General features: G+C 38.3%; 1 long non-coding RNA gene and 1 pseudogene across 1 annotated transcript, besides 1 other annotated feature; both read right to left on the bottom strand.

Moving 5' to 3' along the window:
- Positions 1–16,664: 16,664 nt before the first annotated feature.
- On the bottom strand, positions 16,665–62,115 carry LINC00382 (long intergenic non-protein coding RNA 382). Its single transcript, NR_120413.1, has 6 exons — positions 62,005–62,115; positions 25,826–25,889; positions 22,199–22,306; positions 19,841–19,985; positions 18,079–18,167; positions 16,665–17,129 (listed from the first exon to the last, which is right to left on the bottom strand). It is a non-coding gene; the product is annotated as a long intergenic non-protein coding RNA 382 (long non-coding RNA).
- Positions 32,170–32,285, bottom strand: LOC124903273 (uncharacterized; annotated as a pseudogene).
- Positions 51,359–51,859: an enhancer, noted in NCBI's record as "H3K27ac hESC enhancer chr13:80456977-80457477 (GRCh37/hg19 assembly coordinates)". NCBI's record gives its function as "activates a minimal SCP1, AML or CMV promoter by ChIP-STARR-seq in naive H9 embryonic stem cells {active_cell/tissue: H9 hESC(naive)}" and the evidence as "EXISTENCE:reporter gene assay evidence [ECO:0000049][PMID:30033119]".
- Positions 62,116–72,089: the final 9,974 nt, after the last annotated feature.

Here is a 72,089-nt window from a genome sequence, read left to right as displayed (position 1 = left end):
ACAGGCGGTATTTGGTTTTCTGTTCCTACGTTAGTTTGCTGAGAATGATGGCTTCCAGCTTCATCCATGTCCTGCAAGGACATAAACACATTCTTTTTTATGGCTACATAGTATTTGATATGTATATGTGCCACATTTTCTTTATCCAGAAATGACCAATTCTTAAAGCAAATTTGAGAAACAACCATAATACAAGCATCAATATTAAGAGTTTGAGGGCCAGGCCTGTAATCCCAGCACTTTGGGAGGCTGAAGCGGGTGGGAGGCTGAGGTCAGGAGTTCAAGACCAGCCTGGCCAACATGGTGAAACCCCATCTCTACTAAAAATACAAAAATTAGCCAGGCATGGTGGTGCGCATCTGTAATCCCAGCTAGTCGGGAGGCTGAGGCAGGAGAATCACTTGAACATGGGAGGCAGAGGTTGCAGTGAGCCAAGATTGTGCCACTGCACTCCAGCCTGGACAACAAGAGCGAAACTTGGTCTCAAAAAAAAAAAAAAAAAAAGGAAAGGAAAGAAAGAGTTTGAGGAAAAAAAAAAAAAGACTACAGAGAAATTTATACCTTAAGCTGAGAAAAACATAAAACTGTTATTCATTGAAAGAATGACATAGACTTATAAGAAACTAATAACCAGTTTGGGGTATTTGCTGTTTCTTTTCCAATAAAATGAATGCTATTTTTTCAGTCTCCTTCTCTCTCTTGACTACAAATAAAATAAAATAAAAAATGGCAGTGGGAAATGTTCATGGAAGAACCAGAAGGTGGAAGTTTGTGTGTTGGGGGGGTGGTGTTTAGAAATGGAGATGTCACTATGTTGCCCTGGCTGGCCTTAAATTCCTAGGCTTTTGATAATGCTTAAATGACTATGTGTTATATCATAAAATTGGAGATAATTATTTTCAGAAAAAAAATATGTAACAGGATAAGATTCCCAGGAGATTGCTGTTTTATCTAGAACACATTTTCAATGGGACGTCAGATGAGTGGGTAACAGGGCATTGGGGCTACCACGGAGTTCCAATGTGCCTTATGGAGCTAGACCCTGAAGGTGGTAGAAAGGGGAGTAACAGAGATCTCTCATGTGCCTTTGAGGATACCTGGGCCACCTGGCAAGAAGCCAGGTATTACTATTGGATGGAAAATGTCCTGAGGCTAGAAACAGCCAGTCCAACATCTAAGTCTAAGGTATAAGCCTAATTCAGGACACAGAAGCTTCCATGATAAACACTCTTAAGTTGGAAAAGCAGGCAGTAAGGGTGAGGCCATGGCTACCATCAGCTGGTACAATCTACCTGCAGCCATGCCTGACTGTCCACTCACACAGGACACATCTTTGGAGGGATGTGGCCCTTAGGTTTACCAGGTAGGAGAAAATACTAGAAAAGCACAGCTCCCTGGAGTAGTGGAATGAATCTATCATCAATACCATTCCTACAGTTATTCTGCAATTAACATGGTACAGTAGGCAACAATTAGGAAAAAAAAAAAAACTCTTAAAAAGAGCTTTATATTTTACATGCTCCAGACCCCACAAAACTCTAATTTACCCTTGGGATTACCATTTATGAGGTGGAAGTAGCAAAAGAGTTTTTGGCGAGAGAAGGGAAGTATACAATTGGTTTCTTGATATGCCTGGCTTGAAGCACTATAGAATTTAGGCAAAGCAGTCCATTTGATAGCTAAATATAGTCTCACTAGTAGGACTGAAAATCAATTCTTCTGATAAGTTCTGTACACTGGGGTACACAACTTTTGAACCACATCATATGTCTTTCATTTAACAAAGACAAGTGTAGAAACATTACACTTGATCTAGGCAGTCTTGCAAAAGTTAGTTGACAATTTCCAAGCCCTCATTATTTCATTTTGTGTGTGTGTCTTTAAAAACACATAATGCAAACAGAGATATGAAGACTGGTCTCACACTAAAGGAATTTCCTTTACTGCCAATAACTTCAGAAATAAGGAAGGAAGTATTGACTATCTTCAAAGCAGGTTCTTTATGCCATTTTCGAGTTGTGGGGACGGATTTATGCTCCTCCAGCATGCTTTTTCCCTTGACTCTTTTATAAATGAAGGCAGGTGTTCACAAGGCAGTAGACTAGGGTAAGATGTGCCCTTTGGCCATGGAGTACAGCAAAGCTATCTGTACTATAAGGGGGTTGTCGCACCTGTGCCTTGATCCTTCTTTAGCAGAGGTTTAGGACCCGTCGGCATACACTCCACATAGCGGTGTTCTGTTCAGTCTGAGGCTAGAACAGGGAGGCCCTGACATTACTATTTTTATCATGGTTCCTTGGTAATAACCATAAAGAAAGTACAGAACCATTATCCTCAAGGTAAAAATTAATGCACAAGAGGTACATAGTAGAGATTAAATTCAAATGAAGGACTTCTGAAACCCTGTCAGCCAGGCCAATAATATAACTCATAGACCATTTCACCTCCATACAGTTACTTTACAGCACTTGGGTGTTTTCTGTATGCTCCATTAAAATCCTACTCTGGTGGGAAAAACCAGATTTCCAACTGGTGATTTTATGGATTCAATAAAATTTAAGAAATTCTGCTTATGGAAAACCTCATTACCCAAAACTAATAAATAAGAGTTTACCCTGCAGTCTGGTTCCTCTTTATTTGACAGAATTAAAAATCACTCTGGAACAACTTAGTTCATTTTTCACTTGTTAATTGAGCTTAATAGTTTAGTAACTCCCTTTCTGTTCTAAGCTTGTGAACTCTTCATTCTTTCCGGCAGCACTTGCATTCTCTCACTCTTAACTTTACAGAGCATACATTTACAAAGAAGTTTAATAGAAATAAAGAGCACAGGCGAAGGGGGAAGAAATAAGAACATTTTATTTGGGGTGAAGCAATGACTTAAGGCTCAGCCCAGTCTTTGGGGATGGGTATCAGGTTGCACTACACTGTTAGAAGGATATTTTGTCAAAGCCTCAGGTGCAATGTCCACGTGAGGGACAATTTTATTATTGAATACATGTCACAGCAGATTTCCACTTATGTTTGGCATTTATAGAAATTGCAAAGAGCCAAAGTTGTGCCTGGAATGGACAAAACCTTTCAATCAATTTCACCTTCTGGCACAAAGATTTATTCTTTGGAAGGCTATTAATGTACAAATGTTTGCTTGTTTGTGTTTCCTGCAACACTTATCATATGTCTTTTTTAAGTAGGAATTTATTAAAAGCAACTTTGAATATGATGGTGTGTTACAATCTTTAGAATAAAGTGCAAAACTCAAAAGACAATACCAAAGTTGGTCAAGATACTTCTGTCACTCTTCAGTTTTCCATCCAACTCCTGATACATACTCCAACCATACCCGTTCTAGTCAGGTAACTAATTCCACATCCATCCTAGATTGTCTGTACCAACCCTGCCCACTATACAGGAAACAATCAGCCAACTTTTATACCACATACATCTTAAAGACTAGTAGTTGAGGTATGAGTTAACCTGAGTTGTGGAGCCTTTGAAATATATCATGTGGCCTCATTTTATGTCACCCTATGGTGATGATGACGACTCCTCCTCCTCCTCCTGCTTCTCTTTCTGCTTCTGCTGCTTCTTTTTTCCATTTATCCATTGAAAAGATAATTAGGAAAAACAAGAAATTTTCAAGCAAGCAGGAACATTCAAACCAGTTCAATGTATACAGATACAAATATATGATTGTTCTGTCTTCAGATGCAAATTGAGTACAAAAAGAAAACCCAGCCTGGACTTCATTAGGTAGTGCCAAATTGTTTTCCAAAGTGGTTGTACCAACTTAGGCTTCTATCAGCAATGCGTAAGTATTCCCATTGTTCTACATTCTTTCCAGTGTAGGTCTCAAGTAATTCATAATTCTAAACATGCAAAATCCTCAAAATATGCTAATGCAGTTAATGCAGTAACTATTTTCATTTCTAAATTAAATTTTTGAAGTCAAGTCAAAGAGAAAATTGTTGAATTGGTCTGGGCTCAAAATCAGCTCACTTTTCTTCTCTATCCTCACATTCACAGTTGATCTTATTTAGGCCTGTGATTTGAACCAGCATTCAGTGACCTCCAAATTTATATCATCCGTTCAGACCTCTCTCTGCTTTTTACTCGATTGCTCATTCACTAACTCCTTTCATGAGTTTAACGTACATCTCAAACTTAACCTCCCTGTCTCTGTCTAACGGGACCACTTGACATCCACAAAAAAAAGCAGTCAACAACTATAAATGGCCAGACTGGTTCATATCTGTTCAAATAAAAACTCCTCATTAAATATATGAAGAATCAAATGCCTCGCCTTTAAAAAAAACTATTCACTTCTTGTCCCACCTCTTCTGAGAGGTTTTACTCTTCAACCATTTTTATCTGATTATCAAGTGGATCAAGTTTGGGGACTTTTTATTTGGATATTTTTCTCCCAGTTATGAAACTACTTACTATTTCAACATCTCGAATTTTCACTTAACTTTATAGTGTCAGACATCTGACTTGTTATTTCAAATTCTCCTAAAAATACAGCTATAAATGCCTGCATAATATTACATTGTATACAGAAACCATAATTTTTTTCATTTCTCTATTTTATAGCACATATTCCTAGATAGTTTATATTCTTTGAGTCTATTAATGATTTCTTTTTTCAGTGTATTTATGCAGATGGTTATTGCTGGTGCCTAGGAAAGTTATTAATTAAATGCATATATTTATCTTGTGCCAAGCCACATCATTAAACTTTTCTAAGAATTATAGCTAATTTCTACTAATAATAGTTATTCAGTTGGTTCTTTACTGTTTGCAGGGATGAACAAATGCTGTATAATAGAAATAATGTACAATAATAGAAATAAATTTTCTTCCCAAAATACGATTTTGTTTCACATTCAAGTATTAGTACTTCTGAAACAATATTAAGTGATAGTGATAACATTTTTTACTAATGGGACACTTACTATATAATAGACTCCATTATGATAGCTTAATAAAATGATATATTATTTCATAATTTCCTAGATTTTTTGCTAATTTTTTGAAAAAAATATTTTCAATATCCATAAACATCTGATTGGCTATTGGTTTGAGATGATAGTTTATCATGCAAAAGCAAGAATTTTGTATTTCTTTTTTTCAAATGAAGTTTTATTTTAAAACAGTTTTTACATTTATAGAAGAGTTGTAAGGATAGTCCACAGAGTTCCTGTATGTCCTTCCCCTGGTTTCCCCTAATTTGACAACTTAAATAACCATGGTTCATTCGTCAAAACTAAGAAATTGACATTGGCACATATTATCAAATAAGCTCTAGATTTATTCCAGCTTTCTACAGTTCTTTTACTAATAATTTCCTTTTTCTGCACCAGAATCCCATCCATGTTACTATATTACACTTAGTCATATGTCCCATTAGTTTCCTACGATAGTTTCTCAGTCTTTTCTTGTTTTTAATGACTTTGACAACTTTGAAGAGTACTGGTCATGTATTTTGTAAAATACCCCTCAATTTTAGATTGTCTATTTTCCTCATGGTTAGATTGGGGTTATGGGCTTGGGAGAAGAATGTTACAGAGAAGTGCCCTTCTCATCACATCATGTAAGTGAGTATGATAGCAACCCTAATTGTCAGTGGTGCTAACTTTGATTAAGGTAGTGTGTGCCAGGCTTCCCCACTGCAAAATTACTATTTTTCTCCTTTCCACACTCCATTCACTACGCCAGTTACACTCTCTCCTCCAGGAGGAGAGGGGAATTAAGCTCCACTTCCAGGAGGAGAGAGTGTCTATATATTATATTTAGAATTCTTCCATAAGGAAGATTTGCCCCATCTCCTCCATTTACTGATTTACTCATACGTTGATTTATATTAGTATGGGCTCAGAGATATTTATTTTATACTTTGGGTCCAATGCTACATTATTTACTTTGTTGCTCAAATTAATCCTGCTTTGGACAGTTGGCCCTCTCAATTGACTCCTACATCCCTTTGACATGCCCCATTTTTTGTTTTGCTCCATTTGTTTCTTTTAGCACTTCACTTCTTTTTGGCACTGTAAGAAGCTCCAGGCTCACCTGGTCCTTTACCTGCTGCAGTCCTAGAAACAGCCACTTCTCCAAGGAGCCTTAGTTTCTTTTATTCGAGAATAATATGTAGAAACCAAAATTTGGGCATTGGGTGTTGTATTCCTTTTTGCATGTTATTACTATTTGTGTTTTGGTTTACTTTTTAAAAATAATTGTGGTAATATACACACACTAAGCAAAAAACATGTCATCTTAACCATTTTTTTTTTTTTTTTTGAGATGGAGTTTTGCTCCTGTTGCCCAGGCTGGAGTGCAGTGGTACAATCTCGGCTCACTGCAACCTTCACCTTCCAGGTTCAAGCAATTCTCCTGCCTCAGCCTCTCCAGTAGCTGGGATTACAGGCGCCTGCTGCCACGCCCAGCTAATTTTTGTATTTTTGGTAGAGAGGGGGTTTCACCATGTTGGCCAGGCTGGTCTCAAACTCCTGACCTCAGGTGATCCACCTGCTTTGGCCTCCCAAAGTGCTGGGATTACAGGTGTGAGCCACCGCGCCTGACCATCTTACCCATTTTTCAGTATGCAGCTTAGTGACATATATTCACATTCTTGTATAACTAGCTCTATTATCCATCTCCAGAATGGTTTTTATCTTGCAAAATGAAACACTGTACTCATTAAACTATAACTCCCTATTACTTACTCCCTCAATCCCTGGCAACTACCATTCTACTTTTTTTGTTTTTGTGTTTGAGACGGAGTCTTGCTCTGTCACCCAGGCTGCAGGCTGGAGTGTAGTGGTGCAATCTCGGCTCACTGCAACTTCCGCCACCCGGGTTCATGCGTTTCTCCTGCCTCAGCCTCCCAAGTAGCTGGGACTACAGGCACGTGCCAGCACACCCAGCTAATTTTTGTATTTTTAGTAGAGACAGGGTTTCACTGTGTTAGCCAGGATGGTCTCAATCTCCTGACCTTGTGATCCACCCACCTGGGCATCCCAAAGTGCTGGGATTACAGGTGTGAGCTACCATGCCCAGCTTCTACTTTCTACCTGTACAAATTTGACTAGGTACTTCATACAAATGGAGTCATATGGTATTTGTCCTTTTCTGACTGGCTTATTTTACTCAGCATAATATCCTCAAGATTCTTCTGTGTTGTAGCATGTACCAGAAAGAATTCCCTTCCTTTTTGAGGCTGAATAATTTTCCATTGTATGTATATGCTAGTTTGTTTGTCCATTCATCTGTTGGACATTCATCTGCAGGTTGTTTTCAGGCCTTGGCTATTATGAATGCTGTTATGAACATGAATGTACAAATATTCTTTCAAGTTTCTACTTCCATTTTTTGGGGGTATATACCTACTAATAAAATTGCTGAATCGTATGGTAAATTCTTTTAACGTTTGGAGAAACTTTCATACTGTTGTCCACAGTAGCTCTATCATTTCACATCCACATGAACAGGGCCCAAAGATTCCATTTTCTCCATAATCTCACCAACGCTTGCTATTTCCTGGCTTTGTTTTGTTTTTGTGTTTATAGTAGCTATCCTAATGCATGCAAGGTGGTATTTCCTTGTGGTTTTGATTTGCATTTCCTTAATGATTAGTGATATGGCACATCTTTTCATTGGCCATTTGTATATCTTCTTTGGAGAAATGTCCATTTAAGCTCTTTGCCCATTTTTTTCATTGAGTTGTTTGTTTTGTTGTTGTTGCGTTGTACTAGTTCTTTATATAATTCAGATTAATGCCTTATCAGACATATGATTCACAGATATTTTCTCCCATTCCATAGGTTGCCTTTCCATGTTGCTGATTATGCTCTTTGATGCACAGAAAATCTTAATGTTGGTATCATCCAGTTTATCTATTTTTTCTTTGGTTGCTTATGCTTTTGGTACCATATCCAAGAAATCATTGCCAAAGCCAATGTTATAAAGTGTGTTTTACTTTTAATGAATGTTTTTCTATTTCAAGAGACCTAGATAGAAAATAGTTTCTACTGGCAAATAATGGAAGATAAAGGTGGAGTCAAGACAGGTTAGGACTACTGTGTAAGAAGCACTTAATTATAAGATAAAGAATTTTGGAGTTGATCAAATATGCATGGAAGAGTCAATGAAGGTTTTTGAGTAGGTAAGCACCTGACTAAAATCAGTGTTTCAAGACGAACAAAAAACGGTGAGTGAATCCTGCACCTTCAGCTGAGGTATCCAGGTGTTCTCATTGGGACTAACTATGGGGTTGGCACAACCCACAGAGAGCAAGAAGAAACAGAGTGGACTGACGGCCCACCCAGGAGCCTCACAGGGCAAAGAGAGCTCCCACCCCAGCCAAGGGATGTGGTGAGTGGTTATGCTACCCTGCCTGGGAAGCCATGCTTTTTCCATGGATCTGTGCAACCCACAGATCAGGAGATCCCCTCATGAGCCCATGCCACCAGGGCCTTGGGTCCCAAGCACAGAGCCATGCAGATGCTCGGTGGTCACTCAGGTTTCAGCCAGCGGTAGCAGGCTGGAGACTGCCTAAGGCAACCAAATTTCCAGAGGGAGGGGCAGCTGCCATCACTGCAGCTCCAGTCTTCCATTTTCCCCTGCCAGTATTGGGGAGACTGGGTGGTTTGGACTGGGAAGAATTCCCCACTGCACAGCACAGTAGCTATGGCAGATTGTGGCCAGACTACTTATTTAGGTGGGACCTGGATCCATTCCTCCTCACCAGGCAGGGCCTCCCTGTGGGAATTTCAGCAACTCCAGCCAGGGGTTTATGAACAGAACGCTGATATCCCTGAGAGGAAGCCCCTGGGGTGGAAGGGGTGGCTGCAGTCTCCACGGTTCAGCAGACTTAGTCTTTCCTGCCTGCTGGCTCTGAGGAGTCCAGACAGTCCAGATGAGGGGCATTTCCCCCAGTGCAGCACACTTATTTTGCCAAGAGGCAGTCAGAGTGCTTCATTAAGTGGGTTCCTGATCCTGTGCCTTCTGACTGGGTAAGACCTCCTAACAGGGGTCACCAGACACCATATACTGTAGAGTTCTGGCCGGCATCAGGTTGGTGCCCCTCTGAGGTAGAGCTCTCAGAGAAAGGAACAGAAAGCCATCTTTGCCATTCTGCAGCCTCCACTGGTGACACTTCCAGGTGTGGGAGGGACCCAGGTGAATGGGTTCTGGAGTGGACCCCCAGCAAACTGCAGCAGTCCTATGGGCAGAGGGCCCTGACTGTTAAACAAAAAAGCAAACAAACAAATAGAAAGCAACAGCAATATCAACAAAAACTACCCCACAAAAACCATGTCCTAGGGTCAGCAGCCCCAAAGATCAAAGGTAAATAAGTTCACCAAGATGAGGACGAATCAATGCAAAAGTGCTAAAAACCGAAAAAGCCAGAGTGCCTCTTCTCCTCCAAATGATTGCAACACCTCTTCAGCAAGAGCACAGAACTGGGCTGAGATGAGATGGATGAACTGACAGAGAAGTAGGCTTCAGAAGGTGGGTAATAACAAACTTCACTGAGCTAAAGGAGTATGCTCTAACCCAATGCAAAGAAACTAAGAACCATGATAAAACATTACAGGAGATGTTAACCAGAATAACCAGTTTAGAGAGAAACATAAATGACCTGATGAAGCTGAAAAACACAACATGAGAACTTCACAATGAAACCACAAGTATCAATAGCTAAACAGACCAGGCAGAGGAATCTCAGAGCCTGAAGACTAGCTTGCTGAAACAAGACAGGCAGACCAGATTAGAGAAAAAAGAATAAAAAGGCACCAAAAAAACCCTCCAAGAACTATGGGATTATGTAAAAAAGATCAAACCTACAACTGATTGGGTTACCTGAAAGAAATGAGGAGAATGGAACCAGGTTGGAAAATATACTTCAGGATATCATCCAGAACTTCCCCAACCTAGCAAGGTAGGCCAACATTCAAATTCAGGAAATCCAGAGAACCCCAGTAAGATACTCCAGGAGAAGATCAGCCCCAATACATCTAATTGTCAGATTCTTCAAGGTCAAAATGAAAGAAAAAAAGTTAAGGGCAGCCAGAGAGAAAGGCCAGGTCACATATAGAGGGAAGCCTGTCAGACTAACAGCAGACTTCTCAACAGAAACCCTACAAACCAGGAGAGATTGGGGGTCAATATTCAACATTCTTAAATAAAATAATTTCCAACCCAGAACTTCACATCTGGATGAACTAAGCTTCATAAGCAAAGGAGAAATAAAATCCTTTTCAGACAAGCAAATGCCAAGGGAATTCATGACCACCAGGTGTGCATTGCAAGATTTCCTGAAGGAAGCACTATATATGGAAAGGAAAAACTGTTACCAGACACTACAAAAACACACTGAAGTACACAGACCAATGATACTATGAAGCAACTACATTAACAAGTCTGCAAAATAACCAGCTAGCATCATGATGACAGGATCAAATTTACACATAACACCAACATTAAATGCCCCAATTAAAAGGCACAGAATGGCAACTGGATAAAGAGTCAAGACCCATTGGTGTGCTGTATTCAAGAGACCCATCTCATGCGCAAACACACAACTAGACTCAAAACAAAGGGATGGAGGAAAACTTACCAAGCAAATCAAAAGCAGAAAAAAAGCAGGGATTGCAATCCTAGTTTCTGACAAACAGACTTTAAGCCAAAAGAGATCAAAAAAGACAAAGAAGGGCATTACATAATGGTAAAGGGTTCAATTCAACAAGAAAAGTTAACTATCCTAAATATATATGCATCCAATACAGGAGCACCCAGATTCATAAAACAAGTTCTTAGAGGCCTACAAAGAGAATTAGACTCCCATAAAATAATAGTGGGAGACTATAACACCCCATGGTCAATATTAGATTGATCATCGAAACAGAAAATTCACAAAGATATTCAGGTCTTGAACGCAGCTCTGGATCAAGTGGGCCAGATAGATATCTACTGAACTTTCCACCCAAAAGCAACAGAATATACATTCTTCTCAGCACCACATGGCACTTACTCTAAAATCAATCACATAATTTGAAGTAAAACACTCCTCAGGAAATACAAGGAAACTGAAATTATAACAAACAGTCTCTCAGACCACAGCACAATCAAATTAGAACTCAAGAGTAAGAAACTCACTCAAAACCACACATGGAAATTGAACAATCTGCTCCTGAATGATTCCTGGGTAAATAATAAAATTAAGGCAGAAATCAAGAAGTTCTCTGAAACTAATGAGAACAAAGAGACAACATACCAGAATCTCTGGGACACAGCTAAAATAGTGTTAAGAGGAATATTTATAGCTCTAAATCCCCACATCAAAAAGGAAGAAAGATCTCAAATTGACATTCTAACATCACAATTCAAAGAATTAGAGAAGTAAGAACAAACAAATTCAAAAGCTAGCAGAAGACAAGAAATAACCAAGGTCAGAGTAGAACTGAAGGAGATAGAGACCAAAAAAAACTCTTCAAAAAAATCAGTGAATCTAGGAGCTGATTTTCTGACCAAATTAATAAAATAGACCACTAGCTAAACTAATAAAGATAACAGAGAGAAGAATCAAATAGGCAAAATAAAAAATGATAAAGGGATATCACCACTGACCTCACAGAAATACAAACAACCATCAGAAAATACCATAAACACCTCAATGCAAAAACAAAAACAAAAACAAGAAAAAAAAAACTAGAAAACCTAGAAGAAATAGATAAATTCCTGGAAACATACACCCTCCCAAGACTGAAGCAGAAAGAAGTTGAATCCCTGAACAGACCAATTATGAGTTCTGAAATTGAGGCAATAATAAATAGCTTCCCAACCAAAAAAAAGCCGAGGACCAGACGATTCACAGAGGAATTATACCAGTGGTACAAAGAGGAGTGGTACCATTTCTTCTGGAACTAGTCCAAACCATTGAAAAGGAGGGACTTTTCCTTAACTCATTTTATGAGGCCAGCATCATCCTCATACCAAAACCTGGCAGAGATACAACAACAACAAAAAAAGAAAACTTCATACCAATATCCCTGGTGAAAATTAATGCAAAAATCCTCAATAAAATATTGGCAAACCGAATCCAGCAGCACATCAAAAAGCTTATCTAACCATGATCATCAAGTCAGCTTCATCCCTGGGGTTCAAGGCTGGTTCAACATATGCAAATCGGTAAACATAATTCATCACATAAACAGAACTAAAGAAAAAAATCACACGATTATCTCAATAGATGCAGAAAAGGCTTTTGATAAAATTTAACATCCCTTCAAGTTAAAAACTCTCAATAAACTACAGATCAAAGGAACATATCTCAAAATAATAACAGCCATTTATGATAAACCACAACCAATATTATACTGAATGGGAAAAAGCTAGAAGCAGTCCCCTTGAAAACTGGCACAAGGCAAAAATGCCCTCTCTCACCACTCCTATTCAACATATTATTGGAAGTTCTGGCCAGGGCAATCAGGCAAAGAAAGAAATAAAGCATATTCAAATAAGAAGAGAGGGAGTCAAATTGTCTCTGTTTGTAGATGACACATCCCTATATCCCTATATTTAGAAAACCCCTTCTTCTCAGCCCAGAAGCTTCTTAAGCTGATAAGCAACCTCATCAAAGTCTCAGAATACAAAATCAATGTGCAAAAATCACAAGCAATCCTATACACCAACAACAGGCAAGCAGAGAGACGAATCAGGAGTGAACTCACTTCACAATTGCCACAAAGAGAATAAAATACATAGGAATACAGCTAACGAGGGAAGTAAGGGACCTCTTCAAGGAGAACTATAAACCACTGCTCAAGGAAGTCAGAGAGGACACAAACAAATGGAGAAACATTCCATGTTCATGGATGGGAAGAATCAATATCATGAAATGGCCATACTGCCCAAAATAATTTATAGATTCAATGCTATTCCCATTAAACTACCATTGTCATTCTTCACAGAATTAGAAAAAAACTACTTTAAAATTCATATGAACCCAAAAGGAGCCCATATAGCCAAGACAATCCTAAGCAAAAAGAACAAAGCTTGAGGCATAACTCAACCCAACTTCAAACTATACTACAAGGCTATAGTAACCAAAACAGCATGGTACTGATACAAAAACAGACACATAGACCAATAGAACAGAATAGAGAACTCAGAAACAAGACCACACATCTACAACAATCTGTTCTTTGACAAACCTGACAAAAACAAACCATGGGGAAAGGATTTCCTACTTAATAAATGGTGCTGGGAGAACTGGCTATCTACATGCAGAAAATTAAAAGTGGAAACCTTTTTTACACCTTTTTCGAAAATTAAGTTAAGATGGATTAAAAACTTAAATGTAAAACCCAAAACTATGAAAACCCTAGATGAAAATCTAGGCAATACCATTCAGGACATAGTCATGGGAAAAGATTTTATGATGAAATCACCAAAAGCAATTACAACAAAAGCTAAAATTGACAAATGATATCGAATTAAACTAAAGAGCTTCTGCACAGCAAAAGAAACTGTCATCAGAGTGAACAGACCCCTACAGAATGAAATAAAATTTTTTCAATCTATCCATCTAACAAAGTTCTAATATCCAGAATCTATTATACAAAGGACTTAAACAAATTTACAAGAAAAAAAAACAAGCAATCCTATTAACAAGTAGGCAGAGGATATGAACAGGCACTTCTCAAAAGAAGACATTTAAGCAGCCAACAAACATATGAAAGAAAGCTCAACATTACTGATCATTAGAGAAATGCCAATCAAAACCACAATGAGATACCATCTCATGCCTGCCAAAATGGTGATTATTAAAAAGACAAGAAACAACAGATGCTGGCGAGGCTGCAGAGAAATAGGAACGCTTTTACACCTTGGTGGGAATGTAAATTACTTCAACGACTGTGGAAGACAATGTGGCAATTCCTCAAACCAGAATACTATTTGACCCAGCAATCCCATTATCGGTTATATACCCAAAGGAATATAAATTATTCTATTATAAAGATACACACATGCGTATGTTCATTGCAGCACTATTCACAATAGCAAAGACATGAAATCTATCAAATGCCCATCAATCGTAGACTGGGTAAAGAAAATGTGGTATATATACACTATGGAATACTATGCAGCCATAAAAGGAATGAGGTCATGTCCTTTGCCGGGACATGGATGGAGCTGGAAGCCATTATCCTCAGCAAACGAAGGCAGGCACAGAAAACCAAACAATGCGTGTTCTCACTTATAAATGGGAGGTGAACAATGTGAACAGATGGACATGAGGAGGGGAATAACACACACTGGGGCCCATCAGTAGGGTGAGGTGAGGGAGAGCCTCAAGAAAAATAGCTAAAAATAGGTGGTGGGTTGGTAGGTGCAGCAAATCACCATGGCACACATTTACCTATGTAACAAACATGCACATCCTGCACGTGTACCCTGGATCTTAAAATTTTTTTAAAAATCAGTGTTTCAAGAAGATAAATCTGGAAGTTGTGTGCAGAATTCTTTTTTCCAGAAAGAAAAGAACAGAGATGAAAATACCAGTTATAGTGAAAGCTACTGCAAAAATCCAGGAAGTATATGATAAGAATGCCTATTAGAATATTTAAGTATTCTCTATAAGAATACTTTACATATTAAGAAAATGCAAAAATGAATTTAGAATAAAAATAAACTGAGATGGCCATGGGTACAAATAGGCTAAAAATAAACACAGAATATTTCTCAACACTTCTCTGTGGCATCAGTGAGCCCTTTGAATGAAAGGCTGAACTTAGCCTGGACAAGCAATTGTATTGAACAGTGTCATCTGAGACAACTAAGATAAATATTTATTTTAATGCCTTTAAATGAAAAAAAATTATTTTACTCCTTCTAGAAGTGAATAATATACTCACTCCCTCATAATAGTTGCTCCTTAGCTTTACCTGCATTTGAAATAGCAGGAGTTTGGGGTTCATTAATTAAATCTATGGCAACTACTTTCAGTAAAATCGCCATTAAACAATCACTAGTGGTAATTAACACAACTTTTAAAATAATTGGTAAGAGAAAAAGCTGAGAGCTTAGTAAAGCATGTTGGGGGGTGAACAAACTTTTTGACACCATATTCCTTTTCTTTGATAAACTCAGTGAGGATGAAAAAGCTTTTCAAATTGGCTGATTTAACAACCTCTGTCCCACTAGAGAAAAATCTTTTCAGTCTGATGAGGCTGAAGCAATCTAAATGGAAATATTGGTTCCCACAGATTTCTATAGGCTTTGATGATAAAACCTTCTGCCTGGTATATTTCCTTTTGATCTAGCTGAAAAAGGACGCTGGGAGAGGCTAGGACCAGGCTCCTTCAATGACCAGCTGCTGATACAGCTGTGGCTTGTTAAGGCCACAGGACAAGGAACAGTTCCAACATGCTCCCTGTTTTATCACATTCTTAACATTATATTACTAAGAAAATTGATATCCACACAGATGCAGAATTATGGCGTGTTCTGAAGGCCAAATGAATTGTAAAAATGATGAACCAGCTACATATTTCAAGAAATTATTAAGATGTAAATGCTTATCAATAAAACTTTTCTTCCAACTTAAGAGATCTGAAAACAGAGATCTGCTTTTAGATAGTTTCCTTGTCTATGACTGATGGGGAGAGAGTTTAAATTCTCTGGAGAAACACACTTTCTGGTCTCAAGTAACCAGACGGATTTGCATCCTGGATCTAACCTCAGAGGCTTAAGGAGTGCTACAGAAGGCCTCCAGCTGATATGGGGATCTTAGCTATGACTCTCGCTGCTTTCCATTAAGGAAATGAGAAACAACTCATTTTTACAAGGTGCTAACTAAGCTTGGCTGAGCAGCCCAACTGAAAAATCAAACATGCCCAAACACTTCATGTTTATAAAAACAAACTCCATTAACATGCCTGGCTTCCCTTTTCATAAAATTGAAGATGATTTATTACATATCTTAGAGCAGTCCAATTTTCCTATAAAATGCATGTTCTGTATTATGTTTGGCACATTTTAGACGATCAATGTGTAATTGTTCAATTGAATTACAATGGATTTGTTTTCCATGAAAATGATAATGGAGAATTTTACAGAACTTGTGATGACCCAATGGCATAAAATAGAGGGCTTATACAAGCTATAAGAACTGGTATGCACTCCAGAAAGGAAGTTAAACTTTTTTTTTTAATGCCACAGTGTTCACCCTTCCAAAGTCAGCCTTAAAAGGAAGAAGTCCAAATTCTCTAACAACTTACTCCACTGAGTTGGGCCTCATTACAAGTCTCTTTAGTGTAATGCATGCATCTACAATCCCATATTAACCTTATTATTTAAATTATTGTAGTAAACCCAATCCTAGGACTTTTCTAAATTTCCAGTATAATCTCTACTATTTTTCATTATTCACTTAAAAAAAAGGAGATTCAATAAGAAGGAAAGGATATAAAACAATCATCTCTGTACCTACTCACTGAAATATAATATGCAGAATTGAAACCCTCTGTTTACCCATCCCTGATCCAATTACTTGCCCTTGATCCTCAGAAGTAACAACTTACTCTGATTTATCCAACTCTTAACCGAAATTTTCTCACCCACCTGTGGCCTAGGAACAAGGAAGAATAACAGAGTCATAGTGAAAATTAGTTTTAGTTTTAATTTTTGCAAAGCACAGACTTAGCAGGGTTACGATGATTTCATGTGTTTTTCAGAAGACACTGGTTCTCTTAACCCTATTGTGGAGATATGCTTACTACTCTTACTGAAATGTTGGCCAAGAAGACACAGACATTGTAGCGGTCTCAAAACCCATGCTTCTCTCATTACACTACGCAACCTAGTCCCCTCTCTTGCACAAGAGGTCTCTAGTGTTCTCTATGCACAGCCAAGTGCAGTTTTCTGCCCTTCTCTAATGCCATGTCTGTGTCCTAAAGAGGAGAGCAAATTTGAAGCTTCATAACAATGACATTCACAACTTCCAGTCACTTCTTTAGAGCTCTGGTCTGTTCCAGAGCAGGGTGTGCACACCCAAGGCAGGAGCAAATTGAGCCATTAGGTGATGGACAAATGGCATTTTAATTCTTATTTAAACGTAGTTTGATCTAAAGCAAAGAAGAAATTGAATATTAATACAAATAGTAGTAGTATATATACAATTCATGAATAAATATACATATATTGAGGGTGCATGCTCAAAAGTTTTTCTTGTAATTTTTAACTGATAAAAGAGAGTAATCAAATATATTTGGAGAGCACAGATCCAAATAATTCATGTTTACTATCTGTGTTACCTGAGGAAAAATAGTTTCAAGACATGTTGTGTGATTTTAATCACATGCAGGTAATACTGATGTAGTTTTATATACATATACATACCAGATTAAAATAAATTATTTACCTCTGTTCCCATAGAAAATGATACAGTTCCTAGAACTTTTAGTTTAGCTGAGTACATATAACTAAATATTCGCTATTCATCAGCTGCACACTCTAGGTCTATTTTGAAAGACATTTTTATTTTATAATACACTTTTAGCTCTAAAAGGTTTTTAATTTGTTTTGTTTGAGAACCAGAGTTTAAAATGTCCAGAAGAGTTTTTCAGTTGAGGATAGTTAAAATTAAAATTGTAAATAGTTACTTATTACTCCAATATTTATTGAGCATCTACTATGATACAGTAATGATACAAAGGTTAAAAAATAAATATTTCGTATTTGCTTTTTTTCAAGTGCTAAGAATAAGTAATGAGCAAAAGATCGTTGGTGGTCCCTATCTTCAAGGAATTTACTAAGAAATATAAAAGTTGAAATAAATTAGAGAAAATCTTTTAAGCAAAGTATGAACAAAGTCATGTAGACTGTGTCTCTTCCATGTCCACCCTACTCTGCTCCTACTTTCAGATTTCCTCTTCTATGAGCACTGCTCAAAACAAACAAATAAACAAAAACCAAACAGATCCCTAGACTTGCTCGTCATTTCCCATATCTCAGGATCACTCAATATTCTCATTCTCCTGACCTTCACCTCCCGTGTCAACTTCTTTATTTTACCTGACCAACTTTATTTGGGTGATATTGAGTTTAATTTGATTGACTAATCCTGGCTCTTCTGAAATTCCTCCCTGGATCCACAGACAGTCCTGAAAAAGGGAGGCCAAGAGCAGGACTTAGGAACCCCAGAGCAGGCTAAAGAGGAAGAATTTTTACGAGGTAGGCTTTTGAAGGTGGCATAAATTATTTCACATAGACCAGCTAACTCGGTCAGTTGCATTTGGGAAAGCTTGTGAGTCCCTCTGCTATTGGACATTTTCTTTCATTTTAATGATCCTTAAATTGTTCAAAGTAATTATCATTTTAAATTCATATATTAGGGTCTCTTTAATTGGGAGCCTTTTATAGGGCCACAGCAACTTCCTTTGGATGTATTAAGCTTGCTGTCTTCCCCCACAGCACAAGGCTCTATACAAAGCAAGCACTTATTCTTCCTAGAAACATTTATTGGATACTGCCTCGAACAAGGCACGGTGATAGTGATGTGGAGGACACAAAGATGTACGCACAAAGCAATAACATGCCATTTTGACCAAGAAAATGAGGATTATGTTATCTCCCTCTTACAAACACATGGAAATGTTGTGAGTATTTGGTATCTTAAAAATAAATTTTGGACATTGCTTTCAGCTGCACATCTTGCAGCACTGACAAATATATAGTGTCAATATAATACTATTATGTTTCCATTCCCACATCATCAGTCACAGGCTTATCTGTTTTACATAGTCACAGTTTCAAAGCATTTGGGAGACTTTATGGTGGGTAATGATTTAGGAAGAGATGAGAATAGTTGCACGTTTTGTAAAGAGTTGTGAGTGTATTTACTGGGAATGATGATGATGATCATGATGATAATGATAAGGTCCCCAGCTGTCTGTTGAAGTCCCTTTCTGGGAAACAGCTGGAAACTCATTCTCTAAAGATCGCATCTGGCTTGATTTGCCAGCACTCAAATCCCATTGATCTGGTTCTGTTCTAGCCCTCTGTACTCACAGTTCAAAGAGCAGGGAGGCCTGTAAAGAAATTACTGCCATATTGTTCAATCAGCCACAGTGAGCCATATATACGATTATAATTAGGAACACATTAAGGGAAGCAGCTCAGTGGAGATAAGCTGCCTGACTGCATACGCTTTTTGATGAGGGCTTAGCGCCAATACGAAAAGAAAAAGATTAAATGTTTGTTACCAATCCTTTTGAACTTGTGGCAGAACATGTGGTAAAGTATTTTTGATTCAAATTAAAAGCATCCTAGGATAAAAATAACCCTGTTCTCCCAGGCCATTCCAAGTGAAACCATTTGGAGACTGATTTATTGTATCGCCCTTAACCTCTTTCCACCAGCATGATTAACGTAAGCATTTCTGAATCCCTTATAAGCCTGGACAGGTATTTGTCTTGTTACACATCTGTGGAACAAATGGCAATACAAATTATACACTCAACAGATGTAAGTTTTCAAAGGCCAGGCAAATTTAATTTGACTGTGCATGTAAATGAAAAGTTCATTGAGCTCCAAGGTCAGTGATGTGGGTTGCAGGTAAAGAGGATTGTTGCATCAAACATCACCAAAAGGCCAGGGATTCAGAAACCCTCAAAGGGAGCTTCCTAAGCCAAGCAAAGAAAATATAAGCTGCTGCTGCACCACCAAGGAGACAAGCATAGAGAAGGCTGCAAAAGAAAGGGACAGCTTGACCACTACCATCTCGAAAGCCTTTATACAGTCACTGGAAAGAAAAAAAAAGGCAAGATGACCATACCAAATATTTTAAGCTTCCATGACAAGAGGAAGCATGGTTTAGTGGTTTCTTCTGGAAATGGAGAATAGAAAGTTTGTTCCAGATTTAGTCTCTTCCTTCCTCTGTGGCCTTTGGCAAGACTCTTAGCCTCTCTGTGCCTGTTTAACTGTAAAATTGGGATATTAGTGTTTCCCACTTCACAGGTTTCTAAGGTTTAGTATCTTTCTACAGTGATGTTGACCTGTTTAAAATAATACTACATATTATACATTTCATGAGTCCAGAAAATTTGTAACCACATGAACTTATCTGCCAAAGGAATAATTTAGTTTAAGTTGTTTTTAATTATATCATGTGTTCTTAAAATTTCTGTGAACAGTGAAATTTATTTATTTAGTGGTCCTAAATGCTAATTTAAGAAAACCTCAATTATAATATTTTCTCACAGTGTCTCAGTTTTTCCCCAAGACACACCCACATACACATACACATACACACACACACACACACACACACACACACTTTCCTCATTTCCTCTTCCCATTCTAAATTTTGAGGTGTTTTGGCCTCTCTATAATTTCTCCCTTAGTAAAGTAGATATTGTCAATAGTAGTAACACTAAGCTTCTGAAAGCAATAAAACTAAATAATTAATACCACAAGGAAACACATAATGTCAGAACATAGTTGGTTAAACCAAGGGATAAGACTCTAATATGGTAAAGTGTCTTGTGAATTTCTAAGAGAGGGAAAACTTGCCTAATAACAGTTTTGTACCCCTTTACCACTGAATTCCCTCAGGTCTAGTGTTCTGAAGAAAACAATCTGGGAAAAACAATTTGGGAATAACCTAAAGTGTTTTGATACACCTGTGTTCTTTGAGCAAGACGAGTAAAAGTGAGGCCTTTTAAACAACAAGGAAATTATTTCCAAATGCAAATGTGCTTGATTGAGAATGCATATTTGCCTTTAGAAAGAAGATGAAGGCAAAGGGGATAGGTAGAGTACTCTTTTCTTCTCTTGCTCCCACCGGGAAGAATATGCTGCTATTACTTTTTTTGTTTTGTTTGTGTGCTTTGATTCTTTCCTGTAGAAATAACAAGAATAAAAGTATTTGGTGTAACCTAACTTTCTCTATTGTAAGTCTGTGCTAATTACCAGAAGGTCAAACAAATTGAACCTGTAGTTTATGACAGTTTTATAAATAAACATTTTATGTGTAATTGATCCCTAGTGTTCTTTGAAATGCCAATTAGGAAACTCTTGCTGCTTTATAGCCATTAGTCAGGGAAAGATGGACTGATGACTTCACAGTGGTGTGAGAATAGCTCACTGCCTTACTCCTAAAAGGCAAAGTTAAAAAGGGGCAAGGGACATCTTTCAGGTAAAAGAGGTGTATATGAAAATGAAAATCCAAGAACAACTGTCACAGCTGATAGCTAGGTAGCCACAGCACCCTTCTTGTAAGTGTCTTTGCACTGATTGCTTTGGGGGCCTGCCTTCTCCATTAAACCTTGGAGGTCAGAGATGACATCTTATTCATTTCCTTTTTCCTGGAATGTTCTGTGATGCTTAAATCAGATTAGGCACCTGTCATGCATTTACAGAATTAAACTGACAGCAAGTGATTTGGAACAACAGTACTTATAAAAATATACTCACTAACACTTAGATACTGAAGTTGAGTCTTACATTCAAAGTAAAATAGAGAAACACCGTATTTACCTAGGTATTTCTGGCCAGATTATACAGCTCATTTGTGGCAGAAAAAGATGACAAAAAGTATAAATATCTTAGAACATTTGTATTGTTCAAATGCAATGTTTATCTACACAATTTATTTTTTGAATCAATGTGGGGAACTTTACTAATATCCTGGGTAAATGTCACTACTTGGTTATAATCTGTTGAGGTGGTTTTGTATTCTTGGTTCTTCTGTCGTGAAAGTAATCCTCAGTGCTCTGGGTCATCTGGAATAACCGGGAATAACCCTGCCCTCAATGTTCTCATCCAAAACTTTGATAAAGTATTACATTCATGGCCAATGAAAGAATTCAGTGGTGCAAAAATTCAGAATTTCATTTAACTAATCAACAATCTTGGAATGTCGGTTTTCAGTCTCCAGCTATGTTCTCATCCAGCCTGGCTTTCTTTAATATACACAAGGATATACCAAGATCTTGTCAAATACTTGGCTGACAAAGATATATTTTGATTCTACTGTAATTGTAAGTCTACCGTTACTATGGTATCTGTCCCAAAGCTGACACTTACCTATTGCATAATAGAGCTAAAACAATCATGAAGATTGGCATGGTTAAGATTCTTATGAACAGAAAGATCAGTGCATGCCAGATAGGGTTCACACTGGACTACATACCTTCATAGACTTGTCTTCGCTGACATTAATACATTCACTGCCATTAAGCTTATATTTATTAAACATATGGCCAGTAACTTAGCTTCCTCAGTCTTCCTTGCCTTTGAGCTGTTGGGATGTGAATCGTATACTTAATATGCTTGTTTTGTAATGCCTTCGTTTTCCTCTGAAATGTCAAGTAAATTCCATAAAATACCTTTAGTTTATGGCTTTTGGATTTTTAAGCATAGCCCTTTGAAGTTATAGACAGATCATGGTGCCAGAGTGAATTAATTGGAACATTTCCCATAAGCTTTAAGAATATTTTAAAAACTAGAAAATTAAGTGAGAGAATCCCAGTATGTATGAGAATTTAATAAAGACAAAAATAGTAATTTATATATGTATATACACATATATTTAATCACATATTATATAAAATAACATGAATGTATGTATTTAAAAGAATTATAAAATGAAATTTATAAAAAAGGGACTAAGCATAGATACTATGTGAACAAGTCAAAATACCATTTCTAACAAATTGAAACTGTTAAACTAAATTAATTAAATAATTTCTGACACTGTCATGTCAGCTCTTACTATCACAATGTTTCAAAATTACAAAGTGCTTTCCCATTAGTTATCTCACATGAAACTCAAACCATGCCTATGATTAAACATAAGGATGAAAAACAAATATCAAGAATCACTGTCATATGCAACTTGCATCCAATTTTGTAAACTTAGCTCAAGAAATTGATAATGCTTTCAGGTTGAATTTCTAAAGTCATTTCCTAAAAGAAAAGATTAAATTATACACTTTTATTTAAAATTTATTACCATTTTTTAAGACCACGACATCTAAATGATGCTAAAAGCAAAGTATAGAAATGGAACACTTAGAGGCAAGAGGCTGGGCCTGAGAATTTCAGTATTCCACCCATGAAGCTGTGGGTCCTAACACGCTTTTAAAAAGACCCAGCTGAGCTGGGAATGGGAGAATCACAGCTTCTAATCTCAGCTTTACAGAGAACTTGCAATGTGACTTTGAGTAAATCACTTGACCTTTCTGAGCTTTTGATTCCCTATAGGTAATAATCCTGGCCTTATCTCCCTCATTGTTTCAAAAATAAAATGAGATGGATGATTTATGTGAAAGCACTTTGAAAAGTAAAATGTGCTATATTATTATTCAAACAAGGCATTATCCTCTCAAACCTACTTAGAAGGGGTTTGTAAATGAAATACTGCATATTAATGTGATCTTGGTCTTCAGAGAACTTGGGTTCTCTGGGCACCATTACAGTCTCAGCTATTTTTCAGCACAGCATAAATTATGTGCTCCAAACAAGTACTCAATACCCTTCAGAAGCCTGAGAGGCGAGTGTGAGGCTGCTTAGTGCCCCTAAAATAGGTACGACTGTACAGAAAGGAAGAGCGTTTAAGAAAACAGTGAACAGGCTCTGCCTGCCAAGTCTGTGCTTGAGCTGCAGTTTCTCATGTGCACGGGTGTTGAGAATAAAGAAAGCATGTCTAAAAACCCAAGTCTAGGCAGGAATTTCTATAGCCTCTGGTTATTTTACCGAGTTACTATAATAGATGCATGTCCATGCATAAGTGTGAATATACACAAACATGACATTATAAAAGGAGATAGCTTTGCCATGTTACACACCCAATTCACAAAATGGCATCAGTTCCTTAAGCCTTATTTGCTATTGTAATCGGGTCCTTCTGCAAGCATGTTTCATGCATTTTTAATCCTCGAGTCATTTATCTATGCTACAATATTCAAGGTATTCACAAAGTGCATTTTCCCCCCACAATTGTATGTTTAGGTTCCATCTCTGAAATAATTCTTTTCCTACTTACAAGTCTTAGAAATGCCTAAATAGTTTGTTACTGTTGTTCTTAAAGCCCCAGGGCTTCAGGACGAGGCATAACTTGGAAAAATTTGGTTATAACTTTTCTCAATCTGAGGACCCTGCCTCAATCTGGGAATTCTCAGTGGCATTTTACTAGAACTACCAAGTATGTTCACCTGTGAGGTTTCAGAGGCTGTAAGATCTCTAGAGCAAGGGCCCTTGTGTGTCCATATGCACCTTGGCCTTTATTCTCCCACAGTCCCTTAAAGGTAATGGTAATGCATTCTCCTAGGCACACAGTAAAAAAGCCTGATTCCTGGTCACCAAGGCCTTTGTGGCTGCCATGGCTTCTGGAAGCCCTCACTATCAGAAAAGAATTTTTCTTCCTGCAATGTGGCTTAATGGTTAAGCATTTGAATTAAGCATGATATGGTCAGAGATTTGAACTGACATCTGAGACCAATCGGGTGTATGATTTAAGTGTCTTAACTTCTCAGGTCCTCTTTCTTCATTTGACAAATGGACATCATATTTTCTAACTAAAAGGATGGTGATGAGGATTAAATGAAATGGGTGCATAGAAAGTGCCAGGTGCACTCAATCAATGGCAAGTAGTAGTTGCAGTAAAACAACAGCCATTGGAAGTATCTCTCTCCACTGCTGCAGTAGGAAAAAGTGCAGAGTTATAAAGGAGAGTAAGCCTATTAAAAGACAGAAAAAAATATTCTTTAAACTTGAAGGGAGACATGCTATACACATCAGTTGGTAAGAGTGTAACTATGCAGACAGCTTTCCTGTCCATAAATCACAGGTCAAGCTACATAAAATTTGTACAAGGAAATCAGGAAGAGGTAGTCTCCACTCTCTTGGGTGAACTCCTGAACAGCTCTATAGCAAAGCAAGAGAGAAAGAATAAATCTAAAAACGCTTAGTATATTTGAAGTATTCGTATATGTAGTTTAAGATGTATGTGATATTACAAAACAATGTACAGCCATATGTACACCTAGGACTATAAACTTCAGGCTGGAAGAACTGGCCTCTATGCCCTGGTATGGCTGCTCAGGTGCAATGGTGTCTTTAGTTTCTTTCTTTTCTTTCTTTTGAGACAGAATCGCACTCTGTTGCCCAGGCTGGAGTGCAGTGGCGCCATCTTGGCTCACTGCAACCTCTGACTCCCAGGTTCAAGAGATTCTCCTTCCTCAGCCTCCCCAGTAGCTGGGATTACAGGCACACACCACCATGCCTGGCTTTTTTTTTTTTTTTTTTTTTTTTTTGGACTTTTAGTAGAGACAGAGTTTCACCATGTTGCCCAGGCTGGTCTCGAACTCCTGACCTCAGGTGATCCACCCACCTCGGCCTCTCAAAGTGCTGGGATTACAGGTGTGAGCCATCATGCCCAGCCTGGTGTCTTTAGTTTCTAGTCTTGTCTTTTAAAGAAGAGATCAGGCTTGTCTGAGTAGTTCCTGTGGGCACAGCTGGGGATAGAAGCAGCCCTGATTTATAGCATTTGCCAATTTCCATAGTGTAAACACTCTCACCATGAGACTTCACTGAAAACAAAATTGAGAAGACATGCACACAATGGCATCTCACGAGGCAGTGCTAAGAGGCTCCACCACACCACTGCATAAGCGAAACTGTCACTGAAGGTGGATGCTGTTCAGATGAAGATTTCAGCACACTGCACGTCTCAAGTGACTTCCATGTGCCTGGTCCTATTTCTGTCTTCAGCCTGAATTATTCCCATTTCCTTACATATTTTTCCCCCGGATCTTACCTTTTTGTCCCTAAGTCCCTCCTGTTGCTCTGCTATGAAGTATGGGCAATCTGCATCCTTCTGACTGAAGGCAACAAAAGAGACATGTAGAAAAGCAGTCATTTAAGGAAATATGGGGACCTGGATTTCTAATAATGCTGTTAGTTTGTAAAAAGCTTATTTTATTCAAGATTCACTATATTGTGTGTCCAGAGTAAGTTGCAGATACTCAAGTTCAGGTCCTTACAACTGCACATATGGTCTATTTTCCACACACTTTAATATGGTCTATCAACTTCCTCTCTCTCCACCCTACCCAGTCTGCGCAGCGCTGCCAGATATATCTTTCTGAAATAACACTTGGATCACATTTCTTACTCAGAAATTCTAGCGGTTTCCCAGTCCCTTCAGAAAAAAAAGCTCAAATTCTTAGCCCTCAAGGATTTTCACAGTTAGAATACCAATGGCTTCAGGTGCCTTTTCATCCCCTCCTCTCCTGAGCTCTTTACCCAAGCCTAATTGCCATCTGTTCCTGCCTCTGAACTCACATCTTCCTTTATAGAGAGAACATTTTCACTTTGTCCTCAACTGCTGTTTGGGATGGAATGCTTGTTTCCCTCAAATTCATATGTTGAAACCGTATCCTCTAATGTGATGGGTAGGTGTTAGGAGACGGGGTCTGTGGGAGGTAAGTAGGATTAGACGAGGTCGTGAGGGTGGAGGCTTCATGAATGAGATTAGCGCCCTTTTAAGATGAGACATGATACTAAAGAGCATGCTTCCTTTCTCTCTCTCTTCCTCCCCACAACCCGCTGCCATGTGAGGATACCATGAGAAGGTACCCATCAGCAAACCAAGAAGTAAACCCTCACCAGACACTAAATTTTTTAGCACCTTGATGTTGAACTTCCCAGTCTCCAACTGTAAGAAATAAATATTTGTTATTTAGGCCACTCAGTTTATGGTGTTTTGTTACTGTATCCCAAGCTAAGACAATGACTTTCTTCATACTTTCTTCAGTCCTGACTTCAAAGTGTACTTTTTCTGTGACTCTATTCTGACAATCCTATGTAATTTTCTTTTTTTCTCTGAAGTCACTCAGTTATCTTATCTATACCTCTTAAATTGCTCATATGATACACTGTTTGCTATTGCATCTATTTGTTTACATAATCTGCTCAAGTGGGTTACCAGCATGAAAAGCACCAGGATATCTTTGACTATTCTGCCAGCATTCTCCAATAAATGTTTCTGTTATGACATAAATATTTTATATTCCCACTGTCCAATACGATAGCCATTAGCTACATTGTGGCTACTGAGTACTTGACATATGGCCAGTGCAAATGGGAACTGAGCTTTATTTTTATTTATTTTAATTCAGTAAAATTTAAATCTAAAGAGTCACAGGTGAATAGTATCTACATACTGGACAGCATAGCTAGACCCTCCATGACCGTAGCACAATGTCTTTTACTCTGGAGCTGCTCAACAATTATTTGTTAAAGGAATCAATGAAACTCCCTTATAAATCACAACATAACCCCAAACTGCCTTATAGAGCATTCCTAGTTTCTAATCATCCTCTCCTGCATTCTGTGACCATGTCCTCTTTGACCTTTCTAATCTCCCAAAACTCTTTTGGGTAATCTTGTTTACAATAGCCATGGGATGGATTTAGATGTTCACAAGTACACAGTCTGCTTCCAGCCCACTAAGACTCTCTAAGGTGAGCTCTGAGCATTTCAAGATTAGAGCTTTGGAGAGGAAGCTATTTGTTTTGACAGGCTCATCTCCACCCTTCAGGGCCGATATACCAAAGCCTGGGTGTTTTGTTTGTTTATTTGTTTGTGAAGGAGTTTCACTCTTGTTGCCCAGGCTGGGGTGCAATGGCACGATCTTGGCTCACCGCAACCTCTGCCTCCCAGGTTCAATTGATTCTCCTGCCTCAGCCTCCCGAGTAGCTGGGATTACAGGCATGTGCCACCCCTACCCCCGGCTAATTTTGTATTTTTAGTAGCGATGAGGTTTCTCTGTGTTGGTCAGGCTGGTCTCAAACTCCTGACCTCAGTTGATCTGCCTGCCTGGGCCTCCCAAAGTGCTGGGATTACAGGTGTGAGCCACCACACCCAGCCACCTGAGTGTTATAGTCTACAGGTAGGTAGAAATTGTCCTACCACTTTGGGTCACTTTTGTCGTGCTGTTTAAATACAGAAAAGTCTAAATTTTAGTTTCTTATAGATGAAACATGGTTAATCCTGGTTAAAAAATATAAAATAGTTTAATTTGTAGCAAATAATCTTATGTATTATTATGCATTCACTTGCACAGATGGCAGAACAGTTCGTTTGCAATTTAAGGAGTCTAAAATAATGTAAACACTCTGTTTCAGTGGCATTGAAGAAAAACTAAAAAATTCTTTTTCTCAAACAACTTGGAAAATGCTAAACGTCATTGAGAAATAACTTAGGATATAATTTTAAAGTGAAATGGACCTTAGACATTAGTGAGTCCATCACACCCATTTTACACATAACAAATATAATTGTGGTCATTTAAAATTGTTTTAATAAAACTATTAGTAAATGTTTGACTACAGCAGAGATAAATAGAAATTCATCCTATTTTTGTAAAATTCTCCATTAATTAACGGACTCTTAGTTTATAGGACTATTAAAACTGATTTTATTTACAATAAGCAAATTAAATTAGATCATTGAACTTTATAAACATAAAAAGTAAAATGCTGTTTTTATTCTTCACTCTCTAGCAGTCATTTGGAACCAGGTAATGTAATAACATCTGTCTCCTACAAAAAGTTCAATGTCTGTAAGAAAAGGAAACATTTACTTATTTGTCCTGTGTTTTTATTAGACACTGGGCTTTGCAGATGTCACTTTCTATGAATAGTTCACCCCAAAATTTGGCCGTACTCCTTACTAGCTTCTGTTTCTTAGAAGGCATTTAGAATTGCATCACGTTTTGATTTGGCACATGTGCACATTCACACACACACACACAAATGAGAATTGAGAGTTATATGTAATTAAATATTTTATAGTACAACATAAATCACAGAAGATATATTTTCTGAAGTTTGTGTTAACCAATAAATACTCTGTAGAAAAATTAGAAAACTCTCCTAGGCAACTAATCATTTTATATTTTGCTTTCCATTCCCATACAATCTTTGACTTCCAATTACACTGAATTATGAGACCTGTTATACTACACAATGATTGTATTGTTCTACTGCAAATCCACAATTTCAGCATCAAAAGGAATACAAATTTGCTTTCAAGATACTGATACTAAAACATATTCTCTGTCAATTGACAATTTCTCTAGGTCTAAATGTAATAGACTGTAAAAAGACATACTGGATGGCAAGATTAATAATATAACACACTTAAATGAATGCAATGTTGTTATCTCTGAATTCTCATAGTACCTAACTAAGCCAAAAGATGCTGCCAGAATATTTTGTCAGTTAGAGGTTATATAGCACTTTATAGTATAGATAAGAATAAAGTGTACAAAATAGAATCTTTTATACAGGAGTATCCTAATGAAGAGGTTATTAAATTGTTCTACCTTTAAAATTTCATTACATTCATTCACCTACCTCGGTTTTCCCTACTAATGTGCTCATAAATCCCCTTCTACACAAAATACAAGAGTCCTCTGTAGCTTAGCGTGTTGTGTTTATCTTAGATTACAATTAGGATGTTACAGTAGACCAGGGATTTTTTTTTTTTTTTATTGTTCTGTTTTGTTGTAAGTTCTCAGTTTAGCATCCAGGATAATCAGTTTGGTCTGGGACACACAGATACTTCATACTACATCACTATAACCTGTTGGACTGATGACCCAAAGGCAGTTATGGTTTTGTGTTTTTATTAGAAACAGTTCCAAACTGCTGAGCCACTCACTCTTTCAAACAGCATGCTCACAATCAGTCTAAAATCTTTCTTCACCAGCAAATGCACAGCATGAAATAGGTCTATATTTTAAACAACTTAGCTTACATTATATTCAAGACAACAGACTTTAGAGTTAGTTGGTGTATTCCAGCAGCATTGAGACAGTGTGAAGGCAGTATGTGGTTCTCTTGAGAAACAGTCACAGCTGAAGCTGTGACTCAAAACCAGGTCCAGTGAATAATTTACTAATCAATTGCATAGCACAATAAAAAAAATTCTCGTATTTAAAAAAGAAGAAATTTCTAAAAGCACAAAAGATTTTTTGGCTATAATAAAATAATACAAAATATAATGAATAAAATGATATAAAATACAATAAAATAATATAAAATAATGAAGCCAAATGCTTTCTTTATTATGAGAAAAATATATATTATAAATATATATGTTAATATATAAATGTAGAACATATGTATATATAAATTTATATATATAGAATTATATATATCTAACGCCTCATTAAATGGTAAGATATATTAAAAATCAGTATAATTTTGCATTTAGAGTAGAAAATATTAAAAAGATATCAACAATATTATAGTTAAAACAGAAGTACTTTGTAAAATAGTAAACATAGCATGATGTAATGCTTTTTGAGAAACATACGTATATAGATCAAACTGTTTATGATTATCTTTAGGTAGTATTTTATTTTTTTCCTTTTTTAACCTACCTATACTAACTTTTTCTGCAATAAGTAGGAATTAATTTTTGAATTTAAAATAGTTTAAAATCCAGCAATCCCACCATTGGGTATATATATACACAAAGGAAATGAAATCATTATGTCAAGGAGATCTCTGCACTCCCATATTCATTGCAACATTACCACAATAGCCAAAATATGGAATCAACTTAAGTGCTCATCAACAGATGAATGGATAAAGAAAATGTGGTATATATACACAACAGAATACCATACAGCTTTAAAAAGGAAGGAAATCCTGTCATTTGCAACGACATGGATAAGCCTGCAGGACATTATATTAAGTGAAATAAACCAGTCACAGAAAGTCAAATATCATATCACATTGTCTCATGCACATGTGGAATCTAAAAATGTCGAACTCATAGAAGTAGAGAGCAGAATGATGTTTACCATGGGCTGGGGTAGTAGAGACTGGGGAAAAAAATAAAATCATTTAAATTTTCAAAGAACCCCTATTGACTGGAGCTAGTAGCAGTTTACTCTGTAGCAATATCAGCAACAGCAGTAACAATAATGATGAGAGCAAACGCATCGTGTTTAATCATGCCAAGCACTGTTCTTACCTCTTTTTATATATTGATTCATGTAATGCATACTGAATTCTGAAGTTTTTATTTAACTCTTGTTAGTGGGCACATCCTGTCTTGCAGAGGAGCCTTCATTTCTTTGACGAATCTCTCTCTTGATTTCTGCTGTTGAAGATCTCTGGACCAGTAGGAAAGTGAGTTTACTTTAGCCACTGAGGCCCTCCCTTGACATTGTAGGAGAATTTTTGGAGATAGACAATATAGGCCTATTATGACAGCCCTATTACTATCAGTGACAACATGTTCTCCTTCCAGCTTTGTGTACCAGCATCACTAGCAGGTTACCCACAATCTCATGGTTACAAGATGGCTGATATAACTGGACCATGATTGCCTCATTCCAGGTAGAGGAATAAGAAAGAGGCCCATTTATTTCAAGGGAAAGAGAATTCAGAATACTTGCACTGGTGGCAGTAGAAGTATCATCCCAATAATCAAACTCTTAGATTGAACATGCTAATAATTTGTGTCCGGCTGGTAGAAAAAAAATACTCTCTGTCCATGCTAATTCTTATTTTGCCATAAAAAATATTGCTCTGGAGCCTCATTCAACATTCAAAATTGGTTGAATGGTTCGTACACAGTCAATTCATGTTGTCAAATTCAATGAAAATATCCCATTTCTGAAAGTGAAGTTTTCAATCTGCTGTGATTCACTTCTCTTGAGTCAGTCCCACTGCTGAGTTATTGTGCCCCCACAAGAGACTTGGTATGGATGGTGAAACAAGATTTTTTTTCTCTGCTGCCTATTTGCTGAATGGCTACTTAGCAAGTCACTTGACTCATTCATGAATTGAGCAGCAACTGTGTGCCAGGCACAGAACTTGAGATATACATGTGAAAATGTACACACATAAATATCACAGGATTCCAGCTCTTATGGTAATGTATGCTTAGTGTACATGTGGAGAAATGTTGGGAGGCAGGAAGAAAGATATGGAAACAAGTAATTACTATAGGTGTAATATATGCTACTGGAACAAAATACAAATTACTAGAGAAATAGAAAGGGGGGAAAAAGCCTTTCATCTGGAAAATACATTCCTCTGAGTTCACTAAAAGCACATTATGAATACTATTGTCCACTAGGAGTATAACACCTTATCTCCTATGGATAAATCAGTTTAATATAAGCACACATTAGGCATAAAGCACAATGAGATTTATTACACTTGATCTTAGCCAAAAGGCTGAGAAGCAATGCAATGAGATTTATTTATAATCTTCAGCAATTCTGTAATGGGGAAAAGGAGGCTTTACATTCCCATTAGCACAATCCTATCAGCAGTTATAATGGGAATAGCCAGGATATTAAATCAACGTATTTTCATCCTAGGTGACTCTTCCCTTCTAGTTGTTCAATTATTCTTTATACACAAACCAAACCTGGCCACCTCATATTTTAGAGTCCTTTATTTTGTACGTAGAAGTTACCTCTGCCACCCGTGAAAGCTAAGCCATGAAGCCTATTGAAATAGATGTGACCTAAGAAGTGTTTCAACCAGAAAGCAGGTAAGAAGATACAATAGGAAGCCATTTCTTTGAACACAGTAGAATGTAAAGAAAAGTAAAGAGGTGATAGAGCCAGGTTATTAAGTGTCTAATCCCTGCTGCTCCCTAACGTATTGGGAAATCCAGGAACACTGGAGCTAGTGACCCACTTTCTGTGTTGTAATTTGGGGGATGGAGAAGCTCTACATTTTTCTCTGTGTCTCATCCAACATGCCACCAGTATGCCACCAGTATACAATGCAGCATCAAGAGAGATGGCCCTTGATAGCCTGAAGTGGTACTCCTCTGTGTGGGATATACTTGGATCCCGTAAACGCGAATGACGGCAAGACAGAAGTGTTAGGAGAGCTGGCAGAAGTCTGGCCAGAAGCAAGGGCAGCATAGCGTGGAGACCAGAGGCTTCAGGCAATGGCCAAAGCCACACATGTCTCAGCACGATCTCTGCAGGCCATGAGGAGACAGCCACCTATCAGCAGACCCCCATGGGTTGGCACAGACTAACTGCGTCACCACAGAGCCCAAGAACAAACAGTGCACCCAACAAGGACCTGCATTCACAGAAGCTTGACACTGCTGCCTCAGGATTAAAAGATCGCCCCCTGGCCTCAAACCCCCAGACATATGGCACCATCTCGGGGAAGAAGAGGGAAATGGTTGGGAAATCTGACAGACTGAACATTTACCCTAAAGAGGATGAGTCATCCAAAAGAAATTATCTAAACAGGAAGAGACAGAAATGTAGTTAATTAGCAAGATTAAAGCACCCCAACCCCCAACCCTATGCCCTTAACAAGCGGAGTTAACAAGCTCAGGGGAAAAATTAAATCATTATCAAAAGATTCCCCCAAGCTTCTGAAAAGCCTAGAGAGGGAATTACGTGGAGTAGTATTCACAGGGCAAATGTCATTTATCCTATTACATTTATCCTATTACACCTAGCAGTCAAAAGCTGGTCCCTTTGAAGCAAGGTGGCCCTCATTCAGTTGACAATTTGGACTGATTGTGTTGGAAGAGAAGTGCTCCTCAGTCAGTAGATCTTGATGTCAATAGAGATCAGTTTTTAATCAGCTGCTTGCTGCTACTTGCCTTGCTCTGCAAAGCGGGCGGTCAGGGACAAAGGGCTAGCCACAACTACTTCTCCCTAGTTCTGCTCCTCCTATGTTATGGCCCCTACACTCATTGTCCCCAAGTATTATGAGGTAGATAACAATAAAAAAGTAAAATCTGTTAACAAACTGGGGGCACGTTTTGGCAGAGCGGAAAAAAAATCTGAATTGGGAGACAGCAGACAGAGCAGCTGGTAACGATTTTGTCACTGACTGTCCAAGTTTCCACACAATGTGTATTATTTAGGGGAAAAAATGTCAAATAAGTTTGGAATGCTGAGTTAAGTAAAGTTAAGCAGATGTCTTATCTGAAGGGCTACCTCTAATAAACCTCTAATAAAGCTAATATGTATAGTGAAATTCCAAAGGGGCCAAGTATGCAGTTTCCCAAACTTATTCCAGTGGTATGCTGCAGCTGGCCCATACCAGCTTAAGGTTGTGGGCATCTCTTCCCAACTCTGAGTTCAGTGATGTCACTGTGGTAGTTTGAAATTGGCCATGGTGGGAGTAGTTACGCCACACAAATTGACAGTTACTAACAGGTTTTCTTTACCACCATACCATTGTCTTAGAAAACACTTGTTAATAAAACCTGTCACAGGACTAGTGCATTAGTATTCTACTGCTGTTTCAACAAATTATCACAAATTGAGTAACTTATAGCAATACAAATATGTTATAGTTCTTAGGTAGAAATCTGACACAGGTCTCACTGGGCCGCAGTCAAGGTGTCTGCATTCCTTTCTGAAGGTTCTAGGAGAGAGTTCATTTCCTTAACTTTTCCAACTTTTGGAGCCATCTGCATTCCTTGACTCAGGGCCCCCTTTCTTTATCTTTAAAGCCAACAACAGCAGACTGGTCCCTTCTCACAGGGCAGCACCTCTTCTACACCCTTTTCTACTTTTAAGGACCTTGTGATTGTAATGGGCTTACCCAAATAATCCAGGATAAACTCTCTATTTTCAGATCAGTTAATTAGCAACCTTAATTCCACCTGCAATCATAACTACCCTTTGAAATGTCAAGTAATACAGTCACAGGATCCAGGGATTAGGATGTGGACAACTTCGAAGGGGCCATTATTCTGCCTGATACAGCTAGTGTTCCAAGGAACACATTTTGGAAAGACTCACAAAAGCCTTGTGATGGGAAGTGCATTGGGCTACCCACTTTCTAATTTTTCTTGAGTAAATTATTTATCTTTTTAGAGCTACAGTAAATTGCTGTATGAAATGAGGCTAATGCTTTCTTGATCTGCTTGGCAAAGTTGTTCGATAGACACAACAATGTCTTAAAAAGTGATGAGACTCTCTACATGTGTAATATATCATTATTCTTAATAATAGTTCATGTAATACAAGTTTTTGTTTAAGGTCAAAATAATTCCCATAGTTAATAACTCAATCATGTTCTACCAGTATCTTCCCAAAAGGAAAGGGTAGCTCTGGCTAGTGCCAAGAGGAGAGTGTGTGAAAATTGAGATCATGCACAGACTTCGATCATTTTAGATTTTTACCTGAGCCTGGATCTAGATTAAGACTTCTCAGAGTCTTTAAAATTAGTGAAAAACCTGAAAAAAATGCAGGATCTTGTAGGTCTTTCAGGACTAGATCTGGGCAAATTCCCTTTTATGTGCCCATTCTTCGCTTTCTCTCTCACTTCAACTTTGTCTGTAAGATTCTGTAAGCCACAATACAGATTATCAGGCCAATGTGGGGTAAAGAATGGGAAAATTTTAAAATAAATGTTCCCTTTTAGACACAAGTTGAAACCCAGATCCTTCCCATGGTGAGTCATAGAACTCAACATTCTCAAGTCATAAGTATTGGTGGCTGAGTTGATGACCCTCTGCATCTTAAATAAATGATTGCATTACTGATTGAAATGTAACCTTTACTTTTTCCTGTTTAAATATTTGGTGCTTTGTCTTCTATCACCTGTATATCCTGAGGTTACATAATTTAAAATTTGAATTCAGGTTGCTAATTCACCAACTGCTGGCCCTTTTATCTACTCAAACATTCGTACCATTTTAGGGGTCTTATTACACAATTGTTTCCTGTACCATCATCAGCTTTGAGATGCACAGCTGATAAAGAGTATTAAGGAAAGAATTTTAAATGACCTATAGATTTTGCATAGAAAATAAATTATAATAAACTATGTGTTCAATTTGACTGTGCAGAATTTTGAGCTGTTTCACTCCGCCTCATTTTTGGCCAAGACAAGTAGCTGCGAGTTGTTAGTTATCAGCCTTTGATAAACCTGACACTACCCAGCTTGGTTATATAATCCACCACCCTGTGGTCCTGGAAATGGCTGTGCCTTTGGAATCTGTGTCACATTATGCTGGCATCAACAAAACCAGCCAGGCAAGATGGTGACCTGGGCAGAGCTAAGATTACAAGAACAGGATCACTTTCTGTTTTGTGTTGACTTCATTGTGAGGATTGTGAGTGTCAGATTTTTAGTCTTTGGTGTTGGGGCTTTTCTGATAACCTTGTCAGGGCCCAAACTAACCTGTCCTTTCTGGGCTGTACTCCAAGGAGCTAGGAGGGGATTAGTAGCAGCAGCAGTATCTTGGCAAAAGGAGTCTTGGACCAGCTTTGACCAACAAGCAGGGCTTCTGTGGGCTAGTTCTGCCTGTGCACCATGATGATGTGAGTTTTCATTAGCTTTGCCTCCTTGAGAATGACAGAAGCTTTCAGATTAGAAATGTATGAAATGTACATGCACAAGGAGAATAAATAAGCCTTGAAACCTAGAACTATGTCAACAGGAAATGAGAAAAGGAAATGCTAAAAACAAAAATGTGTTAAGTGTGGAGAGGGAGAAATAATTATGAAATCTAGATGGGGCCTTTCTTTCTAAGAGTATTTGAAAACAGATATCTACATATCTGTATATACTTATATATACACACATACATGCATGCAAATATATGTGTATATATATATACACACACACATTTTACATTTGGCTTAGGCCCTGAGCTCATTCAACAAAAACTGGTATGCCCAAAAGAGTAATAGAGTATAACTAGCATAATATGACTGCTCAATGAAATCAGCTGTGTAGGTTGCCAAAGGAACAGCATCGTTTTATGGAAAGAGTTCTGATTATAAAGCAGATGCAAGAATAACCCCAGAGTGACAAGGCATGGTGGCTCATGCCTGTAATCCCAGCACTTCGGGAGGCCAAGGCAGGCAGATCACTTGAGTTTAGGAATTGGAGACCTGCCTGCCTGGCCAATGTGGAGAAACCTTGTCTCGACTAAAAGTACAAAAATTATCTGGGCATGGTGGTGCACGCCTGTAGTCCCAGATATTTGGGAGGCTGAGGCACGAGATTCTCTTGAACCCAGGAGCTGGAGGTTTCAGTGAGCTGAGATCGCAACACTGCACTCCAGCCTGAATGACAGAGTGAGACCCTGTCTCAAAAACTACAATAATATTATTACTAATAAAATAATCCCAGGGAAGTCCTAGGAACACAGGAAATAGACATCTAACAAGGTGTGGGCTGGTCATGAGGTATCAAGGGCTAAGTCTGCTCAAGGTAATTCAATTCCATTAAAATGTACCTGTCACATCCTCCACTAAAGTATTATTCTAGATTATGCAGAAGACACCAAGGCTAGTGATGCAGGGGGCTTGCTGTCATGAAATCTATGATCTTGGTAGCTGGATGGAGGAGAGAGTTGGTAGGAGGAAATATATTAGGTGGAATATATTTCTAGGCAGCTAGAATTAGAATCAAAATTTCAATGTAGTCAAAAAGCACACCTCTCTGAAAGTAGAACTCAAACTATCTCAACCTCTCTGAAACCTAGGGAGACCTCCGGGTTTCCTTCTTACTATGCCTTCTTTATCTCATCTTTATGGAATCCATTTCCTCCCCTTAAGAGCACCTTCACTACTGAGCACTCCTTGTTGTTAATACCACCTCGCTCTAATTGTTCATGCATTCCAGCTCAGCTATTAAGTATGGTTATACCTAGTTGTATGTTTCCATGGTGTGTTTAATTTTACATATTTCTGCAGTGGCTGCACATTCTTGAGAAGATGCATGTACTTTTCTACCTTTTGCATAAGATGGTAAGTTCCTTCAAGGACAAAAACTTTATCCTCTTCCTTAGAAGGCCCCACATCTTCTCATAAAGCATTTGACACTTTAGGTATGCATAAATCTGCTATTCTTATGTTAATCCACGCTTATTACAGAAGCACAAATTTGAGTTCTTTTTCATCCTCTGGATCCTAATTTTTTTGTTCTCAATAATGGACAAGGGCTCTGTGAGAGAATCTCTGAGAATCTTTCCTCATGGATGGTGGTCTGATACAGTTATCTGGTTGGAGACAGAGAGTCTTTGAGGAAACTGATCCAATCAAGTCAGATCCTCTCTGATATGATTTGGATGTGTGTCCCCATTCAAATCTCATATTGAAATGTAATCCCCAGTGTTGAAGATGGGACCTGGTGGGAGGTGACTGGATCATGGGGGCAGATTTCGCATGAATGGTTTAGTACCATCCCCTTGTTGCTGTCCTTGTGATAGTGAGTTCTCATGAGATCCAGTTGTTTAAAAGTGTGTAGCCCCTCCCCTCTCACTCTCTTTCTCCTGCTCTGGCCCTGTGCCATGCCTGCTCCCTCTGTCTTCCACCATGACTGTAAGTTTGCTGAGGCCTACCTAGAAGCTGAGCAGATGCCAGCATCATGCTGCAGCCTCAGAACCATGACCCAATTAAACCTCTTTTCTTTATAAATTATGCTGTCTCATGTATTTCTTTATAGTAATGTGAAAACAGACTAATGCAGTCTTCAAAAGCTCAGTGACCCTGGAAAGAAACATGTCCAAGGGGTTCAAAGACGCCACTAGTCCCAGAATAGATTAGGTGTATGTAATGCTAATATGAGTTTAGTGGGGATAAGGACAAAACATATAATCAGTCAGCACTCAGCAAAATTTAGTCTTTCATTATCTCTCTTGTGTCAGTAAAGTGTTCATCTCACATAGAATGAAAAGGGTCTATGCACATTGAAATAGAGTCACCAAAGAATCATGGAGTAAACAATCTGAGTGCTATCCATGACACCTGAATGAAGCTGATTCAGAGAAAACCTATGCCTTCTGGTGCACTTTCAAGGCAAGACCAGAATTCCACGACAAACTTCTCATCAAGAAATCAAATCTGTTCTTCTCCGCTTGCATCTTAGTGGCCTTGTGCCAGTGTTGACCAATATAGCAGAAGTGATTTCCAAGGTTAGGTCACAAAAGGCCATGCAGCTGCCATCTTTTTTGCTGGAATGCACATTCATAAGGTCAGCTACCCAGAGGCTACCATGCTGAGAGTAAGCTCGAGCCACATGGACAGCCCATGTGTCAGAGCTCTGTTTGATAAAACTATCTGAGCCCAGCCTTTAGGTCATGTCAGCCCGGGTGCCAGACATGTAAGTGAAGAAGCCTCCAGATGAATGTAGCCTCTCACGGTTTGATTTATGCCCCGTATTTCAAATCTTCCCAAGCTGAAGCTTCCGACAGGTGAAGCAGAAACAAGCTATCTCTGCTGTGCTGTCTGAATTCCTAATCCACAAAATACATAAGCAAAATAAAATGTTGCTTGATGCCTCCTTTCTCCTTCCGCTTTTGTGGAAGATTGAGAAGACAGAGGCATTAAGACTATTTTATTTCATTATCTATCAAATTACCCCATTTTTGTGATTCAATGACAAATATTAAATTACATCCATCATCAGAAGAATGAACACCTAGTGTATGGTTTCTGATGGGTAGTCTGTGAATTTTGCTAAACTACACACGCACAAAATTGTGTCCAGTGGGCAAGTTTATACTCCTTGTTTCTTCTTTATCAGAACAGGAAGACACAGAGAGGTCCTATGCTGGGTAAACTGAAAAAAAATACTAGCCTCCTCACTCACAGCTGACATGATCTGAAGTAGAATGAAGCAAGCACCAACTCTGGCCTATGGACCATCTCAAGAGATCAGATGTCACACTCCCTTTCCATGAACTCATGATTAATAGAAAGAATTAGTGAAGTGTTTATTAATGAAATAGCAAGAATGTTAGCAACACTGTTATATTAGCATAGGATAATGCCAGCTAGGTCAAAAAATATGTTTTACCTGACGACATAGACTAGCGATTCTCAGAATAGTCACACTTTTTAAATATTCAAAGAATAGTGTTTAGAGTAAGAATGGAGAAGGGGTTAAAAGCAGGAAAAAGGCATAGCAAGGCTAATAAAATAAGGACAACTTACTAAAGATAGTACTGATTCATCTATTCTGTAAATGCATCCAAAGTCATTATATTTATTACCAGGTGTGCACTATTTCATTGAATAAATACTAATTGAGCTCCAATTCATGTAGCATATTTCAAACTTAAACTGAAACAAAAAACCCTATTGAGGCTACAAGCCAAAATGCAATATATTTTAGTATAATTAAAGGTAATTTTTATGACTGAAGTTTAATAATATTTTCAACAAATAGCATTGACTTCATTATTTTTATGTTTTATTAACTATATTTCAGACATCCAAATTTCAGACACTTGGGATTCCCAGTTTTTTTATTTGGCATGATCAGACCAATCAGATTATTTCAATAATCCACCTAAGATGATCTGACATTATTTGAAATAATTGAGTGGATGGTCACAATTGGTCAAACCTTATTTCTTTCAGAGCCCATGTCTGATTGTTTTCATAGACCTGGCTTTTCCTCAGACCCAACTCTGGGATTACAACAAAATTTCCTTGTTGGACAAAGTAATTTTAAATCTGATACATATATATATATAAATATATATATATATTGTCTAATCATTTTCACTTTATTATAGCAAAGTATTGTTAGGGACCCAAAAATATGAATTTGTGATTTCAAGCCTACAAAATACATTTATAATGCAACAAATGTATGCTATAAAAATTGCAGCATATATTTTCTTCCCAAATTTGGTAAAATCATAGGGCTAACATTAGCTTTCCTTTTTTTTTTTTTTTAGAACACTTTCCTAGGGAAAGATATACTCTTTAGGTAGATATGAAATGTAAGCAATTTGAACCAAATTTACTTCCCATGAATTTAAATTCACAAAAAGCTGTATGAAAAAGAGTAGGTGAATACTACCCCTGTCCATTTTGATTTGATTGATTTGATTTGGAATGTTACATCATTATTCCCATTTAAGAACTTTTGCTTCTATGGAAAGAAATTTGAAATGGAAGATTTAAGGACTAATTTCCATTCCTAGGTCTCCCACCGATCCTCACTATGATAATAAAAATACAATTATTGCTTTAATAATGTTAAATATTGTTAACATTATAATAATTATTTCATTTTATTTTACTACAATGTATGTCTTGTACTAAATATCATGTGTAAGTAATATTTTTCTACATGGTATCTAGGATAAGACACAATGAGCTCGAGCTACAGTTTTTTTATCTGCTTAAAGGTCATAGATTGAATAGACTGGGTGCTCTCAGATCCCTTCTGGCACTACCAATCTTTGATTCTAATCCACAACTCCATCTGTCCCTGATATCCATTTGATGGAATAAAATTCAGTAATCTAAACTGAAATAATAGAAGACTGATGAATTTTGAATAACAGTAGTCCCCATGTATTAAAAGCCCATTGTGCTCCTTGCAATATTATATCTAATCCTAATGACAACTTTGCAAAGCAGTTGTGATTACATTTATTCATTTATTTATTTTTAATCTTTTTATTATTATACTTTAAGTTCTAGGGTACATGTGCACAACGTGCAGGTTTGACACATAGGTATACACGAGCCATGCTGGTTTGCTGCACCCATCAACTCAACATTTTCATTAGGTATTTCTCCTAATGCTATCGGTTCCCCAGGCCTCCACCCCCTGACAGGCCCCAGTGTGTGATGTTCCCTGCCCTGTGTCCAAGTGATCTCATTGTTCAGTTCCCACCTATGAGTGAGAACATGCAGTGTTTGGTTTTCTGTCCTTGTGATAGTCTGATGAGAATGATGGTTTCCAGCTTCTTCCATGTCCCTGCAAAGGACATGAATTCATCCTTTTTATGGCTACATAGTATTCCATGGTGTATCTGTGCCACATTTTCTTAATGCAGTCCGTCATTGATGGACATTTGGGTTGGTTCCAAGTCTTTGCTATTGTGAATAGTGCCATAATAAACATATGTGTGTGTGTGTCTTTATAGTAGCATGATTTATAATCCTTTGGGTATATACTCAGGAATGGGATTGCTGGGTCAAATGGTAATTCTAGTTCTAGATCCTTAAGGAATCACCACACTGTCTTCCACAGGTTGAACCAATTTACGCTCCCACCAACAGTGTAAAAGCATTCCCATTTCTCCACATCCTCTCCAGCATCTGTTGTTTCCTGACTTTTTAATGATTGCCATTCTAGCTGGCATGAGATGGTATCTTATTTTGGTTTTGATTTGCGTTTCTCTGATAACCAGTGATAATGAGCATTTTTTCACGTGTCTGTTGGCTGCATAAACATCTTCTTTTGAGAAGTGTCTGTTCATATCCTTTGCCCACTTTTTGATGGGGTTGTTTTTTTCTTGTAAATTTGTTTGAGTTCTTTGTAGATTCTGGATATTAGCCCTTTGTCAGACGGGTAGATAGTAAAAAATTTTCTCCCATTCTGTAAGATGCCTGTTCACTAGGATGGTAGTGTTTTTTGCCATGCAGAAGCTGTTTAGTTTAATTAGATCCCATTTGTCAATTTTGGCTTTTGTTGCCATTGCTTTTGTGTTTTAGTCATAAAGTCCTTGCCCATGCCTATGTCCTGAATGGTATTGCCTAGGTTTTCTGCTAGGGTTTTTATCGTTTTAGGTCTAACATTTAAGTCTTTAATCCATCTTGAATTAATTGTTGTATAAAGTGTAAGAAAGGGATCCAGTTTCAGCTTTCTACATATGGCTAGCCAGTTTTCCCAGCACCATTTATTAAATAGGCAATCCTTTCCCCATTGCTTGTTTTTGTCAGGTTTGTCAAAGACCAGATGGTTGTAGATGTGTGGTGTTATTTCTGAGGCCTCTGTTCTGTTCCATTGGTCTATATCTCTGTTTTGGTAGCAGTACTATGCTGTTTTGGTTACTGTAGCTTTGTAGCATAGTTTGAAGTCAAGTAGCATGATGCCTCAAACTTTGTTCTTTTTGCTTAGGATTGCCTTGGTTATGCAGGCTCTTTTTTGGTTCCATATGAACTTTAAAGTAGTTTTTTCCAATTCTGTGAAGAAAGTCATTGGTAGCTTGATGGGGATGGCATTGAATCTATGAATTACTTTGGGCAGTATGGCCATTTTCACGATATTGATTATTCCTATCCATGAGCATCAAATATTCTTCCATTTGTTTGTGTCCTTTTTTATTTCATTGAGCAGTGGTTTGTAGTTCTCCTTGAAGAGATCTTTCACATCCCTTGTAAGTTGGATTCCTAGGTATTTTATTCTCTTTTTAGCAATCATGAATGGGAGGTCACTCATGATTTGGCTCTCTGTTTGTCTGTTAATGGTGTATAGGAATGCTTCTGATTTTGCACATTGATTGTGTATCCTGAGACTTTGCTGAAGTTGCCTATCAGCTTAAGGAGATTTTGGGCTGAGACAATGAGGTTTTCTAAATATGCAATCATGTCATCTGCAAACAGGGACAATTTGACTCCCTCATTTCCTAATTGAATACCCTTTATTTCTTTCTCTTGCCTGACTGCCCTGGCCAGAACTTCCAACACCATGTTGAATGGGAGTGGTGACAGAGGGCATCCTTGTCTTGTGCCAATTTTCAGATGGAATGCTTCCAGATTTGCCCATTCAGTATGATATTGGCTGTGGGTTTGTCATAAATAGCTCTTATTATTTTGAGATACATTCCATCAGTACCTAGTTTATTGAGAGTTTTTAGCATGAAGGGCTGTTAAATTTTGTCAAAGACCTTTTCTGCATCTATTGAGATAATCATGTGGTTTTTGTCATTGGTTTTGTTTATGTGATGGGTTATGTTCATTGATTTGCATATGTTGAACCAGCCTTGCATCCCAGGGATGAAGCCAACTTGATCGTGGTGGATAAGCTTTTTGATGTGCTGCTGGATTCAGTTTGCCAGCATTGTATTGAGGATTTTCACAACAATGTTCATCAGGAATATTGATCTAAAATTTTCTTTTTTTGTTGTGTCTCTGCCAGGCTTTGGTATCAGGATGATGTTGGCCTCATAAAATAGGTTAGGGAGGATAACCTATTTTTCTATTGATTGGAATAGCCTCAGAAGGAATGTTTTGATTGGAATAGTTTCAGAAGGAGGTACCAGCTCCTCTTTGTACCTCTGGTAGAATTTGGCTGTGAATCTGTCTGGTCCTAGACTTTTTTTGGTTGGTAGGCTATTAATTATTGCCTCAATTTCAGAGCCTGTTATTGGTCTACTCAGAGATTCAACCTCTTCTTGGTTTAGTCTTGGGAGAGGGTATGTGTCCAGGAATTTATCCATTTCTTCTAGATTTTCTAGTTTATTTGCGTAGAGGTGTTTATAGTATTCTCTGATGGTAGTTTGTATTTCTGTGGAATCGGTGGTGATATCCCATTTATCATTTTTTATTGCATCTATTTGATTCTTCTCTCTTTTTCTTCTTTATTAATCTCGCTAGTGGTCTATCAATTTTGTTGATCCTTTCAAAAAACCAGGTCACGAATCCATTGATTTTTTGAAGGGTTTTTTGTGTCTCTATCTCCTTCAGTTCTGTTCTGATCTTAGTTATTTCTTGCCTTCTGCTAGCTTTTGAATGTGTTTGCTCTTACTTCTCTAGTTCTTTTAATTGTGATGTTAGGGTGTCCATTTTAGATCTTTCCTGCTTTCTCTTGTGGGCATTTAGTGCTATAAATTTCCCTCTACACACTGCTTTAAATATGTGCCAGAGATTCTGGTACATTGTGTCTTTGTTCTCATTGGTTTCAAAGAACATCTTTATTTCTGCCTTCATTTCGTTATTTACCCAGTAGTCGTTCAGGAGCAGGTTGTTCAGTTTCCATGTAGATGTGCGGTTTTGAGTGAGTTTCTTAATCTTGAGTTCTAATTTGATTGCACTGTGGTCTGAGAGACAATTTGTTGTGATTTTTGTTCTTTTACATTTGCTGAGGAGTGCTTTACTTCCAATTATGTCGTCAGTTTTAGAATAACTGCGATGTGGTGCTGAGAAGAATGTATATTCTATTGATTTGGGGTGGTGAGTTCTGTAGATGTCTATTAGGTCTGCTTGGTACACAGCTGAGTTCAGGTACTGGATATCCTTGTTAACCTTCCGTCCTGCTGATCTGTCTAATATTGACAGTGGGGTGTTATGGTCTCCCATTATTATTTTTTGGGAGTCTAAGTCTCTTTGTAGGCCTCTAAGGACTTGCTTTATGAATCTGGGTGCTCCTGTATTGGGTGCATATATATTTAGGATAGTTAGTTCTTCTTGTTGAATTAATCCCTTTACCATTATGTAATGGCCTTCTTTGTCTCTTTTGATCTTTGTTGGTTTAAAGTCTGTTTTATCAGATACTAGGATTGCAACCCTTGCTTTTTCGTGCTTTCCATTTGCTTGGTAGATCTTCCTTCATTACCTTTATTTTGAGCCTATGTGCATCTTTGCATGTGAGATGGGTCTCCTGAATACAGCACACTGATGGGTCTTGACTCTTTATCCAATTTGCCAGTCTCTGTCTTTTAATTGGGGCACTTAGCCTATTTACATTTAAGGTTAATATTGTTATGTGTGAATCGGATCCTGTCATTATGATGTTAGCTGGTTATTTTGCCTGTTAGTTGATGCAGTTTCTTCATAGCATCGATGGTCTTTACAATTTGGCATGTTTTTGCCGTGGCTGGTACTGGTTGTTCCTTTCCACGTTTAGTGCTTCCTTCAGGAGCTCTTGTAGGGCAGGCCTGGTAGTGACAAAATCTCTCAGCATTTGCTTGTCTGTAAAGGATTTTATTTCTCCTTCACTTATGAAGCTTCGTTTGGCTGGATATGAAATTCTGGGTTGAAAATTCTTTTCTTTAAGAATGTTGAATATTGGCCCCAACTCTCTTCTGGCTTGTGGAGTTTCTGCCAAGAGATCTGCTGTTAGTCTGATGGGCTTCCCTTTGTGGGTAACTCGACCTTTCTCTCTGGCTGCCCTTAACACTTTTTCCTTCATTTCAACCTTGGTGAAGCTGACAATTATGTGTCTTGGGGTTGCTCTTCTCGGGGAGTATCTTGGTGGTGTTCTCTGTATTTCCTGAATTTGAATGTTGGCCTGCCTTGCTAGGTTGGGGAAGTTCTCCTGGATAATATCCTGAAGGGTGTTTTCTAACTTGGTTCCATTCTCCCCATCTTTTTCAGGTACACCAATCAAATGTAGATTTGTTCTTTTCACATAGTCCCATATTTCTTGGAGACTTTGTTCATTTCTGTTTACTCTTTTTTCTCTAACCTTGTCTTCTCACTTTATTTCATTAATTTGATCTTCAATCACTGATATCCTTTCTTCCACTTGATTGAATCAGCTACTGAAGCTTGTGCATGCATCACAAAGTTCTCGTGCCATGGTTTTCAGCTCCATCAGGTCATTTAAGTTCTTCTCTACTCTGTTTATTCTAGTTAGCCGTTTGTCTAATCTTTTTTCAAGGTTTTTAGCTTCCTTGCAATGGGTTCAAACATCCTCCTTTAGCTCGGAGAAGTTTGTTATTACTGACCTTCTGAAGCCTACTTCTGTCAACTTGTCAAAGTCTTTCTCTGTCCAGCTTTGTTTTGTTGCTGCTGAGGAGCTGTGATCCTTTGCAGGAGAAGGGGTGTTCTGATTTTTAGAATTTTCAGCTTTTCTGCTCTGGTTTTCCCTATCTTTGTGGTTTTATCTACCTTTGGTCTTTGATGTTGGTGACCTACAGATGGGGTTTTGGTGTAGATGACCTTTTTGTTGATGTTGATGCTATTCCTTTCTGTTTGTTAGTTTTCCTTCTAACAGTCAGACCCCTCAGCTGCAGGTCTGTTGAAGTTTGCTGGAGGTCCACTCCAGACCCTGTTTGCCTGGGTATCACCAATGGAGGCTTCAGAACAGCAAATATTGCAGAACAGCAAATATTGATGCCTGATCCTTCCTCTGGAAGCTTCGTCCCAGAGGAGCAGCCACCTATAAGAGTTGTCTGTCAGCCCCTACTGGGAGGTGTCTTCCAGTTAGGCTACATGGGTGTCAGGGACCCACTTGAGGAGGCAGTCTGTTTGTTCTCAGAGCTCAAACACCATGCTGGGAGAATCACTGCTCTCTTCAGAGCTGTCAGACAGGGATGTTTAAGTCTGCAGAAGTTGTCTGCTGCCTTTTGTTCAGCTATGCCCTGCCCACAGAGGTGGAGCCTAGAGGCAGCAGGCCTTGCTGAGCTGGGGTGGGCTCTACCTAGTTCAAGCTTCCCGGCCCCTTTGTTTACCTACTCAAGCCTCAGCAATGGCAGACGCCCCTCCCCCAGCCAGGCTGCCACCTAGCAGATAGATCTCAGACTGCTGTGCTAGCAGCGAGCAAGGCTCGATGGGCATGGTACCTGCCGAGCCAGGCACAGGAGAGAATCACCTTGTCTGCCAGTTGCTAAGACCCTGGGAAAAGTGCAGTATTTGGGCGGGGAGTGCCCGCTTTTCCAGGTAGTCTGTCACGGCTTCACTTGGCTAGGGAAGGGAAATCCCCCAACCCCTTGTGCTTCCCAGGTGAGGCAACACCTCACCCTGCTTCAGCTTACCCTCCATGGGCTGCACTGTCCACCGCAATGCACTCCGTGGACCCACTGTCCAACCAGTCCCAATGAGATGAACCAGGTACCTCAGTTGGAAATGCAGAAATCACCCGTCTTCTGCGTTGATCACACTGGGAGCTGTGGACCGGAGCTGTTCCTATTCTGCCATTGTGGAATGCCCTCCCTAATACATACATTTAACAGTGAAAAATGGTGGATAATTTATACCAGTTTTTTTCCATCAAGGAAGAAAGCATACAGAGGGTAAAATTACAGTCAGATAGTAAATAGGCCTGGATCCTTAGGCCCACTGTAAGATACAGCACAGATGCCTTCCCAAACCTTAGAAAAGCTAACTCATAAATCACGATTAGCAATAAGGAAGACAGTTGAAGGAGTATAGCTACACCTGTGCAAATCTGTCACTCTTCCTAGAAAAAGTATTCAAACCACAGTGAGCAATGTCATGAAAAACAGAACACTTATCACCAAGAAGAACCGTTCTTTACTTCTCCTTCCCATTTTCTTCTGTAGTTGACAAAATCAGAGCTATAAAGTGAACTATCTTCAGGAATTTGCCTGGAAGGCAGCAGGCGAGCCACCATGTTCCATAGAAATTCTGGAGACAGCAGCAATGAATGGACAGCTATTCCTTCTAATTTTAAGCATATTGCCACAGTGCCTGGGTGTCATCTCCTCTGGAAAACTTAACTCCTAGAAATTTAGCTGAAAGTCTAACACTGTAAATGTTAAGACCTGACACTATAAATCCTCCCTAATGGGTCAAGTCTGTTCTGTTGGCAGTCCTATTCAACATATATTTTTAAATTTTCTGTGAATATTTGAGTACTTTTTGTGCTGGCCATATTCACAGTACTCTGTTGCATTAATGAAACACATTTGCCCTGATGAATCATCGGTAATATGCAATTAATCGTGTCTCCTAATGAACCAATATCCCACAAACGAATTGATGAGCAAAAATTTAAATAGTACTAGATGAGGGTAAGAGAATGCAATGTAAAATATTTCAAGAATAGTGTTAAACAGGAAGTTGAGTTGCAAAATATGTTTCTTCTATTTAAGTGCCATTTTATTAAATACTTCCTTACCTATATTTTTGTGGACTTTTATTTTCAGTTCAAACTTTCGTATCAACCTGCATGGTAAAATACCAGCTGTCAATTTACCTTGTTCTCAAATTCACGTAATCTTAAAAATAATGTCTACTACTATTAAGGCATATATTTGCAATTATGCTCTCAAAATTATAATTTTTAAAATCAGTACTTTTATAACCATTTTCCTATAATCACTTGAATGAATATTGATCTAGAAAGCTAGTTCAGCTCGGCCAGGCCCGGTGGCTCACGCCTGTAATCCCAGCACTTTGGGAGGCCGAGGTGGGTAGATCACGAGGTCAGGAGATGGAGACCATCCTGGCTAACATTGTGAAATGCCATCTCTACTAAAAAAAATACAAAAAAAAAATTAGCCAGGAGTGGTGGCAGGTGCCTGTAGTCCCAGCTACTCAGGAGGCTGAGGCAGGAGAATGGCGTGAACCCAGGAGGCAGAGCTTGCAGTGAGCCGAGATCACACCACTGCACTCCAGCCTGGGCAACAGAGTGAGACTCTGTCTCAAATAAATAAATAAATAAATAAAGTAGAAAGCTAGTTCAGCTCTTGTTGTGTGCACCTGGTAATGACAATGAAATGTGGACTCATTCATATGGTCAGAATTATTTCATAAGGCTACTTTCCCTGGTTTTAGAAATATCATGTTTCACATATTTAAATTATCCTTCTCTCAAAAGGATAAAACCTTGATTGAAATAACTTCCTCCTTTTTTCAATCAGCTACAAAAGAGAAAGAAATGAATTAAGTACTAGGATTAAATTAATGCTGATGTAGCACCTCATAACCACTTCTCAAATTTAGTAGTGGTGGTCGGGAAAAGAGAAGAGAATATACAAAGAGAAGAATCAGCTGAAGATACATAATAGGACAACTGGACCATGAGTTAATTGCCTGAGGGTCACCTAGGAACCTTGATTAAAAACATTAACATCTTGATGTAACAAATCTACAGGACTTCATGCCTCTTCCCCCAGGCTCCCACAGGCTTTTGGGGGCCCTCTGGTTGCCTTGGTCACAGAAGGTTTTCTTCCTTTAATCAAACTCCCCTCCCCCAACTCCACAGCCTCCTGCTTTGAAAAAAAGGAGCCTTTGCTCAGCAGACCAGTTCCAACTCTTATTACTCTTTTCTCTTGGCTCCAACAGCACAGAGCCCATGGTTCGATGGCAGCTAATTCCAGTGTTGCACAAAGATTTCCAGGAGACCTACCTGAAATGTGGGCAGAAAACAAAGACCACTGGCTGAGAACGTTTTAAGGGAACCTGGTTAGGAAACTATGGCTACATATTATAAAATATCTGATTAGTATTTGTCTCCCATTCTCAAATGTCTTGAAGGTTTTTTTAGTTCTCATGTCAAAAATAGGAGGAAGGGAGTCTAGTGACATGAACACATCAGGATTTTGCTTTCCTTAATTTCCCTTCAGGGTCCAGGCCCTCTTGACAATTTCAGATCTCATTTTCTTTCTACTTCTCTTTTCTGTATTTTCTCTTTTTTTCCCCTCTTTCTTTCTTTCTTTTTCTTTCTTTCGGTCCCTCTCTCTCTCTTTCTTTCTTTTCTGTCTTTTCTTTCTTCTGTCCTCCTCCACTAAATTGAGCATTTCTAAAGAACTGGGGCTAAGTCTCTTATTTTTTATACCCACTCTAGAGAGCCTGCTTTTCTGTGATTGCAATACTCCAGGAAAGCATTACAGTGTAACAGGTATTCATTGTCCCCTTCCATCCTCCAGCTCAATACCCTGTCCCCACCAGACCTAAGCCTGAAATTCACTCTCAGAGCTTTACTTTATTAACTCAGTAATTCTTTGCTAGGACGAGATTGACATAAAACCAAATCATCCTGGCAGGTTTTTGTTTTTTCAAAACACAGAAAATTCCTTCCCCTAGGGGTTGTATCAGAATAGTTGAGAGAGCATAGAGGTATCTGTTGCTTGAAAAGATTGACCAAAACTTTCTTACCTCCATCTCCTTCCTTGCCCCTCACTATGCACCTTTACTAGAAAGACAGTAAGACTATGTTGAGAACAACCACTTAAACTAAGAGAACAACCGCTTAAATTGAGACTGCAATTATCAAGAGGTTAACTGATCAAGTCGTATATCTCTCACAGTTCATAGATTTTGTCTTCCCTTCTTGTTTAACCTCAGGTAGCCTTCTAAATAGAATAGTCACCTTTCAAAATGCAAATCTGATGAATACTCTACAATGATTCTCCTTCATCCTCAGAATGAAGCTCAAACTTCATACCTTTTAGGTGCATCTACTGCTGTAACACTACATGTTACCTATCCTATAAATTCACTCCAACCTCAGGTACTCTGCACTTTCACCCTTTGGTGCTTCAAATACAATACCTTCCACCTCGAACGTCCTGCCTTGAGTTAAATTTCATGATGAACATCCTCTCATTCTTCCTCTCCCCCTTCCTCTCACCCTTTGTGAAGCAACTCAAGAGCATTTTTTCTCCAGGGACAGGATTTGAACCCTCCAAGACTGAGTTAAATGTCCATGTGAGGTAAGCACCCTTTGCAAACTTCCCTTATAGAACTTCTGATCACACTGCATTTATAAAGAGGAGACTTACTCCATGTTTTTGGCATTTGATGCTGAAAGCCCTCTTTCCTCACCTCCTGGTGCCAAGTATCTGGACAAGCTGATAAGGAAACCTGGTGTTCCCTTTGATGTCAGTGGGAGATTCAAGCCACAAAAGCCCATGATTCCAGCCTCATTTTGGAATCACAACAAAAACCTAGAGCCAGCCTCCTTTCCTTGCCCTTAAGTCATTTTAGACCTGATTGAAAGCCCTGCTTTTCTCACCTCAGAGATCTCAATTTTGCAAGTAATTAATCATTTCATACCCTCTCTGTTAGTATGTGGCATCAGAAATCTCAATATCCAAACCAAACTTTAAGTGGAAGGTCTATCAGCCATTGAAGGTAACCATAACAGTAATTGTAACTGATACAGAAGGGAGGCAGGGAAGTGCTGGGTAGAGAAATGTGGGTCCCTTGCTAGGGCTCCACCCTCATGGACCTAGGTGAGGACAGGCACTCCTGCCTTCCTGCCCAAATGTTGCAGTTTCCAAGACCACCCTGGCCTGCCATGACCCCATTCTGGGCCTATAAAAACCCAAGACCCTAGCAGGCAGACACACAGGTGACCAGATGTCAAGAGGAGCACAACAGCAGAAGACACAAGTGGCTGGATGGCTAGGGGATGTAGAGGGAGCATGCTGGTGGAAGAGCACACTGACAGACACCGGCAAGCCAGCAGGCTGTCGACCTACGGGATGTGGCAGAGTTTGGCCAGGGCAGTTGGAGGAGGGCCAGGTGTTAAGCAGCCCAACTCCAGAGAAAAAACATCTGCCTTCTGGCTCCCCCATCAGCGGAGAGCTACTTCCACTCAATAAAACTTCATACTAATTCTCCAAGCCTACATGTGACCCAATTCTTCTGGTACACCAAGGCAGGAACCTGGGATACAGAAGGCCCTCTGTCCTTGGGACAAGGTAGAGGATCTAATTGAGCTGGTTAACACAAGCCACCTATAGACGGCAAACTAAGAGAGCATCCGGTAACACATGCCCACTGAGGCTTCAGAAGCTGTAAACATTCACCCCTAGACACTGCCGTGGGGTCGGAGCCCCATAGCCTGCCCGTCTGTATGTTCTCCTAGAGGTTTGGGCAGCGGGGGACTAAAGAAGCCAGCCACACCCCCAGCCCACGCCCTGCGAGGAGGACAAGGGAACCTTTCCCGTTTCATAACCACTGTTTTTCTTGCCTACAACCTCCCCTAAATCATGAGTCCTTTGAGGATAAGGGCTGTGTGTTGCTTAAATATCCCCAGTACCTGGTAAAGTGGTATTGTGTCTGGCACAATAGTGAATGCTCAGTAAATGTTCACTTGCTGAATGAAGTACATAACTTTTGCTGAGTGCCTGCATTCATTAAATAAAATGTAAATAAATTAAACTTTTATGGTTTGAAAGAAACTTGGGTATTATCAAATATGACCCAAACTAATGAGTCATGCAAACTAATGAGGCGTATATATTAGCATTTGTATTAGCACTCTCACTGCTATAGAGAAATACCTGAGACTGGATAGTTTATGAAGAAATGAGGTTTAATTGGCTTACAGTTTCACAGGCTGTACAAGAAGCATGATGGCTCTGCTCAGCTTCTGAGAAGGCCTCAGGAAACTTACAATCATGGCAGAAGGCAAAGAGGAAGCCAGCATGTTTTACATGGCTGAAGCAGGAATAAGAGAGAGAGGGTGAACATGCTACACACTCAACCAGATCTCATGAGAACTCACTCATTATGCAGTACCAAGGGGGTGCTAAACCATGGGAAACTGCCCCCGTGATCCAACCATTTCTTACCAGACCTCACCTCCAACCCTGGGGATTACAACTGAACATGAGATTTGGGCAGGGACACAAATCCAAACCATATCAGCCTTGTTACCTGTTATGGCAAAACAAATGTACAGAAGGTTTTGTTTCTATTATTGTTACTATTTTATAGTAAAAAGTCACAAAAAAGTCTTACTAAAATACAAAGTTGTCCTTTGTGGACTAGGCTGAGAGGTAATGAGATCATTACCCTGGTTGGTATTTAAAAAGGCATCACTTAGAGGTGTCTATTCCAGTCTCAACAGCTCAAATATAGTATGTTAGGATTACCATTGATTTGGATAGCTTGAAGAACCTGGAAGTAATCATGAACACAGCCAGGTAGCAAGTTTTATGTACATTTATTATATATTTCTCAATTATTTCAAAGTGCTTTCAGACGGGATGCTTATATTTCAAAGCAGCCAGTATCAAAGTTAAATCTCTACCAGTAGCTGAGTTTAATAATTGCCCATAATTTGCTTGGATCATCATCTGCATCAATAACAAGAATAATAGATAAAACCCTAGTGGACTGGCTATACAGTATAAAGCAATGAGGCAATTGCCTCCAACCCATCACTGATTTGCAAAGACACATCCACTGCCAACCGCCAACCTTGCTACAGGCCTATTTGTAAGTTCCCTGGGCTTAACTCTGTTGCAATAATGCATTACATTGTAATGTAACTTCCTGTGTTCTTTTCCATCTTCCTCCAACACCCATGGACTGCTTTCTGCTCAGTGCTGCAGCCCCAGCCTCTAGCGTGGGGCAGATCACCAGGGCTCCATTATGATCTCCCTAGGCTTTGGGCATTTTAGCCTTGGTGGGACTTTTCCTCCATAAAAGATATTTTAAAATATACCTTGTGACTGTTGGTATAAAGATGAATAGTTTAATATTATATGTTACAACATGTTCTTGGACCTAAAAGTTCATTTTCTTCTTGTGTTCATAAAAGCAATTAGAGCATTTTTCTGGGCCCCTAAGAGTTGGCCTTAGTGCTTAATGGATAAGTTGACCCTGCTGGGCACATCAAAGGTAGTCAGTTACTGCTTGATGGATGGATGACAGATGACAGAGGGAAGGAGAATGCAACCAGCCAGTTAGTACTAAAATAAATAAAAATTCACACCCATATAATCAGTCTAACCCCCACGTACACACTTCCGTTATCACTTAAAGCCATTAGATACAAGGAAGTAGGACTGCTGCTGCATTTCAAGGGGGTCCTGTTCTTTAAAGTACCATCCTCAGTTTTTTCATCCAAGTCTCCTTCTTCTGCCTGGAACCAGCAGGAGCCATATGCCCCAAGCTTTGGTCAAGACCCAGGAGTCTTGGTCATGACCCTGTTTCTGTTCCTTTCCTTTGAGGTGCTCTCCAAACTTCTAACCCCAATAATCCACCTCTCCTAAAAGTGAAGTTGACCAGATGCCCTGAGTTGTACCTATGCAGTGTTCTTGAAGTTCCATGGCTGGGACATTGTTGTAAGCAAGTGGATCATTTTCATCATCCAGTATGGTAATTGAACTACCAGAAGAGTACTACTGACATGCTGATTTGGACAGACTTTTATTCACAACAAACAAAGGACAAGTCATACTTTGGGCCAACCCTGGGGCTTGAACAGTGTGTGTTGTGGGCTGTCTGCATGTGGGTCTAGAGTACCTTAGGTTGGTGGGGTGGGGTGGGCATTCTTTAATAGGTAGATCCCTCTCCATCCCCACACTGGCACTCAGGATGGTCACCCCACCCTTTTCCGCTATGCACCATGTGACAGGTATCCCTCCAGGACAGCTGCGCCTATCTCTTCCTAGGACATTCATTGCTCCCCAGTGCCAAAGGGCCCTTCCCATCCATATGGTGACAAGGTGCTCTCTGGGTTAACCTCAAACCATGTTGGATAAGGAATACACTTTGCTTCCAAGAATCACTTTTCTCTCTCCACCTATTCCCCCTTTCTCTCCATTTCTGGCCCTTGGTGGTAGCCGTGTGTGAGAGCCACGTTGTTCATCAACATTGAAAGGTTTCACAATCTAGGAATGCAGTGATTATGGCCTAAAGAGTTCAAGAGGAGACATGGATGGAAGGTGTATTTGTGCTATGTTTATGCTACAGAAATCCACACAATAAATTCAAGATGACTGGAATATGGACTATTGTTCACATTTTCTGTGTACTCTGAACAAGTTTTGTATTTGTGGCTATCAATGAAGCCTCATATCTACCTTTGAGAGAATCTCTGGAAGCCAGGATTTGTGGACAGTGGGGTGAATAATACAGGTCATGAGAAATGATGCCACCAACATCAAGTAAATGGTACTGGGAAGTTTCAAAGGCAAAAAGGTCAACATTATTTTAGCACAAATAGTGTCCAGAGAGCCATGGCCATGGCATTGTGAACAATGGCACTATTGCTACCTTACTCTCGGTATAAGGTAATAAATGTACCTTATTACATTTAACAATTAAGAACATAAGCCAAGCACGGTGGCTCATGCCTGTAATCCCAGCACTTTGGGAGGCTGAGGTGGGCGGATCACAAGGTCAGGAGATCGAGACCATCCTGGCTGACACGGTGAAACCCCGTCTCTACTAAAAATACAAAAAATTAGCCAGGCAAGGTGGCAGGCGCCTATAGTCCCAGCTACTCGGGAGGCTGAGGCAGGAGAATGGCGTGAACCCAGGAGGTGGAGGTTACAGTGAGCCAGGATAGCGCCAGTGCACTCCAGCCTGGGCAACTGAGCGAGACTCTGTCTCAAAAAACAAACAAACAAACAAACAAAAAAACAATTAAGAACATGACAAGGTGGTGCCTGACCACTGCGAAGAATCCTCACAGGCTCTGACTGGACAATAAACAAATGCGTAAGTACATCTTCTCTTATTATTCCAAAACTTCATTTATAAGGCACTATGCATGACCTCATGAATATTGTACTAATTTTTAATAGTGTTTATACAGACACAGGTGCTACAAAAAATAAATATTTGCCTCAGGCTTTGCACACCTAAGGGGTGGCCCTGATTAAGAAAAATACGGTTGGAAGGATCCTTCTTCCTTTCAAGATGATGAATTCCTGCAAGGATGCCTATGGCATGCTTTTTACCTTGATTTTATGCAAATGTTAAGGAAAAGGACTAAGGAACAAGGTAACATGTAATTAGCACATCAAAGCTGATAGCCAAACACACACACACACACAAACACACATTGCTAGTGACAGTTTGTGTCAAGCCTTCAGGCCTTAGCAGTTTATCATTTTCATGGCAATTGCCAGAAGTAGCCCAAAATAATAGCAGCTCTTTGAAGAGCCACAGTGAAATTCAAGCCCCATTGAAAAGGTCTGAAAATTGTGCTCTCATAGCAAAGAGAAACAAAATACTTTCTTTTTCCAGGTGTCACTTGAAGAAATTTAGTCATCACCATAGTTGCTACATTTTCAAAGAATCTTTTGAGGGGTGGGTCTTTTCATTATTTAACAATTAGCGAAGCAGGCAGACACTTACTTAAATGGGAGGTAGAGAATTTGGGAATGAATAAGTAATCACCGTCTTCTTCATAAATGCCTAAATAAGGGCCTGATAAAATATCAGCATTCTTGACACTTCCCATCCCCTTATTTCATCCACAGTTTAAAAAGCATTGCATCAACCAAGACAAAATCAGGAAAACAGCTGTTTAAAAATGAGGTTCTTTCCTGATGAGAAGAGTCAGAAAAAAATAAAACATATGTTGATGTTTCTGAAATTCCATTTGATGATTTTATAGTAAGGCAAACAATGCAATGAGAAGTAGTAAGAAGGAAACAAGCTCTAGCAATTTGCTAATTCCAGAAGCACTCTGCAAATGTCTTCAGAACAGTGAAGCTCTACTATAGTATTTTGCAAGTATTTAGCTAGATGGCAGGGTACATGCTACCTCATATTTCTGGTCCTAAAACCCAGTTGAGTATTCTACATAAAATGTATATTTCTTTAATCCTTAAGATTTCACTAGATTAAACTACCCTTACTATATAGAGAAAGGGGGATGGGTAGGGTGGCTAAGTCATTTTTCCATCACTTGTGAATAAGCAGGTTTGATGAGATAAAATATCAGCAAAGAATAATATTTAAACTGCAAAGAGCATATCAGACTAAATAAATATTATTTAAACAACAGAAGGGGCATGAGTAAATTAGAAGCTGGATTTGTTTCTAATACTGAGTTTAAATAGTGAATCAAAGATCTGTATAGAGGAAAGTAGTTATTAATGGGTTTCTGCAGGAATAAAGAGAAGGTGAAAAAAGGGCGAAGATGGAGAGGGTAACATAAGGATTTAGGTTTGAAGTAACCTATCTTTTTACGAGGACACGAGAGTGTGAAAAATCGTAAGATCTGCAAACCTAATTTATAGTAATATATATATGAGTAGAAAATAATTTAGAAATTATCCAGTCATACTTTCTATGGAAGGCAGAATAACGTTCTCCCCATCAAAGATGTCCATGTCCTAATCCCTGAACTTGTAAAAATGTTACTTTATGTGGCAAAAGAGACTTTACTTTATAGGTGGGATTAAGTTAAGAATCTTGAGATGGAAAAATTATCCTAGATTATTGGGATGGTCCCAGTATAACCAAATGGGTCTTTCTAAGAGGGAGGCAGAAGTGTCAGAGTAGGAACAAGGTCTGGAGATGCTATGCTGCTGGCTTTGAAGACAGTGGAAGGGACCACAAGCCAAGGAATGCAGGTAGCCTCTAGAAGAAGCTAGAGAAGGGAAAGAAACAGATCCTCCCCTAGAGCCTTCCAGAAAGAATACAGTCCTGCCAAAACCTTGCTTTTATCCCAATAAGACATGTGTTGAACTTCTGATCCTCAGAATCGTAAGACAATAAGTGTGTGCTATTAGAAGCCACTAAGTCCAGGGCAATCTGTGATAGCAGCAATAGGAAATGAATACACTGTCGTTATTATAGTCTAGAGAGTAAAATAAGTTACCTAAGGTAACAGAACTGGTAAATGGCAAAATAGAGAGTACAACCTAGGGACTGGAGGGGCCAATTCACTACAGGCCTCTTTCTGCTGGATTTTGTGTCAATAGAGAAACAGACATATGATTTGCTTAGGCATCCAAACTGGTAAAGTTGTATTAGGATAGATTGGGCTTGAGGTCAAATTGGGTGTCCTAGTCCTACTACCCTGAGTTGGTCACCAACACAGCAGCTGAATAACTCTAGGTACATCCCCTCTGTCTGTCCTTTCTGCAGAACAGAGCTTCCTCAGGGAGGCTCAGAGGAGAGGGCAATGCCTACAGTTATAAGCAGGAGCTCCCAGGAGGGTAAATGGTCACAGGTCACATTTGAAGGGTGACCTTGAACATATTAAACTCACCCAAATGGGAAACATAGGTCATATCACCCAGTGGGAAGAGATGAGACAGAAGTATGTTCTTCCTCAGTGCTTGAATGAAGTGGCAGGGATGTTGGAAAACTTCTTCTTTTATTGGCTCAAGAACTTGCCAAGACCAAGGGCCCTCTACGCATCTGACTTGAATCCCTTCTGGGCTTTCAGTCCTCACCTGCCTCTGTCACAACTCAGTCGGACCTCAGAGAGCCTAAATGAAGTTAAAGAATCTCATAATGAAGATAGATTTATTTCTCTTTACCTTAATTTACAGAAAGGATGTTTGTAGTAAAAATATACATATATAAAAAACACTGTTTAAAATTGCCATGGTCTAAATGGTTGTGTCCCCCTCCACCAAAATCCTAATCCTCAATGTGATAGTATTAGGAGGTAGGGTCCTTGGGAGGTGAGTAGGTCATGAATGTGGAGCACTCATAAATGGGATTAGTGCCCTTATCAAAGAGGCCCCAGAGAGACCCCTTACCCCATCTAACATGTGAAGGCACAGCTGGAAGGCACCATCCATGAATAAGAAAGCAGCTCTCACCACACACAGAATTGCCAGTGCACTGATTTTTGGACTTCTCAGCCTCCAGAACTGTGAGAGAAAAATTTCTGTTGTTTGTAAGCCACCCAGTCTTTGGTATTAGAGTAAGACAAAAAACAATTATGGAGGATTTAGGGTGATGTGAAGAAAGTAAATAGTGTGCCAACACAAGCATGGCAACTCCTGAAATATGAATGCATTTTTTACTCTACAGAAAATGTCTCTTCACTGAACTATTAGATGCTCTTTCCCAAGGCAATAATAAGATCTTTATATTACCAGCACTTAGCATGGTGTCTGGCAGAGAGTAGACTTGCTGATATTTGTTGAGGAGGAGAATAATGTAACAGGGTTTATTGGTTTGTTGAGCTATACTTATTGAAACACTAAAAATTAAATATTAGTATGAACATCTCTATTTTACAAATTAAAAAAACTGAGGGCACAGATAGACTTGGGACCATGCTGAAGTTGACACAGTTAGGATTCAAACCCAGGTATTTGGGCCCTAAAGCCTTAGCTGTTGACTGCTGGGTGCTAGCACTTTGTCTTTTAGGCCACTAGGATATCTAGCTACAAATAGATTCTGAAGAGCCAAAGGACTGAGTAACACAGCTAGGGAGCAAATTGCAAAAAGGAGTTGAGAAATTCCCTATTCACTCTGTCTCATCTCCTTTCAAAGAAAAATTATTACAATAACACAATTTTATAAATGAAAAATAAATCCCTGCACTATCATGCGGTTTAAAATTGCAGGAGTTTTTTTCAAACATATAATTTAATAAACATGTGGTTTAAAATGTCAGTCTTCCCCATGGCCTGCCCCAGATACGTTAGGCCTGTAAGCCTTGAAAGGATTTCCCCGTGAAGGCAAATTCTAGGTATATGCAACTCTGAGTCATGTGAGCAAGAAACCAGAAATTTATGTTGAATGACAAGATCAGTGTTGGAGGAATGAGCCATGTGCCAAAACTTCATCAGGCTGTGCTACAATAATAGGTGTTTTTGCTCCATGACTCTTATTTAGGAGACTGTCTAATTTTTCTCTGTTTCTTTTTCTTATTATGAAAAACACTGCCCTTCTTCTGGGCTATAGGAAGGTTACTCTAATGTGAAACTCATAGATTTATCCCACTGAGAGACAGCTGTGACTCAACAACACATCGGGTGGTGCCATCTGCCTGGGTAGGCGGCACTATCACAAACAGGCCTGTGAAAGTCACCCTGTCATTTGCTATGATGATGCCACTAAAAACATTATTTTTCCCATCAAATTATCTCCATTTGTGAGTCTTGGACACAATTTTTTCTGATTCTGGAATTAAGATGATTTCTGCTTTTCTTAAATGATTAGTTTGCTTATTCTTTATGTATTGTCAGAAGGACAATTTGGTTTTTAAAAGGAAATAAAGCCTTAAATCACAAGAATAAGGTTAGGAATTTGGAAATTCACTTAACTAGTCAGTGGGGAGAAAAAATAATTCAGGAGACTCTCTTATCTCTGACATAAATCTAGCTCTGTCACACAGAACTCTACACATCAGAAAAGTGATATGCCACGAACATAACATAGAATCCCCCCAAAATAACTTAGCCACATTGCACAAAGTGAGATAGCTAATAGAAGTACAACTATGACTTTTAAAATTATCTTCAAAATTTTCTTCAAAAATCAAAGAAATATAATGGATCTATGGAGTTAAAATATTCTAGTCTGACTTCGTTCACACTCCGTGAAGCCAGCACTCAATAGCAACACACTCACACCAACCTAGGAAGAGTAAATGGAAATCTAAATTATTAACTTGTCCTTAAAAAAGACATACTACTGCATACAATTTTAATAGAGTGGTATTCTGGTAATAGCAGCAAGATTCATACCTTAGAGTAATTTACAAATATATATGAAGAGATATGTACAGAAATATTCATAGCAGCATTGCTTGCAAAAAGAAAAAAATCCTGAAAGTAACCCAAATGCCCAGGAAACTGAATGATTCTATTGTGATTATTCCAACAAATGGAATACCGTACAACAGTAAAAATGGATGAGTTACAACTACACAAGTCAACATGAATGAATTTCAGAATTATAAAGATGAGTGAAAAACTCACCAAAGAATACATTCAATAGACACCATTTGTATAAAGACTGAAAATAACAAAAAATGTTAACCTATGGGCATAAATATATCTGTCATAAGATGATAACCAAAAAACTGATAAAATAGTGTTTGCTCCTGAGCAACACAGAAGGAGATGCAAGCAGAGGCGAAGAGGCATATGTAATAGAAGACATCAACTGCATTGGTAATATATTATTTCTCAAACTGAGTACTCATGTTACTATTCTTGTAACTTCCAGGTCTGCATGTATTATATCACAGAAATGTTCCATAATATAAAAATTGGTTTAACTAACTATCTTGCTTTGGCAGTAACTAGTTGTTCACCAGCCATTTCCTTTGTCTTTCTGAGCACGTTACTGGCCTCCATTTCCCAGCCTTGCTTGCAGTTAGGTGCTGCCCTGTGATGAGTTCTGTACCACGGACCATGGGCAGAAGAGGTACATGCTCTGTCCAGTGCGGCCTACAAAGCTGGCCCTGCACCTGGCATACTGTCTTCTTCCTGCATCTGCTAATCACATGCAAAAAGTCCATTGCAGGACTCTGTGGACTGAGAGGGTGTCAGAGGCTCTGGATAGTGGCAGAACTGCCATCCTCATTTTCACCCAACTGTGCTAAAAGCAAAAAACAAAAGTCAGCGTGATAAGCCACTGAGGGTAGGGGGTTACGGTAGCAGCCAGCTTCCCCTGCCAATACACTTACTATAAAGTGATAATCATTCAGCCTACAGCTTCCAAATGAAATTAAAACTTCAGAATATAAACCAAAATCTGTTCCAGAGAAATAAACTCAATCTCTCTTCAGTGATTAAAAACACCAAGCAAGATTCAAACCTATCTAAGGAAACTGAGGCCAGAAGTTTCCTCTCTTAGAAAACAAACAAATATTATTTGGAATAAAATCAATCCCACTTTACCAAGAAAATAAGATAATTCACAGATCTTAATTCAAGCATTTCTCATATCCAGTTCCAGGCAAGGAGAGAGCCATAATGTACATGCTTGTAACCAAGAGGCCAACCATCCAAACAGAAATGAATAATGGGGTCACAATAGACATTCCACAGAAAGATTCCAGGGAGGGGATAAGTAACTACCTCTTGCACCCATAAACCATAGCTGCAGAATAACATATAGAAGAGAATAATCGGCACAGCTACATTTTGTCAGCCCTTACTTTATGACAAGCATTATTATCATTGGCTGACAAACACAGTTAATTCTTCATAAATAAGATAGTCCTATTATTAGTATTTTACAGATGAGGAAATTGAGGCATAGAGAATGAAGTTCAAGGCTGTCCCAACATGCTATCTTAGACTGCGTTAAAGAGCTAACATGTTATTCTTCCAAAATATGGGATAGTTATTTTTTTTTAAATATAGGTGTTGCAAAGAGGTCGAGGCCTTCTTGAATTCTCTTTTTAAAAAATCAGTAGGCCCATCTGTAAATTACTAACACCGTCAACTGAGAGTAGAAGCAGTAATAAAGCCAAGAGAGAGGATTCAGAAGAGAAGGGGGTTAGAAACAGCTTCTCATCCTCCACCTTTCCTCTTGCTGCTGCTTTTAAAAATCATCAATCTTACTTGGAACGTGTTTCAGAATCCTTTATTTTAAGACAAGAAAAACCATTAACAAACATGTCCTAAATGAGTTCCTACTAGGTGAATAATGTTCCATTATACACAAACAAGGCCTTACTTATAAAACTGGGTCCCCACTTCCAAGTTTCTGCAATGCAGAATAAAACATAAACATGTCAACTACTCCACTGGATCAAACAAAAAAAAATCAATATCCTGTTTTCCTGGACCACAGAACTACTAATTGCCTTTAAGTGGGCAATATATTTCCTTGAAGTAAGATGAGCTAATTACTTTCCTTCTCTTATCAGAAGCCTATGATAATAAAAGAATGGGAAAATGATTCTCCTTGAATTAAGATTGATTTAGGTAGAATATAAAATGTATAACCTGGAGGTAAAATAAAGAAGTGAGGAAAACAAACAATGATCAACAAAGATAAAAAATATTATAAAGTAGGAAAAGATCTAGCAACATTGGAAATAAGTTGAAAATTATCAGAAAAAGTATCTATGGATCTCTGAGAATCTTTCCTTCCCCAGTAATTAAGCTAACACTAGGTGACATTTTGTTTTTTGCCAGACACTGCTATAAACATTATCCATGTATTAACTAATTTAAACAGCCAAGCTAGGTGAGTACTATTTATGTCCCTGTGTTTTAGAATGCGGACCTGTGTTTTAGAACGAGGACCTGTGTTTTAGAATGACCTGGTGCCAGGTCATACAGCTTTTAAGAGACACAATCAATATTTAAAACTGAATCTCCCCTTGCCCAAGCTGAAAAACCGAACATCTCTAAGAAAGTATCCTCTCGTCTCTTTTGGTTCTTTTGCGTAAGTCTTCACATCTTCTAGTGGTCTTAATGAATAATGAAGGTGAAAAGCCCAGGTAAACCTTTAGAGGTAAATCTGAATATGCAGCTTTTGAAGATGCTGTCTAGGGAGAATTCCCCCAAGTATATATGAGGAGAATTATAGCAATAGAGAAGTGAGTGGGATGGAAATCCTACCAGATGGCATAATATTGTTCAGACAGCGTTGACTGGTTTCCTTTGTATCATATGGTGAGACAACATGTGAGTAAGAAAGGGAGGATGCTGGTGTGTGGAGATGATAAAGGGAACAGGAATGAGAAAAGAAAAAAAGATATAATGATTGTTTTACAGTTTCTAGAAGTTTATGCGCCATATTGCAAATAGGAAATGATTATATGAATTCAATATAATTCTTACAAAATAATAAAATTACAAAGGACTAAAGGTATTAACCATTTCAACACGTGATTGATGGAGTTAAGAAATGTAAAACTAGAGTAGGTTAGGCCAGTTGTCTGAGTTATCCAGCTAGTTAATGCCAGAGTCAACAAGAGAAATCCAATTTCCCAACTTGGTTTCTTCCTGCTTTTTTTTTTTATAACCCTGTGCTACAATATCTAATAAACAATGTCAAGTCTTGATCATTAGCATCTACACTTAATTTAATATGAGCAACAGGCCACAGAAGCTTCTATAGGCTTCTAGATTGTTTTCCTCAATCTGTGTGAAGTTGCTAATTATCTGTTGTTAATGAAAACAACCCTGTAAGCAGCTGAAGAAATGGATTGGAAATAGTAGTTTGAAGTCCAGTAAAGAAACACAGGTGTTGCTGTGTTCAATTAAAGCCTAACAAGAAACTTAGTGGGATAAAAGGGTGGGAGGTGGAACAGGAAAAGGGAAAAATGACATCATCCTCTGCTGGAACTGTTGGAGAAAGGAGAAAAGCCAGAAAATAGCTTACTAAGCACTTCCTAATAAGGAATTTGTAAAGCTGAAGATTTGCAGGACTAACTTTTGTCCACAAAACAATTTACATTTCAAAAAACTAATTTGTGAAAAGATTTTCTTTTAAAAACAGTAGAAAGTCATAGTGGTCAAAGTTAAAGCAAAGACTAGATTTTGAAGCAGGCAATAAATTATAAATTGAGGGGTTGTTTTTGTTTTTGTGGAGGGCAAGGCGGGGGAATAGATTCTATTTAATTTGTTAAAGGTTGATATTTGTACACTGAAAACAGTGTTTTGTAGTACCTTATGGTGTAGGCACTTTACCTGTGTTACTGCAGTAGGGATTTTAAAAAAAAACATCTTTTTGGTATGTTTTTAACAATAATAGTGTACTTCTCAGAAGTCTTTTAAACAATAGTCAATGTTCCAGAATTGAGATACATGTACTGTTGACTTCTCACTTGAACACTAATTCTCTTATTCTTGTTAGGAATTCCATGTAATACAGAAAGAACGGCAACGTTTATTTTGATTGCCTATTTTGCATACCACAAGGCAAGGAATTCTCAGGTTCTGAGGAACACCTCAAAGATATGCAGAAAAGCATTACTTAAAACTTTTTCAGGAAGCTCTTTGCCCCCCTTCCCATCTCCGTCACCTTTAAATCCAGGTATATTTGTAGTAGGAATTTGTTCTGTGGAACCCTGCAGCAATATTTCCCTTCATTTCCATGACAACAGCTCTCTATCAACTTCTGAAGGAACTTGCCTGTATTGTAAACAAACCTCTCTTGGCAATTGGCCTGTTTTCTCTCTCTATCTCATCTTCCATCTGCTCAAAGGCTTTGCTTCAAAAAGAAATAGGTTGCAGGTGTGTACTTTTTCTTTCTCTATCTCCCTCCCCCTTTGTTTCTGAAAGAGGTCAATCTCGGAGATTAAAATTCCCTCAACTAGTGAAATTAACAGTCTCGTGGAGCGAGCCTGAGTACCTGTGTGTACCTGGTAATGAATATTTGGAGCGTATCAACACATAGCATGTTTGGTTCCATTTTAACACAAGCCTCCTCAGAAATAAGCAGACTAACACATTTCATGAAGTGAATTCCAACTACAGGAAAAAATAAGAAATGATTCATGTCAGGCAAAAATAAATCCAAAATAAGTTTTGTTTCCGAATCTTTCATTAAGTCAAAAGTACCTAAGCTATTATAGAAATATTATATACTATATTTATATTATATATATTATATATAATAGAAATAGCTTAGCATTAATAACAGAAATAAAATCTTACCCTGAGCAAGGTGAGAAAAAATGTTTTTGTTTACTTGTTGGGAAAAAAAAAGTCTCTTATACCTTTAACTTGAGAGTTTCATGACCTCACACCAGAGTACAACTTTAATCTTCAGGACTTGAAATGTAGGTCAGTGATTTGTCCAATCTAATAAATTTGACATTTTTGTAAGTTCATTTACCTACACTGTTCTTTTTTTTATTCATTATCACAGCTGTTGAATCAAGTGACTGCTAGAACAAACCGAATTGTCTGGCATTATTTAAGACACCAAAAACCAAAGAAAAAAGGAGGAAAAAAAAGATAAATTTTCTTTATTAAACATAAAGTTTGAAGAGAGATAACCGGAAAAAAAGTATTTGGCTAGAATTATAGAGAGATTTGGGGGCATATGAACCACATTCTCAGGTTTCTATTGGAAATGTTGTTATATTTGCTTGTTTTGTCCTTAATTTTCCTTAAGAGTCATGAGGAGGGACCACCTCACTAATAATATCTGAAGAAAGGTCTTTTTTTAAATTTATTTTTAATTGACAAGTGAAAATTGTATAGATGCATGGCACACAATGTAATGTTCATTTATATACAGTGCAATGATTAAGTAAAGCAAATTAACGTATTCATCACCTCACATCATTATCATTTTGGGGGATGATTTTTGATATCTCCAGAAAACCCCTGATTTGTGAAGCCTGATGTATCTTCTCTTAGATAAACAATAGAAAACAACAAAAACAATAACACGTTATATTGAATTTCCAGTATGTTTTTATTTTTCTGTTGATACTTATATTATCTAAACCTAAAGTACAGTACTAATAACAATAGACTTCTTTTAATTTTAAAGCATCTTCATGTCTTTTTCTCATTTTATGATATGGTCTTTTATCTGTATAATTACAAAAATAATTTTATAAGAAGAAAATCCCAAATTCAGCATAGCCATAAAAACAAACAACAAGAAGAATCCTTACATCTTTCTTGTTGAAAGTACCCAGTTATTGTCTAATTCTTTGTCATGACAAAAATCATTAGTTATTCAAGACACAATGCCTGTAACAATTTATATACAGTAAGATTTCAGAGATGCCATCTTATTCAGAAAAAAACTCAGATTATCTAGGGTTTACTTAAAGCTTAGCTCTGATATTGATTGCTATCTCTTTAGGCAAGGTTCTTAGACTCTCTAAGTCCATTTCAGGTATAAGTGTCCCCAAAACAAAATGGAAACAGTATTTATCTCTCAGCACATAATTGCACATAAGAAATGTTAGTTCCATTCTCCTTTTACTGAGTAGGCGAAGAGGATCATTATGGTCAGAGGCATACTTGAGAGATATAGAGTTAGTTAGGCTTTTAAAAAGTAAAGTTTCCAGTATTATTTTTTAAAAACAAAGTGTACGTGTGGTAACAATCTTCACAGATATTATACTCTATCCAGCATTACAAATATTACTCCAGCAGAAGTCAGTTGACATAATATGCATTATCATTCCACTGCTAACCACCACTTCCTCAAGAGTTCCCCACAGCAGTGTGCTAAGGGGACATAAAATGCTACTACTATAAACCCACACTGACTTTGTGTACCAAATAAGGTAGAGAAGTGAGTCCAAATTCCAAACAGAATCTAAGTTTCTATGTGTTTAAGGTAGTCCCATTTGAAAACAGATTTGACCTCTCAAGGCAATAAGATTTGGGGATGCTGTTGAATTAGGAGGTAAAGTAAATCAGGGCCACTTTTATGTATCAAATTCATTGGAAAATCATTTTCAAAGCTGTTCTAGCAATTCCAAAGAAGGAATCTGCCCAAGTCCTGGAGAGAATTGCTAATGATCTGGCTAGATTTTGGTAACCAGGTGGAAGATGACTTAGTTTTGGAAATCTCCACCTCCCTTAACAGCTATCTTTTTCTCCTCTTAGGTGTACCACTGACCTGTCAGTACTTCCCAACTGCCTACCCGGCCTCCTTCATTTTGTTTCACTTGAATTTCTACTAATGTCAGCTACATTTGTAGTTGATTAAGGTATTTGGGAAAAGTGTCTTACATACTGCTTCTCCCTGGAAGTTTAAAGCCAGTCTGGGAATTCTATTAAATGTCTGGATGTATGCTCCTTGTGTACCTTCTCACTTGCCCATATATTCATTCAAAAAGTATTTATTGAGTGCTTACTATGTGCCAGTAATTAATGCTGGGAATCTGGTAGGAACAAGGACAAAATCACTGTCCTCATGCATTTCCATAGGCAGTGGAGGATACAGGCGTTAATCAAATAATCACACAAACATATGTAAAATTACGATACAGGAACTTTTAATGGAAGAATTTGACATCTAGCATCTGGAAGCAATTTTCAAGGAAGACCTCCCAGAGGAAGTTGAGGCTCAAGCTAAAATTTGAAGACAGTAGTTAAGCAGACAAACAGTCACACATATATTGTATTTATTGTCTGTTCCTGCTTACTGGGATTTAAGTCCCACAAAAGCAGATCCTGCTGTCCCCCTTGTCACATTATCCTTAAGGCCTGAAACTGTGTCTGGCATCAAGTTCAAAACTCCATGAATGTTTATTAAGTGAATGAACTGAAATGAATTTAACTAAAGAGAAAGGGTCAGAGCCATTCAGACGGGCTTGTGCAAAGACTCTTTAGCTGAAGGAATCGTGAAAAGTAAGAGAGATTGAAAAAGGCCAAACAACTCAGGAAACTGTAGGTTTGGGGACCTGGGGTATTAGGTATTTTCAGTCCCTCTGTGCTGAGGCAATAGGATCTGTTTGACATCTTTTTCCCTTTCTTTATTTGCTTTCTTTTACTTATTCAAGATTCCAGGGCTTCTGTAGACTGTAATGCTTTAATGAAATTACTTGTAGATAAACCCACCACCCTTCCTTCTCACTGTAGTTGGATCAGTTGTGATCAGTTATTGTCTCACATCAAAAGTGTAAGGTGATCGAATATTTCCATAGGGCAGCACAGGGACTAATGTGTAAAGATAATCTTTCACCCTCCTCTTCCTCTCCTCCTCCCCTTCCTCTCTTCCTCTTCCCCTTCCTCTCTCATCCTCTTCCTTTTCTCTTCCTCCTCTCCTACTCTCTTCTTCTCTCGCTTTCTCCTTCTCTTTCTCTGTCTCTCCTTTTCCTTCTCTCTCCCTCCTTCAATGACTTTGAAAAAAATCATTACTTTAATGACTTTTAAAAAATCATTGTCACACATGTTGTAAATGTAAGAAGAGGCGTGAAAGCAGGAAATATACCAGCCTTGAGGTGAGCCAGTCAATACTCATTGAGCATTCCCTGCATGACCAGATCCCTCTTTGACCCCAGCTTTTGGGAAGGACCCTCTTCATTCTAAGCAGCCAACTGTGTGATTGGAAAAGTCGAAACAATATTCTCCAAAGAAGTTACCATCAAGATCAGGAATTCATGTCACACAAATGAATTCTATGTGGCATTTTATAAGACTACACAGTACGTTACGTTAAATTGTGGAGGCTTCCTGAAGAAAACAGATTTTTTAATTTTTTTAAATTTTGAAAGAGAAGGAGGATATGGATTACCAGTGAGGAATGGATAGGTAGAATTCCTCTAGAGAAATATTTTTCTTTGCATAATGCAAATGTCTTCAAAGCTTAGAACCCTTTGGGGAAAACTAATCACGTCTGAAGCAGAATCTTGATATGGCCACCAGGGCTCAGTGGAAAATATAGCAAACAAGAACAGCCATGAAATCTTTTCCTTTACTCCTTCCCAAGGTCAAACAGCAGTCTTTGCCCTGGCAAACAAAAAAGAACGTGAACCCTTTCATCCAAAGGACAGGCAATAGCTCAACAATAAAAAACTCCGTGAAGAACCATATAGCAGCAAATTTCTTAATTGTAAGTGAAAATTTCTTAACTTACAAATTATTAATTTTGATATTAACCTTGGTGTTATCTTTCCTCTGTTATATGATAGAATTCAATATTATGATATGTAATTGTTTCAGCATGCGTACCATAAAATTCTTAAACATCTTCCATAAGACTAAAAAGTAGATAATATTCTATTTGTTAGGCATTCCCTACCTGGAGGCACAAAAATAAATTCACACTGGCTGTAAGTTTGTGCTGAGAATGTTTTCACCTCTTTTTGGATCAACACCTGCTAGTCTGGTCTTGTGTCTCTTTCTCTCAGATAGTATTTCACTGCTTAGAGGCCTTTGAAAGGCAACAGATAACAAACACTCTTTGGTCCCTTGCGTTTCAATAGAATAACCTGAAACTTGTTATCATGAAGGCCCGGACTGACCATGATATTCAGGGGAGAGGCGGAGGTTCCCAGGTCCTAGTTCCTTGAATAATTTGATTTCTTTTAACAAAGAATGGGTTAAATTAAACCCAAATTCATGCCAAAAATGATTTTTTACAGCAGCACCAATGGTCTGCCCAGGTCCTCCCATTTTCCTCATTTTGAAACCTACCATTCTGTTTACATCACATCTTATGCCCACACATGCGTGACACATACAGAAGAGGCCTGGCTAGACATCACGGCATCAAGGGCCCTGTTTCAGTCGGAGACAACGGTGAAGTTCTATAAACCCACATTTGCAGATCTCTTGATGAAGAGGCTTTTAAACAGTACCTAAACAGGTTGACTAGTCCAATCAACAACTAAATCAGGCATTAAGGAGCACCCATCTATGGTCAGAAAGAACAAGAAATGAGTTCTCTGTGTACACTCAGGTTGTGTTACTAGACATTCACAAAGCCTTTTTAGGGAAGAAAACCGCTAGTCCAGCTAAAAGAGCTTTGATTTTCAAATGTTAACAAACAAGTGTGTATGCGTGTGCGTGTATGTGTGTGTGTGAGTGTGTGAATTAAAGGATCCCTAAGAACATATTTATTTAACATGTCATGGTTCACAAGAACGAGTGCTTGTAAAACTATCTACCTTTAGGAACTGTGATTTGCAATGCACACAACAGTCATCTGTAATATATAGCCCAGGAACTTACACATCCTAGGCACTCATTCTTTGTTGAAAGAATGAATGAATGAATGAACGAACATTGTTACCCATCCTATTCAAGCTAGGGACTCAGTAACACATTCTGATATTGGCTAGTCTGAATAAGGAGACAGAGGCTAACCTGTAATCCTCTCCTTGGTGAGTACACAAGTAATCTGTCATGGTCTATTACATTTCTGGGACTGTCAGCCAATGCCTCTCTGAGTGGACTGTGGCAAGTCAATTACCATCTTTTTAATTCTACTTCCATTTTGTAGCCACAAATGAAAATACAAACTGACCATCTTTCTCAGAACCAGTATGAAGTTAAAGAAGAAATTGCTAGACATAACAATATAAGCCAATAAGATGGGATCATATAGGTAAATCCATAGAGACAGAGAAGAGATAGGTGATTTCCAGGGGGATGGTGGAAAGTAGATTGGAGAGTGACTGTTTAATGGGTAATGGATTTCTTTTGGGGAGATGAAAATGTTTTGAAATTATAGACATGTGGTTGCCTAACATTGTGATGTACTTAATGCCACTGAATTGTACACTTTAAAATGGTTGATTTCACATCATATGAATTTCAACTCAATAAATCTCTGTATGACAATACTTACAATTCTAAAGCATATCTTTGCCAAGCCTGTGAAAATAGTGACATGGTAAATGTTGTCTATCTAAATGTTTGAAAAGGACAAGGATTACTCTATAGTAGTTTTTCAATAAACTTATGGTGGGTTTACAAAGAACTAGAATAGACATCAATGATGAATGTGGTAAAGTCCTGGAAAATTTACACTGATTTGAGTCTGGACCTGAAATCAGGGCAAAATTTGTGATTTGGTAATGCAGAATATTTTCTGTCAAGCAAGAAATTATTTACCTCCTTTATCATTTTAAAAGGAAAGTCATTATCCATGACATGAAAAACATTAATGAAGAACATTAATTTTGGATTATGGTCTATTTGCATATTTTCTTTGAAAGCAAGATTTTTTAAAGCAAACTGTCGTCACAAGTACATTTGAATTTCACAAATTACACTCTTTGATAAATCAGCTTTATTATACACAGCATCTGCCAGTACTATTGCCAGACTCCAAGGGGTAAAAGAAAATGACAAAATAGGTTTTCATTGCCATGATTTTATTGTTTACAAAGTTGGCCTTATCAGATAGGTGATATCAAATGATTATACTTTGAATTAAGCAACATAACTCTGCACTTATATAACTCTTGGCAAAATACTTTGGTAAATATTATCCTTATAGCCACCCTGGGAAGCAGACAAAGTAGATTACTTATTTCTGTAATGTAGGATTAGAAAGCTTTTGTGACACACTGTAAGCTGTACAGCCAGGACTTGAA

This window comes from Homo sapiens, chromosome 13, assembly GCF_000001405.40.
Source record: "Homo sapiens chromosome 13, GRCh38.p14 Primary Assembly".
Classification (NCBI taxonomy): Eukaryota; Metazoa; Chordata; class Mammalia; order Primates; family Hominidae; genus Homo; species Homo sapiens.
Note: the sequence above shows the minus strand (reverse complement) of the source record. Positions and strands in the feature narration are given on the sequence as shown.